The sequence below is a fragment of the Nicotiana tomentosiformis genome, chromosome 9 (genome assembly GCF_000390325.3).
Source record: "Nicotiana tomentosiformis chromosome 9, ASM39032v3, whole genome shotgun sequence".
Lineage (NCBI taxonomy): Eukaryota > Viridiplantae > Streptophyta > Magnoliopsida > Solanales > Solanaceae > Nicotiana > Nicotiana tomentosiformis.
Window position 1 is genome coordinate 53,078,636 of NC_090820.1, and position 72,089 is coordinate 53,150,724.

At 38.1% G+C, this 72,089-nt stretch overlaps 6 protein-coding genes across 6 annotated transcripts in view; all 6 read right to left on the reverse strand.

Annotated features, from left to right (window-relative positions):
• Positions 1-13,230: 13,230 nt before the first annotated feature.
• On the reverse strand, positions 13,231-14,187 carry LOC104121534 (uncharacterized). The gene is made up of 2 exons (XM_070184882.1): positions 13,694-14,187; positions 13,231-13,603 (listed from the first exon to the last, which is right to left on the reverse strand). The coding sequence occupies exons 1-2, from the start codon at positions 14,185-14,187 to the stop codon at positions 13,231-13,233; spliced, it is 867 nt and encodes a 288-aa protein (XP_070040983.1).
• Positions 14,188-22,399: 8,212 nt separating this feature from the next.
• On the reverse strand, positions 22,400-23,200 carry LOC138898783 (uncharacterized). The gene has a single exon (XM_070184883.1). The coding sequence runs from the start codon at positions 23,198-23,200 to the stop codon at positions 22,400-22,402; it is 801 nt and encodes a 266-aa protein (XP_070040984.1).
• A 69-nt stretch (positions 23,201-23,269) lies between these two features.
• Positions 23,270-23,875, reverse strand: LOC138898784 (uncharacterized). Its single transcript, XM_070184884.1, has 2 exons — positions 23,677-23,875; positions 23,270-23,592 (listed from the first exon to the last, which is right to left on the reverse strand). Exons 1-2 carry the CDS (start codon positions 23,873-23,875, stop codon positions 23,270-23,272), a joined length of 522 nt encoding a protein of 173 aa, XP_070040985.1.
• Positions 23,876-24,017: 142 nt separating this feature from the next.
• LOC138898785 (uncharacterized) lies at positions 24,018-24,515 on the reverse strand. The gene has a single exon (XM_070184885.1). The coding sequence runs from the start codon at positions 24,513-24,515 to the stop codon at positions 24,018-24,020; it is 498 nt and encodes a 165-aa protein (XP_070040986.1).
• Positions 24,516-39,710: 15,195 nt separating this feature from the next.
• Positions 39,711-46,861, reverse strand: LOC104121532 (importin subunit alpha-2-like). Its single transcript, XM_009633552.4, has 12 exons — positions 46,792-46,861; positions 46,435-46,671; positions 45,490-45,586; positions 45,322-45,413; positions 45,093-45,224; positions 44,818-45,003; positions 44,539-44,702; positions 44,367-44,445; positions 41,213-41,341; positions 40,801-40,928; positions 40,306-40,712; positions 39,711-40,183 (listed from the first exon to the last, which is right to left on the reverse strand). Exons 2-11 carry the CDS (start codon positions 46,648-46,650, stop codon positions 40,346-40,348), a joined length of 1,590 nt encoding a protein of 529 aa, XP_009631847.1. The 5' UTR covers positions 46,651-46,671; positions 46,792-46,861; the 3' UTR covers positions 39,711-40,183; positions 40,306-40,345.
• Positions 46,862-71,744: 24,883 nt separating this feature from the next.
• Positions 71,745-72,089, reverse strand: part of LOC104099091 (uncharacterized) — a 456-nt gene continuing 111 nt past the window's right edge. The window contains exon 1 of the mRNA XM_009605990.1: positions 71,745-72,089. This exon is cut by the window's right edge and continues 111 nt beyond it. Coding sequence (XP_009604285.1) covers positions 71,745-72,089 — 345 coding nt within the window.

Genomic DNA, 72,089 nt, shown 5'->3' on the forward strand with positions numbered 1-72,089 from the left:
ACCGGGGGTGATGTTTATTCATAACAAGGTACTGAAAGGATAAGCTCATTGTACCAGATATGAATAATCTTCTACCGGAGGTGATGTTTATCCATAACGGGGTGCCGAAAGGACAAGCGTTTTCAGAAGACTTATTTCCAATAGAGTACTAAATAGATAAACATATTTATGATGGAGTCTCATATAGATAGGCTTCTTCAGGAAGATTATTTACAACGGAGTACTAAATGAATATCCATAATATAATATATTTATAACACTCCTCCTTGAATGTTCATTAAAAGATAATATGCCTCATTAAAACCATACTAGGATAAACTACGTGGGGAAAATTCTAGTGAATAAAAAAGAGTGCACATATTTAGTAATACACATAACTAGTTGTCTCATTAAAAATCTTAAAGTAAAACCCTGTGGGAAAAACCTTAGTAAGGGAAAAAGAGTATAGCGTGTATTTTACTTCTCCTGATAAAAACCTTATTTCAAATATTTGAGTCTCCGCATTCCAATCTTGTATACCATCTTTTCAAAAGTTGAAGTTGGCAAAGATTTAGTGAATAAATCTGCCGGATTATCACTTGAATGGGTTTGTTACACATCAATATCATCATTTTTCTGAAGATCATGTGTGTAGAATAATTTTGGTTAAATGTGTTTTGTTCTATCTCCTTATATAAATCTTCCCTTTAATTAGGCTATGCATGCATCATTGTCTTCGTATAAAATTGTGGATCTTTTATCACATTCCCAACCACATTTTTCTTGAATAAAATGAATCACTGATCTCAAACATACGCATTCCCTACTTGTTTCATGAATAGCTATTATCCCAAAATGATTTGAAGAAGTAGAAACAATAGATTGCTTTGTGGAGCACAATGATATGATAATACCTCCACATGTAAACACGTATCCGATTTGAGATTGAGCTTTACGTGGATCAGATAAATAACCTGCATCTGCATAACCAACAAGATCTGCACTACCTTTGTTAGAATAAAATAATCCCATATCAAGTGTTCTCTTTAAATATCGTGATATATGCTTAATCCTGTTCCAATGTCTCTGTGTAGGAGAAGATCTATATCTTTCTAGTAAACTAATATAAAATGCCATGTCAGGCCTTCTAGCATTAGCAAGATATATAAGTGCACCAATTGCACTAAGATAAGGTATTTCGGGACCAAGGAGTTCCTCGTCCTCTTCTGGAGGTCGGAACAAATCCTTATTCACTTCAAGTGATCGAACAACTATTGATGTACTCAATGAGTGTGCTTTGTTCATGTAAAAGCGTTTTAAGACCCTTTCTGTATAAGTAGATTGATGGATAAAGATCTCGTCTGCTAAGTGTTCAATTTGCAGACCAAGACAAAGTTTTGTCTTTCCAAGATCTTTCATCTCAAATTCTTTCTTAAGATATTCAATTGCCTTTTGGATCTCTTCTGGAGTTCCAACAAGATTTATGTCATCAACATAAACAACAAGTATAACAAATTCAGATGCCATTTTTTTTAATAAAAATACATGGACAAATAACATCATTTATGTAACATTCTTTCATCAAATATGCACTGAGACGATTATATTACATGCACCCAGATTGATTTAAACCGTACAAAGATCTTTGTAATCTGATTGTGTATATTTCACGATACTTTGAACTATATGCTTTAAGCATTTTAAATCCTCCAGGGATCTTCATATAGACTTAATCAAATGAGTCATATAGGTTATGACATGCATTTAGAGGGCATGACATCTTCAGGTATCTGGACTACAAGTCTGATCCTCACATTCATTTACAATATTATAAACTATATTGTATCAAATATATCATCGACGATCATTTTGTATTGGTTTCTAAGCGACATAACTTGTTGAGATCTCGTCACTTTCTTTATTTTCATGTACCTGAACTTCTTCTGGAGTTTCATGAAATGTTATATCGTGGGCTCTTCTAAAGCTCATTTCCTCCTCATTATGATTATTTTGATCATTTGCTCATATCATTTTCAAGGATTGTTACCTTTGGAACCGATCGGTTTACCACACTTTATGCGTGTAGTAAACTTTATCCTTTAGGGACTTTAATTTTAATAGGAGCATTTGCATCTGAAATATGATATTTAACTTTGAATCAGCAAATGCTTCTGGCATTTAACTTGAATTATCTTCTAAGTGAGGATCATATTAATGATTATTTGATTCATATATCATATTTTCCAGCTGTTTATTACATCCCCCAAATGTTAGAAAAACTAACACATATCCCCAATCTTCTTTGGGAAACCTATCTTTGTGCATTGTGGTAGAGAAATTAATCATATACCACACATCAAAAGTTATTAGATAGTAAAAATATTTGGTTTCTGATCCTAAACCAATTGTGAGGGGATGACTTATCATATTTTATTGGTCTAATGCATACAAGTGTTGTTGTATGCAATTTAGAAAATCTTAAACCAATACATGAGGTTTTGTTCTCATAAGCAATAGTTTAATCATTAAAAGGAGGTATTCAATGCTAAACTAGCATATATATAAACCAATATCATCAAGATGAACTATCTTGATTTCATAATCTGAAAATTATGCCCTTAATTGAGAAAAGCAATTTCAAATGCCAAACTGCAAGTTGACAATAAACATACATGTAACCATCTCATATATGCATCTATAAGTGGTTTACATGATAGGTGAAAGAGCTTATATTCACCTTTTATATATTCCAAAATTCAGGGGTCTTAGTCCCAACTTTAGCTGGTATAATCAATTTATTATGAGAATAAGCAACACAAGGGAATTCTTGAAGAATCTTCTAGTTCTTAAGTATATGCTTATCTAAATTCTCAAATAGCTCATTTAAAAATGGCAAATGAAAAACTTCAAGTTTATCATAGCATGTGCTATCTCTTAGTAAGCTTCTAATTTACTATGGCATAAACTTTTATATTTGTAAACTTATGATTTATTGTGGCTACTTTTGTATTAGCGAATTTGTGCTTTACTATATCTACTTTTGCTTCGGTAAAACTTTTGATTTACTGTAACTGATTTTGCATTAGTAAACTTTTGTTTTACTGTGATACATGATATAGTACAAATTGAAGAATAAGGGTCACTTCTCACATATATATTATTTTACCCCCTATGATTGTGGAAACATGAAGATTTCCAATCTTCGAATCATTTGTAGTCTCAATATAATAGCCATTTGTATTAGTAAACTTCAGGTTTACTACAACATATGTTTTGACCATAATCATATAATATGAATGACATATTTGTATATAAGTTCTTCGAGAGCCTTCGTTTATTATCCACAATCTAATATTTATCGGACAATACTAGTGTCGTGTGTCTTCTAGACAAACAGCTAGCTCTTCAGGAGTTGTTGATACATTTTGTAGTATCAAATATTGCTCACAATTGCATGCCTTTTATTTATGTATAACAATTGCATAACCATACTATTTACTATAAACAACAAAAATAAAAATATTTACATTTCTACAGATTCATCACCGATCACATGACTTATTTCTCCTTCCGGGAGTGCAAAGTAATCAGCTACATCCAAAAGCATTAAGTCTAAATTATATTCAGAAATAAAATTTGCTTCATCATTTTTCTCTATCTTCTTCAGAAGGCTTGATATAGCTCAACCAGGTGCTTTGGCGTACGACAGGTACGTGACCAGTGCCCTTTTGCTCCACATCTACAACATGCATTTTCTGTCTTTACTGCTTGCACCGCTTCATGCTTTTGTTCCTTCCTTTTCCACTGCTGGGCATGAGGAGGGTTCCTTGGTGTATTATTATTACCATGATTAGTATTTCTTCCCCGACCACAGTTATGACCACGACTGCGGCCACGTCCTCTTTCACACTTAGCTTGGTGGAAGTTCGTCTCATTCACTTCGGGGAATGAACAAGAATCCGTAGGTCGTCTTCATGGTTTTTCATTAATAGCCCATTATGTTGCTCGGCTACAAGAAGATGTGAGATAAGTTCAGAATACTTTTTGAATCCCATCTCTCGATATTGCTGTTGCAGGAGCATATTCGAGGCATGAAAAGTGGTGAAAATCTTCTCCAACATATCATGATTAGCAATATTATCACCACATAATTTCAATTGGAAAATAATTCTGAACATAGTAGAATTATACTCAGTGATAGATTTAAAATCTTGTAGCCTTAGATGAGTCCAATCATAAAGTACCCGTGGAAGGACAACCATCTTCAGATGGTCATATCTATCTCTCCAATTATTTCACAGTATGACTAGATCTTTAATAGTGAGATATTTCATTTTCAAGCCTTCATCAAGGTGATGGCGTAGGAATATAATTGTTTTGGTACGGTCTTGGTTTGATACTTGATTTTGTCCTTGATGGTGTCTGTCAGACCCATCGCATCAAGATGAATTTCAGCATCAAGCATCCAAGACATGTAACTTTTACCCGATATATCCAGGGGTACAAATTCAAGTTTAGAAAGATTTGACATTATTTAGAAAAAGAAAGTTCGTACCTGTGATACTTTAAAAGTATTTGCTCAAGATGGCAGAGTCTCGTGCTGATAACGTATTAAAAAATAAAGAGTATAAAGTAAAGACAAGTATAGAGAGAAACTGATATATTATTCAAACTTCAAACTTATATATATAATGAACAGAAATCTTCTCTATTTATAGAAGAAAGCAAGTTGCTTTGTAAGCTGTTACTGTACCAGATATAGATAATCTTCTATCGGGGGTAATGTTTATCCATACGGAGTACGGAAAGGATAAGTTCATTATACCAAATATAGATAATCTTCTACAGGGAGTAATGTTTATCCATAACGGGGTACCGAAAGGATAAGCTCATTGTACGAGATATAGATAATCTTCTACCGGGTGTGATGTATAACCATAATGGGGTACTGAAAGGATAAGTTCATTGTACCAGATATAGATAATCTTCTACCAGATGTGATATTTATCCATAACGGGGTACTGAAAGGGTAATCTCATTGTACCAGATATGGATAATCTTCTACCGGGTGTGACGTTCATTCATAACGGGGTACTGAAGGATAAGCTCATTGTAGTAGATATGGATAATCTTTTATCGGGTGTGATGTTTATCCATAACAAGGTACTGAAAGGATAAGCTCATTGTACCATATATGGGTAATCTTCTACTGGGGGTGATGTTTATCCATAACGGAGTACCGAAAGGATAAACTTCTTCAGGAGACTTATTTTCAATAGAGTACTAAATATATAAACATATTTACGGCAGAGTCTCATATAGATAAGCTTTTTCAGGAAGCTTATTTACAACGGAGTACTAAATAAACATCCATAATATAATATATTTATAACATATATATGACATTTATGAGGTTTGTTCTTTTATATAGAATATGATTAGTGTATAAAAAGTAAAGAAAGTTCATATTTTACATATCTATCATTGGTTGTTGGTAAGTGTTAGTAGTTTGGGCACTTACATATGAAATAAAGTAATTTTAGTCATCATTGTTAACGTGCTTTTTAAAAATATATTCACATGATTACATCATTTCATTTTCATGGTATCTAATGTGTTTTCTAACAAATCTCTCCTAATTTCTTTTGTAGGTAGTAACTAATTTGTCCAATGTTTACGCAAAAAGATAATAACGTGCCTTCTTATGGAACATTACAAAAGGAGTCGCACTTGGGAGCGGCTAATATTACTTTCTTCTGATTTTATTTAGGAGTTTTTTCGCCCCCTCCTTTGGCTACATTCTCGGTCATGAGAGTTTCTTGCTACATTTTGAGGCCATATATTTTTCCGGAGGAAATGATGCTAGCAAGAATTGTTTTTTGATTTTTTTTTGACGTTTCATGTATATTCACAAATTCTATGTTATGAATCTATAAAAAAATCCTTGATCATTTTGTTTGACAAATGCTTTGAATGGTGTCTCATCTAATACATTTGTGTAATTTAAATAGAAATATTGTTGCAACTTCATTGTTTTTAGAAAAATAATATCCAGTGAAAAGAATAAGTTTTAGTAGCGACCAAACTTTGTCACAGAAACTATTAGTATCTGTAGCGACTAATCTCGCTACTAAATCTCATACTATAATGGCGATAAGAGCTGCCACTGAAAGTATAATAGCTGTTGTGGCGAATATAGTCGCTATAAAAAGTTATTCTTCAGTGGCCACCTTACACAAATAACATTCAGTAATGGCTTGACTTATAGCGACCCAAATGTCGCTACTAATTAGTATCAGTGGCTCCTTTTCGTGCATTAGTAGCGACTTCAATCGCCACAAAAAATCTGATTTCTTGTAGTGTACGTCATCTCCTAAACTAGCACAACTTAATGATTTCGCTTTGATTAACACACATGACAAGTTCTAGACTACACAGAATAGCACAGAATATCACGAATCCTTACACACACATTGCACATGACTCAATCAAGACGGTTCTGTTAAACTCTCAAGTCAAGCAAGTACAGATAGTTGAGAATAATGCACTAAGTGGCATGCAAGTCAAACAACTAAGAAAAAGGCGTCACATAGTAGGCTACTTATTTTACTTAGATATTACAATTCAAATCCAATACACAGGAAGACAGAACACACGTTATAGCTTAATGTGCCAGCACCAAACATGTCAAATCTCAGAGCAACTTAGTTTTCTTCCTATTCTAATTCTTAAAAAACAAATACCCGGTTCAAGCTATACCCTTAGAAAAGAACTAGAGTTCAAAGAAAAATCAAGGGATACTACCTAAATATCCTAATAAAAACAAAAGAAAATCTTTTTGGTATTTTTAATCGGACTTTAATCCCTCGAGAAAACTATCCAAACGATCTATCGTTGGGAAAAGTCCGAGCTTTTTTGATTTGTTTTTTTTTTCTTTCTATTTTCCTTTTTTTTGTACAACTACTACTAACTAATTAGACTATGTGAGTTCTAAACTAAGCTAAAAAAAGTTTTATACAATTACAAGACAGGAAGTATTTCCCCCACCCCACACTTAGATAATGCATAGTTCCCGATGCATAAACAAATTCAAAATAAAGTAAGGTGAAAAGAAAGAACTCCTTGCTAGTTGGATTCCTTCTCCTCAGAATGCCCACCAGCCGCAGCTCCGGGATCATCATCATCATCCGCTCCCAGGGGCACCAAAGCCATGGGGCCCTTGACTTCATCACCAATCTCATCCTTATATCAGATCCTTTGCGGGTGTTCTCATCCTCAGACGGGTGAATGGGACTGCCAGGCGCAATCCCCAACATCCCTTTTGAAGAACTGGAGAGATCATTGTGTAGATGCCTATGATCCTCATCTGTCACACCTAGCTCACTCATTATCACATTGAGGGAACTATAGAGATGCCTATTGAAGTTTTCGTCCCTCTAATTCCTCGCATCTTCACTTAGCTTTGACGTAGACTCCAACAAGAACAAGATGTCCAGCATTCCATTTGGTGCCTCCACCACCTCATCATAGCGGGGGTATTCTGGTACCCCACGAAAAAGCATGTACTGCGTTAATAGGTTGCCAAAGAAGAATCTTTTGGTCTTTCATCCAAAGCATGTGTGGGCCATCTCCTCTAGCATGATCTCACCCACATTGATGTGTCGCCCAGGCATCAGAAAACAAATCACACACACTCGGGCTCGAGTGCATTCACTATTGTGCTCAACCGACATCAGTCTAACCTGCATGAAGTTTTGCCACACCTTGGCAATCTTGTTGAAGTCGAATCGGATCATCTCAAGATGGGCATCCCCCCATAGTCCGTGTCCACTTTGCATTAGAATCTATGCCACAAAGAGTGTGACGTATTTCCTAGTAGCTTGGGCATTTGATAAACTTTTGTAGCCTCTGTGGGTTAGGGTTATCAACTCCCAAAAATAAGCATAAGGAACGCCTATCCATTGGCACCTCCTTTCCTCGGACCCATGACTTAAACAAGTCCCCATTCCAATTTGCATAAAGTTCTCGCACCATGCTCAAATATGCATGGCCTGGGCACTCTATGATCTTATCCATCTTCATTTCTACCAACCGGGCAAGCACATCCGGGAAGTTCTTTTCCAGAGCTTTCACATTAATCTCCATTTCGGAGAAGTATCTCCCATATGGCACAAAGTTATTATGACATTGGATGGCATCCTCACAAACTAGATCCAAATGAGGCATTGGTCCCGATGGTGTCTTCTTCGACCCACTAGCAACTTGCTTTCTTTAGCTTGCCTAGACAAACCTTCACCCTTCTTGTATTTTTTGGGAGGGGGAGCAGTAGTAGAGGACTTACCCACTCCTTTTCCTTTGGTAGCACTGTCACGAGCCATAGAAACCTACACATGATAAAATAAATGTGAGAATGAATCACTTAATTTGCCCAATATCATCGTGAGAGTCAAAGATAACCCAACACTTAAAACCGAAGGCTCTATATAATCCACTCACAATAGTGCTTCAAAGTGCACAAATATTGCATCATAAGGCGATGGGTACTCAGGACTTCCCCATGCCGCATAATTCAAGTAGTCGAATATGGCCATGACTTAGCCGTAGTGCAAGCAAGCAATACTTGAGTCCAAATTACTACAACTAGTATAATACACTAACTACTTATAACAAAAGGCTACAAGATACATTACATATGATACAAGGTGTGGGTATTGTGATTATGGTATGGCGAACATGCAACACGAGCTTCAGATTATGTAAAACTACCACGAAACACCCTAAACTTAGCCCAATCATCACATAACATGGCACTCGGCTACTCAGACTTCATGGGTACACAATTTTCTTTTGTCAAGCATTATATCAAACACATGGTAAGCATCAAGTATTATTCTCTTTTTTCAACAATGGTGAAATAAATAACTTCACAACCAATTTCAACAACCAATTTTTCACATATAGGCTACCCACTATAGCATATAAATTCTAAAACAAATTAGGCGAAATTTGAGGAGTAGGGGTCATTTTGTGGTGGGGAGGTAGTATTACTCACCAAGAAATTACAAACTACAAGAAAAGAGGGAAGAATAAGAAGACATACATGTGAGTCTTCAGATGAAAGCAAGCAAAAAAAATGGAGAACTTGAGAGAGGGAGAGAAAGAAGCAGGTGAGAGAGACAAAGTAGAGGGATGCAGGTTTAGAGAGAGAGAGAGGGAATTTGGACTTAGGTTTGTTTTAATTAGAGTGGGTAATTGGTTTGGGGTGAGGAGATGAGTATAAACGGGTATCTGGGTAGGGTTAAGTATTAATAGCTTTAATAAAAAGAGAAAACAAAACAAATAAAAAAATAAAAAAAAATCTTACCTGACCCCCAGCACGTCGCGCTAGGCCTTGCGCTAGGGGGTGTTTTCGAATCTATAAATCCCGCCACATGCAGCATGGGGCGCTGGCCTGAGCGCTAGTTCGCCGAGTTTTTTTTTTTAATAAACATCCCCCAACCCGAACACGTAATACATCCATTATACACATCTCACACCATTCCTACCTATCATTTCTATAACTACAAATAAAACAAAAAATCTAGTCTACTCTGACTTAAAAAAAACAAATAAACTAAGTTATGAAAGCATTAAAAATTAGGTTGCCTCCCAACAAGTGCCTTCTTTAACGTCACGGTACGACGCAACACGTTCCCTCACACATCCACCAAGTCTATCAAAGTTTTGTGATGCCAAACGCCACCACCCCAATAATGTTTCACTTTTTGCCCATTAATTAAAATGTGCCATTGCTCTCGGGGTCTTTTAGCTCAACAGCTCCATGCTTTGTAACCCACATTACTTCAAATGGACCCGACCATCTAGACTTTAGCTTCCCATGAAAGAGATTCAACATTGAATTAAACAAGAGAACGGCTTGACCGGCTTCGAACTCACGATGCAAAATGTGTTTGCCATGCCATCTCTTTGTTTTTTCTTTATACAACTTCGCATTCTCATATGCATGCAGTCGAAACTCTTCGAGCTCATTTAGTTGCAACATCCGCTTTTTTCCAGCTAGATCCATATCAAAGTTGAGCTTCTTGATCACCCAATATGACTTGTGCTCAATCTCAACAGGCAAGTGACATGTCTTTCCATATACTAACATGTACGGTGAAGCGCTAATTGGAGTTTTGTATGTTGTGTGATATGCCCATAGAGCGTCATCTAGCTTGCTAGCCCAATCCTTCCTACTTGCGCTCACTGTCTTCTCCAAAATTTGCTTCACCTCCCTATTTAAGACCTCCACTTGACCATTGGTTTGCGGATGATAAGAAGTTGAGACTTTGTGTCTCACCCTATACTTAGCTAAGAGGTTGCCCAACAGTTTGTTACAAAAGTGAGTACCTCCATCACTTATCAAAGCACGCGGAGTCCCGAATCTGGTGAAAATATTTTTCTTCACAAAGCTTACCACCACTTTAGCATCATTCGTAGGCAAAGCCATAGCCTCAACCCACTTTGACACATAGTCAACTGCAACCAAGATGTAATGATGGTCATTTGATGCTAGAAACATCCCCATGAAGTCTATTCCCCAAACATTGAAGATTTCAACCTCAATTATACCCTTCAATGGCATCTCATGTATTCTTGAAATTATACCCGTCCTCTGGCACCTATCACATATTTTCACAAAATCATGTGCATCCTTGAATATCTTAGGCTAATAGAATCCCAACCGCAATACCTTTGCAGCCGTTTTGTCTCCACCATGGTGCCCCCATATGGTGATGCATGGCAATCAAGTAAAATTGCTTCCATCTCCTCCTCGGAAACACATCGGTACACCAGCTGATCTGCATACTGCTTAAACAAAATGGCTAATCCCATAGATAAAGCCTCACATCATCATGAATTTTCTCATACCATCCGGAGATAACTCTGACAGAGTTACCCCACTTACAATGAAGTTCACATAGTCAGCATACCGTGGGATTGGGCCAGCTGTGATGGCTAGAAATTGCTCATCGGGAAAGCTTTCCTGAATTTTTCCCCTTCCTCAACATGTGCGCGAGTTTCCAAGCGTGACAAATAGTACGACACCTGATTTTCTGTCCCTTTTCGATCTTTGATTTCCACATTAAATTCCTTCAAGAGAAGAACCCAATGAATTAGTCTAGGCTTAGTATCATTCTTCTCAAACAAATACCTGATGGTTGCATGGTCTATGTAGACGATGACTTTAGTTCTCACCAAGTAGGCCTTAAATTTGTCAAATGCTCATACTACTGCTAGTAACTCTTTTTATGTGACTGTGTAATTTCTTTGAGCTAGATTTAGAGTGTTGCTAGAGTATTAAATTGAATGGAACACTTTATTTTTCCTCTTGCCCAATACGGCCCCAATTGTCGTGTCACTAGCATCACACATCAATTCAAAAGAGTCTCCCCAGTTTGGGGCGGTGATAGTTAGTGCAGTCACCAATCTCTTTTTCTACTCCTCATACGCCTTCAAGCAGTGTTCATCAAACTTGAAAGGTGTATCTATCTCGAGAAACTTACACAATGGAGCATGAATCTTAGATAAATCTTTAATGAATCTACGATAGAATCCTGCATCTCCCAAAAAGGTTCTGACTCCTTTAACAGAGATTGGAGGCGGCAGTTTTTCAATTACATCCACTTTTGCCTTATCCACCTCCAACCTCTCTTTCGACACCTTGTGCCCGAGTACAATTCCTTCTCGTACCATGAAATGGCACTTCTCCACGTTCAACACTTAATTTGTTCTCTTCACACCTGGCAAGCACTTTACTTTAATTCGTTAAGCATTCATCAAAAGATGGTCCAAAGACCGAAAAATCATTCATAAATACTTCAACAAATTTTTTTACCATATCAGTGAAGATTGTCATCATGACCTTTGAAAAGTCCCAGGTGCATTGCACAACCCAAATGGCATGTGTTTAAAAGCATAAGTTTCATAAGGACAAGTGAAGGTAGTCTTCTCTTGGTCCTCGGGTGCAATTGAGATCTGGTTATAGCCGGAGTATCCATCAAGGAAATAATAATAATTCTCTCCGACCAACCTATCTAACATTTGATCAATAAATGGAAAGGGGAATAATCCTTTCTAGTAGCATTATTCAATTTTCGGTAGTCAATGCAAATTCTCCAACTGGTGACAGTCCTAGTTGGGATTAATTAATTATTATCATTTATGACCACCGTTATTCCACCCCTTTTAGGTACACACTGTACCGAACTTACCCATTTGCTATCAGAGATGCGAAAGATAATACTTGCATCGAGCCACTTTATGACTTCTTTTCTTACCACTTCCTTCATGACTGGATTCAAGCGGCGTTGGTGTTCCACACTCAGTTTGTGCCCATCATCCATGAGAATTTTATGCATACAAAATGTTGTGCTAATACCACGGATGTTAGCCATGGCCCATCCAATCGCCCGTTTGTGCTCTCTAAGCACGCGAAGTAGCTTTTCTTCCTGCAAAACAGATAAGTCAGAAGATGCAACAACAGGTAAAGTTTCATCAACACCTAAATGGGTGTAATAAAGATGGGAGGGTAGGGGCTTGAGTTCCAATTTAGGAGCTTCTTCGATAGACTGCTTGGGGGTGGCCCAATTGGTCTATCTAGAGTCTCGAAATCGATCAGTCTTTTGATATAAGCGCATGCATTCAGATGATGCACCATCTCCTCTACCTCATTATCCAAGTCAATGCTGCCAAACAACATAAGTGCTTTCTCTAAAGAGTCATCCAGATATGCACCCACATCTCGTTTTTCTTCTTCCTTTTCAATCACAGATACCATAGCTAGATCCTCATAGTGACTTGGTAGCTGAATTATCATGTATACATTAAAGACTACTTCCATATTATCAACACGGAGGATCATTTTTCCTTCATGAACTTTGATCACAACATTAACGATGGCTAAGAGAGGTTGTCCCAAGATGATGGGGACTTGTTTATCAGCTTCATAGTCCAGTGTGATGAAATCTGCTGGCATAATGAATTTCCCAATTTATAGTAGCACATCTTATATTACCCCCTCGGGATGGACAATAGATCTATCAACAAGTTGCATATAACTGTGGTTGGCCTTGGAGCTCCCAACCCCAATTGACTGAAAACTGAGAGAAGCATCAAATTTGTGCTAGCTCCCAAATCACAGAGTGCTTTCCCCACATCTACCTCACCAATTAGAACAGGTATGGTGAACCACCCCGGATCATTCAACTTTTACGGCAATGTTTTTTGAATTCTCAAGGTGCACTCTTCAGTAAGTGCCATAGTCTCAAACTCTGTCAACCTCCTTTTGTTAACCCCAATATCTTTTATGTACTTAGCATATTTTGGGATTTCACGTAGCACATCAACCAATGGAAGATTCAATTTAATTTGGATTAGCATATCAAGAAATTTGTTGAACATCCTGTCATCACTTTTCTTCTTCAATCGTTGTGGGAAAGGAGGTGGTGGCCTTGCAATCGGAGTCTTTTCACTTTCTTCGGTTTCTTTCTTAGCTTCTCCCATAGTTTTGGGGATTAGTTCACCATTAGGAGTGACTTGTTCTTTCTTTCTTTTTGGGACCTCTTCTAATTCTCTTCCATTCCTCAAAGTTACAACATTTACCTGAGGATTCTTATCTGTATCGCTGGGAAGGGACCTTGCAGGTCGAGTATTTTGTTGTGCAACCAACTACCCTATCTGCCTCTCTATGTTTCGAAATTCAGTCCTCAATTGCTGATTATCTGTTTGAAGTTGCTGGTTGTCAATCAATAGTTTTTTCAACATTTCATTAGTGCTTTCTTCTACATGTTGAGGTGGATTTTGAGGCTGATTGTAGTTCCCTTGAGGCATGTATTGATTCTGAATGGTCTGGTTCCCACCCCATGAGAAATTCGGGTGGATCCTCCAGTTGGGATTATAGGTGTTCCCATATTGATTATTCTGGTTCATTGGACCTCTGCCTTTCTGGCAAACATAATAGATAGATTCATGATTCACCGGACATTGGTCACTCATATGGCCATCTCCACAAAATTCACAATATATAGCCAACCTCTGAACCTGTTGCATTTGATTCCCTTGACCCATTTCCATCTTAGACATTTGGTTGTTTAGTTTAGCAATCTCTGCTCGCACGGTTGACATCTCATCCAGCTCGAGGGTACCTGCTGCTCTCTTTTTTATCATCTTTCATGAGTCACCTTCACCCTGCCAGTTATGATCATTTGTAGTGAAATTGTTGAGCAGAGTCTGAATCTCATTGTACGGCTTTTGCATGCAACTTCCTCCACAAGCTGAGTCTAGATTCAATTTGGAGGTCTCGTCCAACCCATCCACAAAAGTATATCCCAATACCTCATCAGTCTGACAATGATGTGGGCAGTCTCTGAGTAGTTTCTTGTATATTTTCCAAGCTTGATGAAGTTTCTCACCCTCTCATTATTGAAACCCAAGAATCTGGCTCCTCAGTGCCTTCGTCTTCTTAGTGGGAAAAACTTGATTAGAAATTTTAGTGCCAGATCATCCCAAGTGTGGATCGAGTTTGCGGACTCCTTGTTTAACCATTCCTTTGCTTCCCCCATTAGAGAAAAGAGAAATAAAGTCAGTCTGACATAGTCCTTAGAGACGTTCGAATAGTTGTATGTATCTGTAATCTCCAAGAAAATATGTATATTCCTTTAGGGATCTTCACTTGACAACCCCACAAATAGTCTTGTGGATTGAATCAGCTGCACCATGTACTGTTTCAGCTCAAAGTGCCCAGTTATATCAGGCTTCACGATACCCTGAGTCATGTTTGCGAGATTAGTCCTTGCGGCCTCAATCACCGGTCTTTCTTCATTTTCTGCCATCTCGATTGGCTGTGGGTGGACTACAATACCCAACTCTGCAATTCTTGCTCTTTCTTCTGCCTCCCTCCTTAACCTGTGGAAGAGTCTTTCGGGTTCAGGATCAGGAGGAGGAAGGTTATTCAGACTGTTACTTCTTCTTAGCATTCAAGGTGAACACCTATAGAGTCAAAAACAGTCAAACCGATTAACACCTGAACAAAAACAAATAAGAGCTTATTTCAGATAAATAACTAATTTATAAATCCCCAACAACGGCGCCAAAATCTTGTTGGGATCCAAACACACACGCAAGTATACGCAGTCGGCAAGTAATAAAGTGATAAGAAAATATCGTTCCCGCGAAGATTTATGATCAATTATTTCCTAATCTGAGCTATTTATAAATTTAATGCTCAAGTGAGTGTGACGAAGATGATTGTGATGTTTATAACTAAATTAGTACGAACTAAACTAATAAGCAAATAAGAAAATAAGATCGTAAGTAGAGCAAACAAATACTTAGGAAGAATTCAATGAGATGGGGATATTCCAGGGTTATGGGATTAACGTCTCCCCTATTGCATTTTTCAGGTTGATGTAATCGCTTGCCTATTCAACAACCTAAGACTATATGTCTATAGAATCAAACTTGACAAGAACGCATGTATATTTCCTGCAAAAATAACCAAGTAAGGCAACTAAAATATGTCTATCCTAATCACGAATCTATTCTCCGATGCCCAGATTTAAGAACTTACTCTATTCAATCCTATATGCAATTTATAGTTCCCACTTTCGAGTTCAAATATAAATTCGTAGATAGTACTCTATTGTTAGCTACGCAATAGAATAATTAAGTGCAAGATTGAATAAATAAATTAATATGATAAAATCAAGTAAAACGATCAACCGTCAATTTACAATAGTTAAGAACGACCCATAACCCAGAATAATAAGGTTCTTAGCCACTCATGTTCATAACAATCATCAAAATATTATTTTCAAACATAAAAGTTATGAATACTAGAAGAAGAATGGAAGAATTGATGAATTATATGCTCTTGAGTGTTTCGTACTTTTGTTCCTCTCTCAAAGTAGCGTCTCCCTTGCCAAAATAGGTTTAAGTTTGCTTTTATACGAGTTGGGGGCGCCTTGGGGTCGAAATAACTGAGTCCCGGGTGAACTAGGACAGATTCACGTCATCAGCTCCTAGGGTAGCGTGGGGCGCTAGCCCTGGCGCTGGACATCTGGAAGATTTTGTTTTGTGCGCCACAGGTAGCGCCCCACACTGCCTGTGGCGCTACTCTGTGGATTTTTCCCTTTTCTTTCCCTTTTCAATTCAATTCGCGCACTTTCGTCCCAAATTGCCTCCGGATGATTCCTTAACATAAAAATACCACTAATTAGCGCAAATCATTACGTTACACATCAGAAATTTACGAAATACGAGTAAAATACGAGGCAATATGCATATAAATATACATACTTTAAGTCGAATATCATAATTTTACTGCAGAAGCTAAAAAGAGTTGTTTGACTTCTTAAATGATAATTATAAAGACATCATTTTGTGACTGAGGAAATATTGAACTAACTCTGATTCGATTCATCAGAGGCATGTCATTGACCAGAAATTTGAGAAATGCAAAAAGATAATCATCACGACTTGTCTGCAAAGAAAATTGAACTTTGAACTTGTAGATAAATTGATGTTTGTTTACTACCACGTTCAATATTTTAGCGATCGGGAAAAGAATGATCCATTGGAGTTAATATAGAGAGTGTAATTTACTGTAACATCTCGTAACATTTTGCAATTGGATGAGATTCATTTGAGGGTAACGGAGTGTTGGGAAATACGTTACGTTAATGGATCGATATACGATCTGACAATGTAAATGATAAATTGTAACTTAAAATATGCAAAACAAACAAAATACTGTAAAATGTTCCAAGACCGGAACAAGAGCCATGCGTTTTGCATGGCATCGGGCAGAAAAACAGAATAAACTCAAAGTTTCAGTGCTATAAAGGAGAAAAACGACCTAGGATTTGCTAAATTATCCCAGCTAAGTACTCTAATTATTTTTGTGTGAGTCCAAGTCAATTAGCATGAAATCAACAAGAATTAATCACCTATTTTCTTTCAATCTAGGGGGATTGGGAGGGGGAACCTAGGTTTCTTCCTGATCAATTCTTCCTTTTTATACGACCATAGACTAAGTATGAGGAGGTGTTTGTAAGTTAAATCTATTATTTAAACTGCATATTAGATGAACCCTGGCAAGATGGAAAATTCGGGATATCCTTAGATCTGTTAATTTATTTAAATTGATTATAGAGCATGTTTTGATTATCATGTACTTTATTAACCGAATACTTTGGACTATTGAAAACACGTGGATGTTAGAAGAGCAGGACAACACTATAGCCAATATAAGTTAAGGCTCACTTGCTAAAAGGGATGCTAGTAAAACCTATGTACTTATGTGTTTGATGAAATGCTTAAAAAGGTTTTCTTGTGATTTAATACGCAGTTCACCCATTCTTACTCCATATAGTGTAAATGAGAATGTGACAGTATTAAATTTTATGTTTATTGCCCAGTATGACTTGTATGTTATTTTTCTCCGTCATTAAAAAAATTATATGGTTATCACTATTTGCTTTGTGATATTGTTTGTGATGCTTGTATTCAATTCAGATTTAGTTAGTGATGTAATCACATCCAGAATAGAGAGTGTTGTGACCCCAAATCTCCATCTAAGACTATGTGAGCCTAACACATGCTGAGTTACCAACAAATTTAAACCATTTAACCATTAAACATGAACCAGTAAATGTCGTACATAGCCAACAACCATCAATAGATATACAATATCCCAAAACCGGTAGTACGAAGTCATAAGCTCTTCTAAGAGTAACTAAGAATATCAAATACATTACTGTTTGGAATGGAAATAAATTGTAACAAAGTAAAATTCCAGAAGATGACTCTGAGGCCTCCGAACGCAATGACAGGTATACTTTGAAGTCTCCGCTGCAGCTCACAATCAGCTAACTAATGATCGGCACGCTCCGCGGTACCTGGATCTGCACAAAAGATGTGCAGAAGCGTAGCATGAGTATAGTACAGTGGTACCCAGTAAGTATCAAGACTAACCTCGGTGAAATAGTGACGAGATTCAAGTCAAGACACTTACTATACATAATAACTTGTGCAATAGTTGATATAAAGCTAACAGAGGAACAATATCAATGTACAGTTACACATAGAAAGAGCAACAATAATAACGCTAGCAATGGAAAATGAAAACGGCAAATAGCCACAAGAAGTAAATAGGTGATAACGCAACACGTAATCATAACACAGTTAAGGTGCCAACGATACCAATTAAGGAAACGAATGACAACCAAATAATTAATCGTTCTATCACAGGGTTTACGCAAGAATCATCTCGAGGCACCACACCTCATAATCACAATTTATGAGTCCCAGATCACAAAATCATAATCACATGGCTCCTTGTGCCAACCTTATCAATCACAACAGCACGAACAAACTCACGTGTTGCGCGAACAACTCACGTGTTGCACGGACAACTCATGTGCCATTAGTTCAATCCACAGACAGAAAGCAGGTATACAATAATACTTGTACATGATAAATAAACATCAAGGTTCATACTCCTGAACTGATATAGGTGACATGTTACGGTTTATGCTTGTGCAAGTGTACTATCACAACTCAAGTCAACAGGTAAAATCAGAGACACCGAGTAACACATTGAAAACAACACAACAAAACCCTTAGTATGCATGACATACACAAGAAAGTCACACCACCAGACAAATATTATCGATAACAATGCCCCCAAGCCATCACAATTCATCCCCAACCTAGTCCACCTTGTCTCGTCGTGTGCGCAACAGTAAAGTAAATGCCCGTCTTGTCTCGCCACATGCGCATCAATAATTATCCCACCTTATCTCGCCACATGCGCACACCCAACATATATAGCCCGCCTTGTCTCGCCGTATGTGCAAATATCAATAATAACAATAGCACGGACAACTCACGTGCAAATACCCCGACAATCCTTTCAACAATTCCACATGTGCCAAAACACAACAACATAATATAACAACTTGCACCACACGTGCCCATATGACACAATACTTCCATAATAACAATACCAATACCACAATAATACATAGCCCACGACTCAACAACATTGAGTACAACAACAACAACAATAACACGAGAGTACTGTAAGTAGATCAACAAAAGAATTACAATAACGCAATGAAACGGGAGAACAAACTCAACAATGAAATAGATAACTTGTAATAATGACTTCAAATAAGAATAACTCAACAATGAAAGAGATAATATGTAATAACGACTTTAAATAAGGATAGATCAACAATAAAATGAGTAACATAAATTGAACTTCAATTAAGAATAACTCGACAAATAAAGAGGTAGCATGACAATAAAAGAGGTAACAACTTCAATTAAAGCATATATGAGTAAGCTTGACCATATTAGATAGAGCATGTACTAACAACTTCAAATATAGCATGTAAGAGTAAACTTAACAATGGAAAGTATCTCATGATATGACACTTCAATTAGATGCATGTAAGAAGCTTAAGAGTCTAAACCGGTCAATTTTTATATATAAGGCCGTGTACACATTCATCACCTTGTGTACACGTCTTTCACGTAATCAAATAGTACAATCAAATCCAATCATAAGGGGGAGTTCTCCCACATGAAGTTAGGCAAATACTTACCTCAATTAGGAAAAATCAACACTCAAAAATAGCTTTTCTTTTATAATACACCTCCGCTCGGCTCAAATCTAACCAAAATCGACTTGATAACATCAAATAATGCAAGAGAAACCAATTCTAATAAGCAAAGCTTTGACCTTTATATAATTTCCCAAAAGTCAACTCTGGGCCCACCCGGTATAAACTTGGATCTAGATCATGACTACTCATAACCCTACGAGTCCATATATATGATTTGTTTCAAAATCCAAATCCAATTCGACTCTTAAATCCTAATTTTTTATTTTTCTAAACATAGATACAATTTCTCAAAATTTCACTTTGGTTCTCAAAATTTTAATGTTAAATCTCATATATAATCATGTAATATAATAAAAAATTGATCAAAGACATTATTTACCCAATGATTGTAGATAAAAATTTCCTCTCCAAATCGCCTCCCACCGAGTCTAGGGTTCAAAAATGAGGGAAACGAGGTGAAATCCCAATTTCTATCTCTTATGTTCAGGGGCAGGTATCGCAAAAGCGACATCCATCATAGTACTTCTAACGTCGCAAATGTGACAATATTATCGCAAATGCGAACACTGAACACTTTGCAAAAGCGACCTAATGATCGCAAATGCAATCCAGCCTAGCCCAGACCCTTATCGTAAAAGCGAAGAAAATGTTCGCAAATGCGAAGATGACAAACCCCAATGCTCTTGGCAAATGTGACTCCCTCCTTGCAAATGCATAGGTCGCAAATGCTAACAAAATCTCGCATTTGCAAGACCTGCATCACCTGTTCAAAAACCAGCAAAACTAAAACTCTTCCAAACACTCCAAAATGCAAACTCACCTGAGCCCTCGGGGCTATAAACCAAATATCCACACAAGTCTAAAAATATAATACGAACTTGCTCACGCGATCAAAACACCAAAATAACATCTAGAACCGCGAATCGGGCATCCAAATGCATGAAATTTTACATTGAAACTCAAGAACTTCTAAAAACACAATACGCGTCTGATTCCTATCAAATCAACTCGGAATGACGCCAAACTTTGCAGACAATTTTCAAATAGCATAACAGACCTATTCCAAGTCCCAAAACTAAAATCCGAACCCGATAGCTATAAAGTCAAACCACAGTCAAACCTAAGAAGTTTTTAAACTTTCAAATTGCCAACTTTCGGCAAAACAAGTCAAATCAACCTAGGAACCTTCGAATTCAATTCCAGTCATACGCCCAAATCCAAAATTACTATACGAACCTATTGGAACAATCAAAATATCATTACGGAGTCATTTTCATAAAAGTCAAACCTCGGTCAATATTTCCAACTTAAGCTTCTAAAATAAAAAATATTCTTCCAAATTAATCGCAGAACACTCAAAAATCGCAACCGACCATACACGCAAGTCATAATATATAATATGAAGCCACTCAAGACCTCGAAAAACTGGACGAGATGCTATGGCTCAAAACGATCGGTCGGATCGTTACAGAGAGATAGTCAACCTCCCCCAGCGTGAGTGTACGAGGGGCAAGGTTAGTTACCCAATGCTCATAGTGGCTATTGTTTATTGGGAAGGTAAGCCTACACTCTCCTCCCCTTGCGTGTTGCCATATCTCACATACGCATGGTTAAAGTGCGAAAATTCTTTTTTAGAAAAATTATTTTAATTAAAATAACTCAATTTCCAACTTCAGCTTCAATTATCAACTTATAGTCTCAATTTTTGGACATTAAATGATTTACATGTTTACTGTGAAATGTGTTTTCTTGCTTATTATGTTTTAATCCTGAAGATGGCGCTCCGCCTTTTTATGAGGACTTATTGGGTATTCCGTCAGTGACACTTAACTGTGAGGACTTGCTTTCGTTTTTTTTTGGATGAGATAGGGTCAGCTCACTGTTCGACTTTCTCTTGCTGCTCTTTTCGGTGGGAGATCCAGTCCTATTATTTTATTTAAAACTAATTTAGTATTTCAGGGTATGCCCCGAAGCTATATATATATATTTCAGATTCTTATTCAGTACTCTATATAGGCGCATTACTTAATACTTAGCTTAAAGGGTATCATTATACTCTTTAGTCTTAGCTTGGTATTCTTCATCGGCATTTTTAGTTTTACAATTTTACTACATAGCTATGGGCTTAAAATTTATTTTTTTGTTAATAAATAACTATACTATGACTTGCTTTGCAATTAATTAGGTTACTGTGATTAATAGTCCAGCTTAGTTTAAGATTCGCTCGACGGATAATTTAGATCATATGTCAATCATGTCCCACCCAACTTTGGTGCGTGACCTTTATATACAAAACTTTGCTTACTCCTACATACGTACATCATACACGTATGATGTATCTAATCCAATACTTTGTATCTCATTTATATTTCTTGTTACACGTAATATTTATGATTACATCTCAAGTTGTTAATGTTACATGATACTTTTATTTATGTTTAGTCATCCTACAACTTAATTTAGTTTGCTTTGGCAAAACCAGGGCACAATAATTAAGTCGTGGTTACTTTATATGCTATAGTTAAAATCTAATTAACAATATTCTATAACATGGACGTTATAACCAGAGGCGGACCCAGGATATGAGCAAGACGGGGGCACCATTGTCTTAAACATGTCAATTACTAGTGATAAAGTTCGGCGCAACTCTATGAAAACCTATATGATAACTTATCAGCAAAATACAAACTCTAATATTATCGAATATCATCAATGTGATACTAATATAACAAAAGTACATCATTTGTTCATACTTGAACTCGACGCGCTTTCATATTTTGAAAACGGTCAATAATAGCATCATTACTTACATTTGTAAATACTTCATTCTCAAAGTAACAAATTAAACAATCATTTAAAAATGTATCACTAATACTACTATGTAATTTATCTTTGATGTACTTCATGGATGAAAATACTCTTTCCACCATTGCAGTTGCGACAGGTAAAATTAGAGTTAACTTTACAAGTAAATAAATAAGTGAATAACTCTCTGCAAGATTTGCCTCAACCAAGGCTTTTGCCAAATCACCAATTCCTTTCAAATCAGAAAACCTAAGGACACCACGTCGCATGTGCAATATGAAAGTGTCAAATTGGTGACTAAGATTTCGAAGCTTCAATTCGCCAAACTCATCTGGATAATACTTGGCCAATGTCATTATTTTTTCCTTATCAAAATTTGCAAATGAATTAACTGGATTCAAGATAGCCATACCAAGAAGCAAGTTACCACTCACAACATCAAAATGACTGTTAAGCTCCTGAAGCTGCAAATCAATCACAGAATAAAAAAGATCAACACGTAAGTGAAGTGAATACGTAACAGTAGAAGGTCTACGCTTTGAATTTCCAGGAATATATAATTCTTCCAAATTGGGTACCATAATATCATGTTTAGCACAAAATGAAGAGACTTCATCCATCAATGACACCCATCGATCTTCTCTCATTACTTGCAACCTTTCCTTTGTGAGGTCAAGAAATACCATGGCATTAACAATATCTTGCTCTTTATTCTGTAAAGCTTTACTCAACTCATTCGACATCATCAACACTTTCAACATCAAGTAAAGCAAGAAAACAAAGTCAAATGCATTGATTTTACTAAAAAACGCTTATGCTTGTAATCTATCATCAGCCTCAGAACCTTCACATTCAACCACCTCAAGCACATGAGCAACAGATGAAAATAAAACAACAAAGTTATCCAACGTTCTACAATGTGATCCCCAACGAGTGTCACCTGGCCTTTGAACCCCTCGCTCTTGATTTAATCTTTTCCCACTTTGAAGTTCACCACTCTCTAGCAATTTCTCCAACAATTCAGCTTGATGATCACGAAGTTGATCTCTACGCTTAAAAGATGCTCCAACTACATTCAACACGTTAGCAATTATAGCAAAGAAAGTTTCCACCTCCTTATGTTTTTTAGCCACAACTACAAGTGTCAATTACAATTGATGCGCAAAATAATGAATACAATATGCCGATAGAGTTTGTTCTAAAATTAAAGCTTTAAGACCATTCACCTTTCCTTGCATGTTACTCGCTCTATCATATCCTTGTTCACGTATTTTGGATGGACTTAATGAGTGTTTCAATAGTAAAGAATATATTGCTTCCTTCAATGACTTTGCAGATGTATCACCAATAAGAACAAGACCAATAAATGGCTCATTCACTTGGCCTTTTTTGTCAACATACCGCAAAGTAAGGGCCATTTGTTCATGGTGTGAAATATCCTTGGACTCATCAATTAATATCCCAAAATAATCCCCTCCCAAGTCATCAATTATAGCTTTCACAGTTTCTTATGCACAAGCACTAACAATATCCTTTTGAATTTTTGGTGAAGTCATCATATCATTTTTTGGAGCATGTTTTAATAACTCTATCCACATCCGAAAACCTCTTTGCAAGCCATTCCAATAGCCCTAGAAAAAGGCCTTTATTTTTGGAAGATTCACTTTCATCGTGACCTCGAAAAGACAATCCAAATTCCAAGAGGAACCTTGCAACATCAATTGAGGTATTTAAACGAATTCGGTGATCACTTCTTTGTTTCTCGGATTGCTTGTTAAAAGCAACTTGAATTGACTGAGATTGATTAGACAAGTCTAGCATCTTATTGAAACACTTATGGTGGAGATTATTTACTTCACCAACATGTAAAGCAAGTCTTTCCGAAGCTTTATTCCAAGCCCTAAAGCCAGTTTTTGTGAAAGAGTCACCCGTGCTTCCATGGACATAATCATTCTTGAATAAATAGCAACATAAACAAAATGCCGCATCTTTCTTCACACTATACTCCAACCATCTAGAGTTTGAATCTTTAAACCAACCCGGACTAAATTGACGCATTTTCTTTTCGAATAAAGTTTTAGGGAATGTGTAATCAACCGGTTGGCAAGGCCTTTGTTTAATGTAGTATTTTCTCACTTCATCTCGTATTTTAAGGCTATATTTATCAATGGGTATTCTCTCTCCGGGGTCGGGATTTAGTGATTCCACATCAAATTCATCGACTAGACGGGAGGAATTCTCTCTAAAATTAAAACTTGGTTGAGAAGAATTAAACCTCGTCAAAAATACGTCCATCTCAAGTTACAAGAACAAGAACTTCCTACAAAACAATTATTCAATTCAATTTAAGTGTCCATCAAGAATAAAAGCAAACTTTTAATAGTGGAATCATAACCCTTCTATCAAGAACAACACTAAGAAAATACAATTGGGGAATCACTCAATCACACCCCTTCTATAAAAAAAAGAAGAAAACACAACATTTAAAATAGATAAATTATACCCTTTAAAATAGGAACACTTACCAATTTGTGAAGTTTTTTATCCTTGAAGTGAAGAGGCTTTTAGTTCAGCAAAACATAATATAATTGATCTTGTCTTGTAATATGCAAACGGCAAACCCTGCAAAAATATTAAAGTTATACTACGACACTTTGTGAATAAAAAATTTCCTATATTCAAGTTATAATAAAGGCTTACTGCTTAGTATAACTACTATGAGAACAAGTATTAATTAAATTAAACAAGTTCGAAAATTCACTCTAGTCTATAAAAAATGGCCTAATTCAAAGTTTTTGTTTGAAAAGAAACACTTCACTGAAAGAATATTTCAAAATAACAGTAGCACACAATATTCAAATGCCTACAAAATTAATTTGGCATTTACTTTTTGGCTCTAAGACTCTTTGCAGAAAGCAAATTATTGATACCAAATTATTTTACTAAGTTAATATTTTCTAAAGAAAACAAAACTTACTTAATAATTTCAAAATTTTACTCAAATAAATTCAAGATTTTACTCAAATAAACTTACTATTTTAGTTGAAGAAGAGCCTCAAACCCATTAGTCGTCGCCGATTCGGACTGCCGATCACCGGATTCGAGCTCGACTGCTCGATCAGAAGCTAAATAGGGTTAATTAAAAAAGGGTTTTGGTTTTTAGCAGAAGGGTGTAGCGTTTTGTTTGGAGAAGAGAGGTGGGTTTTGTTCTTTAGTTTGAAAAGGCATAAAGGTTAAGACTTTAGGTAATAGGATTAATTGAAAAAAGGGTTTTGTTTTTTAGCAAAAGGGTGGAGCTGTCTGTTTGGAGAAGAGAGGTGGGTTTTGTTCTTTAGTTTGGAAAAAGATAAAAGTTAAGACTTTAGGGTGACTATTGTGTATTTGTTTGCAATTGTACAAGTATTAAAGAATTAAAAAAAAAGTAAAGATAGAAGAAGTGCAGAAGTCATGTTTCGAACTTGGAACCTTCAAGTAACTAAAGTGTTTAAGTATGCTACAAAACCAACGCATCTAACTTGCTTTTGTTTATTTAGGGGGCCTGATAAATTATTTAAGGGGTCCCCAGTGTATATATAAATATATATAAAATATATTTACAGTATTTTTTCCGAGGCTAACGGGTTCCGGTGACCCCTCTAACCCTAAGGTAAGTCCGCCTCTGGTTATAACTAGGAAAAGATGGCCGCCAAATCCGTTAATACTCGCATAAATTACCCTCTTATCATTTATTAAAGTTGAATAAGCAGCCATTAACCTTTATTATATGTGCTAATTACTCTATTCGTCCCCAAAATCTTTGTTCACATCTTCATTTCTTTGGTTGCCCAGTCAATCTCTTTTTCCATTCCATCACAGGTCTGCGTCTGACTATCCCTTCCCATTGAAGTAACCTCTGCCAAATTTTATGTGACAGTTTACATTCAAAAAACAGATATATATGTAATTGTAATATGGCCATTATTTTATCAAATGGAGTCCATCTCACATAAGCATAAGCATCTTTGCAAAGTGTAGATTTTGTTGGCAATATTCTTTGGGACCCAAAAATATTGCATTGTGTGTTGGACATCATTTGTACAAGTTGTATCTCTTCTTTTACACCTAAGAGGTCAAGACTTTTTTGCCTATAAAAGTGAAGGCCATTAGTTCATTTTAGACACAACAACAAGACTTTAGTCTTCATTTCTTGTTTCTTCCTTTATTAAGAGTGTTTTGTATGAGAGTTAAGTGTTGGGAAGCACTTGTGTGAACCCTTTCTTTGGAGTGATCTTGTGAGGTTATTCTCTTAAGGTATTTGGGATTAATTAGAGTGTTTACTCTAATTTTGTACTCTCTTTTGTACTCTTATTCTTATAGTAAATTGCTCATCTCCGCTTGTGGACGTAGGTCACTTTGACTGAACCACGTTAAATTTGTGTCTTCTTTATCTACTTTAACTGTCGTTGTTATCAACTTTCATTATCTTTGTTATTGTCATTATACCGATGTTTGGCTAAATTTCGTACTACCCGGATTCCCGATCCTAACAGTAATAGATTCATCCCTTTCATTGCAAAGGACATAGCTTTGATTAACATCATATATTTGGTATTTAGCTTACCCTGCAATACTAAATTCATGACAAAACACCATCTTGGGACTGCGTGTATATATATATATATATATATATATGTTTACCCGAAAAATTAGATAACGTTAAATTTATGTATGGTTCTAAGGATACGTGATACCCTTTGATACAAAGATAACAATACAATTATTTGACTATGAGAATGGGAATGATGAACAGAAAGAATGAGTAAGATGAAGTAAAACAAGCACAATGAGATATCTTTGTATATGAGAAAAGATCTTTTGTTTCAATCTATTCAGTGTCTTCATAGCTTACAAGGATCTCCTCTTTTATAATAGAGGGTCATTACTTTATTTATAATAAAATAATAAAATAAAGCATATAGTGGAGGACCCATGATGATTTGTCTCTTCCTCGATTCCCGCCAAGATTCTCTCTCTTGGTGCGGTTGTAACGGTTCTTGTCTGTGAGCTCGATACTGGCTCGAACTCGTTACTGGGTCAGCCCTTCGGTCTTGGCTTGAGTTCGACCTTCGGGATGGGCGTGGCGCATTTCCGACCTCGAAGCAATGCCTTGCGGATCGATTTGGTCACGAGCTCGATAAGATTATCGATTCGGACTCGAGGCTCGTTTGTATTGTCTTTGGAGCTCACTCCCAAAATCCTACTCTGGTTTCTTGCCACTCGAACTCGATCGAACATAGGAAAGCCGAAATCTATTTTGACCGTATACAGATAGTCCCCTCGATTCTCATGAAGGATGCAGTGAGAATCGATATGATTTTTGACGGTTCGATCGGGTAATAAGCTGACGTTTTAACAGGGATCGATTATGACATATGTGATAGTTGTCCCATCGATTTAGTCTTTCAAGGTATTTAATGCTTGTCAGACGGTGATCAGCCACCTCTGATATTGAACCGTCATGATGCAAGCCTATAAATAACTCTTCCATCTGACATTTACCACTTTTACGCCTTCACTCTTCCAAATTCTCTTATTTTTTTCTCTCTATTTCGTTGCTTTAGAGCCATCTACACCAGAGTTTTGGTGCCGTCAATTTTTCACTTTCCTTTGCCTTTCTTCCTCTCATATCAATGGCCAAAACTTTGAAAATTGTACCTCAGAAGGAGAAAGTTCTTCTTCACGGTCATCCGGCGACAAGGCGCCGGTGGAGCCGTCCATCCACGACTATGTTCCCGGCCCGTGTAATCTGAAGATCGATTTTAAGATTGAGAATCCTTCATCCGTTTCGGGTCGATGCGAGCACGTGTCGATGTACATGTGCTCTATAACGGAGGGTCATATCGAGGCCGTTAGGAAAGACTGCAACTGGGGTTCCGAGGTTGTGTTGCAAATTTCATCCCCCGAAGAGAGCGTCATCACCCATGTGGAGGGGTTTTTAAGTGTTTACACTTATCTCTTCACGTTGGGTCCCATCGACCCGGTGTTCATTGATTTTTGCAAAAGATATCAGGTCACTCTCGGTCAAATTCATCCCTCTCTATGGCGTATAGTAATCCCACTTCGCTTCTTCTCTATCAAAGCCGGGGGGCTGGATTTTTCCCTAAATCACCTCATACGATTGTATCAGCCTCAAATCTTTCGAGGACTAATCAGACTTCATCGTCGGGCATCGAAGGCTTTGATATCGAGCATCGACGAAGACAAAGATCGGGGTTGGATGGGCCATTATATTCGGGTGAGGACCCGTGACCTTATTTTGGAAGAGAATATGTAGTTCCCCGAGGAATGGAATTTCGACCATAAGTGGTTCTCATTTGCTTTTCGTATCTTTTCCCGATTTTTTCTGATATCTTTCTCCGATATACAGATGCCACTTGGATTCCACAAGCGGTACCCGACCTCGACGATTGGGTTCGGAAGTTAGCCTCGACTTCTTCTTATGCCAAACGCGCTTGGCGTGATTTGGCAAAAGGTAGATTGGTGGCCAAGAATCATGGTGAGGTTTTACTTCTCGTTTCCTTCGAAGTGTTCTTTGTGCTCCATTCATTACCGATTTCCTTTCATGGAGGTGTAACCAAGGATGCTGCTTTGAGGCCTTCGAGCGGTGAAGAAAGAACCAAGTCCCGGTCCCGAAATCGGGGAAAGATAAGAAGCAAAAAGCTGCCTCTCGGTGAGAGGATCCCAAGCCCAAAACTCGAAGGGTGAGGAGGAAGGCAATTGCTCTTCCGATTGACTCGGTCAAACGACTGAGAGAAGAAGAATAAGAAGAAGAATAAGAAGAAGAAGAAGATGTTGATGATGATGATGCCTCGGCTTTGGTGATCCGATCTGCGAAAGCTATCGAGGTCATCAGAGCTCCTGAGCCGATGGCGGCCGTACCAGTCGGGGTCGGTCCTGCAATCCCGAGTCTTGATCGGAGCACCCCGAGTGATTCGCTTGGGCTATGACAGTGGGTCATTCGCCTTCCCTTCCAACCTTTTCGGAGGAGGCGTTAAAGGAAGCTCGAGAATTGAAGACCCCCGATATGGGCGAAGGCTCTAGTGTAGGGGACCCTTTTTGGGAATACTTTACTGGAGTCGATGATGCTTCCGATATTGGTGACGCTTCTCTTCTACTAGAAGAGGCCCAATGTTTCATTACCCGGGTAATGATTTTACTATACGTAGTTTTTTTGTGCTTTTCTAAACTTGACTTGTGTTTTTTCCCTATTGTGCAGGCCATTAGTAAGTTTCGAGTCGATCTTAGCCAGTGTGAGGTCGAGATTCAGAAGGTCTCGGGGGAGAGGGACGCCCTGTGGCTTCTTTGCATCCAAAAGGACAAGGCTATAAAGGACCTCCAAGCGAATTTGGCTAAGGTTCGTGAAGAAGAGGCCGAACTCGATAAGCAGGTGAGCCTCGTTCTGTTAAAGTATGGGTTCGACTCAACTATGGAAGTTAACCCTTCGTTGTCTCAGTTGCAGCAAAAGGTTGAAAAGATCGGGTTACTTCGGGAAGAATTCGATCAAATCAAAGTTGAATGAAATCGGTGGAAGGAGACTATCGACCGCCTGGCTGCGAAAAAAGAAACCATTCTAACCTAATTATTATCGGCCGATGTTCAGCTTCGAAGCATCAAGCAAAAGGGTTTGGCTCAAGCAAAGAGGATCGAGGATCTTGAAGCACGGCTTGCTGAGGCCAAGGCGTAGGTTGAGTCGTCGAAAGTTATGGCGAATAAATCCATTGTCGTGTATCGGGCTAATGTCGAGGCTGCTCAGATGGAGGCACGAGAGGCAGCGGATACTGCTGACACTCGAGCACAATGGGTTGTCGAACTTGCTTAATGTAGGTCTCGGAGGGAGACCCTCGAGGAGATAAACGCTCAAGGTTTCGACCTTACTGAAGAGATAAACAAGGCTAAAGAGCTCGAAGCTGAAGTTGAAGCCTTGGCTTCTGATGGCGATGATAATGACGGTAGCAAGAGCATATCCGAGAACGGGGAAGAGCCTGACAGAGAAGCAAATGCCCCTGAGGATGACCAGGAAGCTTAGTTCTTAATTTTTTACGTTTGTAATCAATCATGTGGACAATTTTGTATATAGACAACTTGGCCGACTTGCTTCTGTTTCGTGAAGACTTTATATGTGCCTTACAAATGTTTTCACAAGGATCTTAATAATTTAATCAAACTTGGAATTTGTAGTCTTCTATGACTGATTATTTTTTCAGACTCGAAGTGACATAACCCTTAGGCTTACTAGTTGAGTCAATGATTCGAACTCGAAGAAATATAGCCCGTAGAAGTAATGGTCGAGTGAGTGCTCGCTCGAACTCGAAATGAAAGTAGCACGTAGGCTTATTATTCGTTTAGTGAATGATTCGAACTCGAAGTAATATAGCCCGTAGGCGTAATGCTCGAGTGAGTGCTTTATCGAACTCAAAATAAAGTAGCACGTAGGCTTAGTCATCGAGTGAATGATTCGAACTCGAAGTAATGTAACCCGTAGGCATAATGGTCGAGTGAGTGCTTGCTCGAACTTGAAATAAAAGTAGCCCGTAAGCTTAGTCGTCGAGTGAATGATTCGAACTCGAAGTAATGTAGCCCGTAGGCATAATGGTCGAGTGAGTGCTTGTTCGAACTCGAAATAAAAGTAGCATGTAAGCTTAGTCGTCGAGTGAATGATTCGAACTCGAAGTAATGTAGCCCGTAGGCGTAATGGTCGAGTGAGTGCTTGCTCGAACTCGAAATAAAAGTAGCTTGTAGGCTTAGTTGTCGAGTGATTGATTCAAACTCGAAGTAATGTAGCCCGTAGGCGTAATGGTCGAGTGAGTGCTTGCTCGAACTCCTAATAATCGTAGCCCATAGGCTTATTCGTCGAGTGAATGATTCGAACTCGAAGTAATGTAGCCCGTAGGCGTAATGGTCGAGTGAGTGCTTGCTCGAACTCATAATAATAGTAGCCCGTAGGCTTAGTGATCTAGTTTATCTTAATTCTGATTGCATAATAAATCTCCAAATAGAGGAATTTTTCATGGATATAAGATATCGGTAAAGAGGAGGACTTTCTTTGCAATTCATTATACATGTATTTATGTTTCGCGTCTGGGTTCGGGCCAACTACATGAGCATGGTTTGTTTTGACCATTTTGGCTCTTACAACTTTTCCTACTAGAACCCCGTTGTTGCGAAATAACTTTCTTGCATCAGAACTTGATATATTTGAGGGCTAATGCCCCGCCAGTATTCGAGGTCGATTGTACAAAGGCCTCGGATATTGTTGTAAGTGCAACACGATCATTGGTTACCTCATTAAAAACCTTGCCGAAAAATCCATTTGGGATAAAAACCGGTCTAAGGGAAAAAGAGTGCAACACGTGCTTTCAAGCGAATGATCCATCTTACCTCTTGTTCGGACTTCTGCAGGGGTCAGTTTTGAAATATAAATGAATATGGAAGGGTCGTACCTTAGCAGTAGTATCATTTTAGATGTGACACAATCCAACTGCTTGATAGTTGTTTGCCATTTATAATGTCGAGCATGTACGATCCCTTTCAGACGTTCTCGAGAACCTGATATGGTCCTTCCCAATTTGGTCCTAGTTTTCCTTCATTCGGATTTCGGGTATTGATGGTGACTTTTCTTAACACTAAGTCCCCGGGCTTGAAATGGCAGAGCTTGGTACTTCGATTATAATAACTTTTGATTCGCTGCTTTTGAGCGGCCAATTGGACAAGAGCAGCTTCTCGTCTTTCGTCCGATAATTCGAGGCTGGTATTCATAGCCTCGTTATTTGATTCTTCCATCGTAAATCAAAATCTGGTACTGGGTTCACCGACTTCGACTGGTATCAATGCTTCAGACCCATATACTAAGGAGAATGGGGTCGCCCCCGTACTGGATTTTGACGTTGTCCGATATGCTCAAAGGACTTCGGGCAGGATTTCTCTCCATTTTCCTTTAGCGTCGTTCAACCTCTTCTTTAGGTTTTGAATGATAGTTTTGTTTGTTGATTCGGCCTGTCCGTTCCCACTGGGGTGGTATGGTGTTGATAGTATCCTTATTATTTTGCAATCTTCGAAGAATTTTGTTACTTTGCTACCGACGAATTATTTCCCATTGCCACATACTATTTCGGCGGGTATCTCGAATCGGCATATGATATGATCCCAAATAAAGTCAATAACTTCTTTCTCTCTTATTTTCTCAAATGTCTACGCTTCAACCTATTTAGAAAAATAGTCAGTCATAAATAAAATAAAATTGGCTTTACCTGGGGTCGATGGCAGAGGGCCGACGATATCCATTCCCCATTTCATGAACGGCCATAGGGATAGGACTGAGTGAAGTTGCTCTCCGTGTTGATGGATCATTGGTGCAAACCTTTGACATTTGTCAGATTTACGAACAAATTCCTTCGCATCTTTGCCCATATCAATCCGATAATACCCTACTCTGATTATTTTTTGAACTAAGCACATTTGATTAGGATTCCTTTGGGCAGGGTCGGTCTGCATGGGTCGAGGCCATTTAGTGTATTTGATGCGTCCGATAGCCGACACGATGGCGGATGCACCAACACTGAAGTTATACTCTGATAACCGAGGTGCTTCTACAGGATCAGCATATTTATCAAAGCCGCTCTTGCTCATAAATCCCCGAGAATTTTTCCCTCGATCAATCCTTCGATTGTTCCGAACTGTATTGCGTGCTGAACCGTTGTTCATCCGATCTGCGACGTACGGTTGATATCGGTCTTTGTTCGACCTTTGTTCTCTGTCGATCTCCCTTTGGTTTTTAGTAGCTGTCCTATTCTGATGCACGGGTCCATATGGAGCTCCCAACTGGTCATCCTCGACCCTAATTTTCGATTGATATCGGTTGTGTATATCGGCTCAAGTTATTGCTGGATACTCGATCAAATTTTGTTTCAGCCGACGTGATGTTGTCGAACTTAGTTCGTTCAACCCTTGGGTGAAAGGTTGTACGGCCCAATCGTCTGTGACCGGTGGCAATTCCATGCGTTCTATTTGAAATCGGGATACGAATTCTCTCAACATTTCATAACCCATTTGCTTTACTTTGAAGAGGTCTGATTTCTTTGTTGCAACCTTTATGGCACCAACATGTGCCTTTACGAACGAACTGCTAACATGGCAAAAGAATCGATGGAATTTGATGGTAAATTATGATACCAGATCATTGCTCCCTTCGAGAAGGTCTCCCCGAACTTTTTCAACAACACGGATTCAATCTCATCGTCCTCCAAATCGTTACCTTTGATGGCACATGTGTAAGAGGTGACATGTTCGTTAGGATCGGTCGTGCCGTTATATTTGGGAATTTCGGGCATACGGAATTTTTTGGGGATTGGTTTTAGGGCCGCACTCCAGGGAAAAGGCTTTTGTATGAACTTTTTCGAATCAAGCCCTTTTATCATTAGTGGATCCCCCGGGATTTGATCGACCCTAACATTGTATGTTTCCACTCTCTTGTAGTTGGCTTCGACTCGTTTTGTGAGTTCCTCGAGCAATTTAGTAATTTCGGAAGTGGTCCCCGATTCTTGCTCGTTTGATTTCACTATGGCGGGCTTCGTTCTAGGGGTGATTTCTCGAAGCGGATTGGAATCCGGCCTGCTTTGTATATAAGTTTGGCTCTGTAACTGGGCTATCGCTACTTGTTGGGCTTGTAGCATCTCGAAGATCATACGTAAGTTGGCTCCTATTTCCCCCGCGTTATGGGTGTCTCGGGCTACGGATCGAGTACCGCCTTGAATGCTTTTCTCCGGTTCGGAACGCTGATTCGCCTCCAGAGCTATTTGTGAATTGACATCCAATAGTACTTCGACTCGAATTTTGGGTACTTCAATTCGAGCCTCAGTGCCATCGTCAAGTGGACTTCCGGCCCCGAGTGCCAAGTTGTTGGTTTCATCTTGAAGGACGACTTCATGGTCGATAGGTAAAGTCATTGCTGATTTAAAGTTGTAAACTGGTGTGTACTGTAGATTTATATCAAACAATCACTGTTATCCTTAGCCCCACGGTGGGCGCCAAACTGCTTACCCGAAAAATTGGATAACGTTAAATTTATGTATGGTTCTAAGGATACGTGATACCCTTTGATACAAACATAACAATACAAGTATTTGACTATGAGAATGGGAACGATGAATAGAAAGAATGAGAAAGATGAAGTAAAACAAGCACAATGAGATATCTTTATATATGAGAAAAGATCTTTTGTTCCAATCTATTCGGGGTCTTCATAGATTACAAGGATCCCCTCTTTTATAATAGAGGGTCATTACTTTATTTATAATAAAATAATAAAATAAAGCAGATAGTGGAGGACCCATGATGATTTGTCTATTCCTCGATTCCCGCCAAGATAGATTTGCCTCTTGGTGCGGTTGTAACGGCTCTTGTCTATGAGCTCGATACTGGCTCGAACTCGATGCTGGCTCGAACTCGTTACTGGGTCTGCCCTTCGGTCTTGGCTTCAGTTCGACCTTCGGGATGGGCGTGGCGCATTTCCGACCTCGAAGCAATGCCTTGCGGATCGATTTAGTCACGCGCTCGATAAGACTATCGAGCCAACTCCTCGAGCAGCCTTCGGACTCGAGGCTCGTTTGTACTGTCTTCGGAGCTCACTCCCAAAATCCTACTCCGGTTTCTTGCCACTCGAACTCGATCGAACGTAGGAAAGCCGAAATCTATTTTGACCGTATACAATATAATTGTTGCATATATATCTTGTTGGCCTTGACTTTGACTGGTCATGCCATGTCACTTGGCATATGGCATGAGTCTCGGCCTTAAGATGAAACAACCTTAGGCATAAAATTGGACTTATATTTAATTTCTAAAGTCTTAATTAATTATTTAATCCCATTAAATTTAATATGAAGTAGACCCAATAAATTTTATATGTCTGCAATGATAACACAAATGCCCAATAAAAGAAACTGTTCTCTACAAAGAAAAAGAAAATATGAATCAGTAGTAAAATCCGGAGATTTTTACTTATCTATACTACTATTAAAACTTATTTACCCTCAATATTAAAACTTTAGCTTAATTACAAGTTGATATACGATTTACCATTTATATACAAAAAAAAAATGCATTAGACTCCAATTTTATCCATTTTCTTTCCCTCTTCTTCCTTCCCCATTCCATTCATCTCTCTCAAGAAAGAATCCACTAATTACTAATGGCAATGGCACGGAGAATAGCCTGAAAATCGAGTCACTTGAATTTCATATTTTTTTGCACCTCAAAATAAGGGGAATGAACTTGATTTCCTAGATAATAAATTAAAATTAAGTTTAATAATACTCAATTACTGGAAAATATCGAACGCATTGTTCGCCTGCATAAGATTTGAAGTTTCTCATCACCATCTCTTTAATGAATAGCTATAGACAACCATTAAAAAGTTCGAAGCTTTGAATTCGAAAATTGATTTTTGGAAAATTATTATTTGTTTGAATTAGGTATTGTTGCAAATGATTGGGAATATCCTCTGGAGTTTATATCTCATTTTGAAAGAATTTGGTGAAGATTTGAGGTGATTTTGGTTAGAATTTCATGTTAAAACTCGAAGAATAAGACATAAATAAATTTTATATATTTTATATGCCGGAGGTAGAAACGGCATACAAAATATATACAACTAACATAATTGTATACAAGTTATATATAAATTGTAATTTTCGATCTGATTTTGTAGAAAAAAATTGTATTCAAATTGTAGATCTTGAACGAATTTGTATATATTTTGTAAAAAAAAATTAGTGACTTTCTGTAAATAGGAAAACATAAATAAAGTGGGTAAATAAATTTGAAATTTAAAAGCCCCTAAAATCTACAACATAAAGGGCCAAAACCAGACAATTTTGGGCCATAGGGTCCCATCTTTGGGAGTTAGCTGGCCATTCCACAAATATCTACAACTTTTTAAATCACAAACTTTAGAGTTACTTGCATAAATTGCTGAGGCTGACGAAGAAAGTTAGAGAGTAGTGCAATTTATTATTTGTCTAATGGTAGTTCATCGGCTTCGAATGTAAATTCTAGACTAAAATTAAAAGTGTATGTTTCTCATACTTCCAGTAGTAAATTTGATCAACTAAATTTTCTACTCGTATAGATTTTAGGTATTACAGAATAAAATTAAGAATATCCACCAACCACGAATGCCTGAAATATATAGATTTATGAGAAAATTTGCAACTTCACAAATAACATACATTACAACCGAATGACCTATATATAATTTTGCAAAGTTACAACCCAAATACAATAGGCCCAGTTTCGCCAAAAAGGGGCTTATTTCCAAAAAAATTTCTGCAGATCTTCAAGCACAAAAATTGTGTAATTTTTTAATCTTAACAGAATCCAGCATAAATCGGTCTTATACCTTCCTATTGCATCTACAAAAAAAAAAACAAAAAAAAAAACAGCCACAATGCAATAAAAACCTTTTTTTTTTCTTTCCCATGTTCCAAAGAGCATAAACCAAAATACAAAAATTAAAAGAATTTGTTATAAATTCATGATTTGACATGGAAATCAACTAAGAAAATCGACTTTATACATAAATTAGTCAAGAAAAGGTAAGAAAACACACACAAATTTAATTTGTCGATGGAAGTTTAACGTATATACATTTTTCATAGTGGTGAATGGGATAATGACAATAATGACAGTGTATATATATACATTATTATATACTAGCATATACAATTATATAAAATTATACACGTTTATATACATTTATACAAAATATATACACTTATATACATAATATTTAAATAATATATTTATATTGTATAAGTGTGTATAAATAATAACTATACACATTTACAGTTAAAAAATATCGTTTAGCCACCATCACACCTCCATTTCAAATGTGAGAAATCTACCAAATTACCCGTAAACAATGTATCAACCTTGTATAAAACTATATAACACTGTATAAAAGAAGTTTATATACCCATATACACTATTATACGTTGTTATATAAATAAATCCTATCAATGGAGCTTCACGGGTTTTTCTTCTTCCGGAATTTAGCTCAAATCTAAATCCCTTCAATTTTCAGTTTTGAACTCCCAAATGATTGGAACAACCACCAATGCGCACTCAACAATACCCAATTAAAAATGAATCTCAAATTCGAGTTTGGCTTTCAGCTCTTTAATGGATTTTTTTAATCAATTAAATTTCAGATTTGAGAAACTTGTGCCTCAACAACGAAGGTTTTTCTGATTTCTTCAGTGTTCAGATTATGTTTTCAACCATGAAATGTACCTCAAATCATCATTTACCCCAACAGAACTCGTAGATCCATTCAATGCTTTAACCAAATTTTCAATTAAAAGTGGGTCTTTAATATTGGAATAAAGGGATAAGAAGAAATCAACTTATATAAATTGGGTCAAATCAGGTAAGAATATAAAATATGAGCCCAATTTGATAGGAATATTGCCTGAGCTGATAGAAAGAGTAATGTTTTTTAGATTTGAGCTTTTTTCACTTTTAACCCGCGACAGAAACTACTTACATTTGATAGCCAGAAAAGTTGTATAATTTTTATATATAACATACAGAATATATATATATATATATATATATATATATACTCCAATCCGATGTCACAGTAAGCAGTCAAACACAATTTATCATAGTCATGTGACAACCTAATGTGAGATAATATATCAGTTAATCATATCATTTAAGTGATAAAAATTTGGGTAAATTAAAAGACACATTTATGTATTACAGCAAAATCAGTAACCAATCCCTCTAATGTTGTCATCTCATTAAAAAGGAGCCAAAATACATAAGACCAAATCCTTGGTGAAAATAATATTACACGCTCAACCTTTCAAAAGTGGATCTAATACAGTTGCCAATTTTCTCAATAGGTGTATACTATACTACGTGCCAATAAGATTTTGACATGTGTCATCATTTAAAAAGAAAACACGCCAGAAACCTTGCATTTTCAACCACCAAAACGTTAAACATAAAAAACCTTCAGTTTTCACCCAAAAACAACAAATTTTCATCCCATTTTTCAAAATTCATGGCTGCCACCAAAAACATTAACAACCCACCCACCATTTTTGATCTAAGGATCTCTGACTCCTCCTGACCCAAATCTAACACCAACAGAAACATTTTCATATTTAAAAAAAAAAAAAAAAAAACGAGTATAAGCCCCTCATAATTTGGATTACTATACTTAAAGCTTGAAAATTTTGCCCAATTTCAAGCACCCATATGACTTCCGAATCAACAGCATAAATCCCATCTGAAATATCAGTTACACTATAAAAAAAAGTAAAAGAAGGGGTTTCACTGTGGTGGTGTTGATGATGAAGGGACAGAGTTCTGAACAAATAATGATTTGGATAAAACAAGATAGAGAGACAGAGGGAGGGAGGGGAAGATGAGGGATTGGCTGACACGTTGCATTAAATAAGTATTTAGACAATATTTTACCTTGACCAAAAGGGCAGGATATTGTATTTCGATTTGTACACTGTAAATAATACTATATACAATACTCCGTATTATCCATTATCAATGTGAAGCGCCGCGCACAGCTATAACAAAAATGTCTCTTGTCAATCTGTTTATATTTCATCCCCCTATCATATATCACCATACCAAGAATTCAGCCTTAAATTTAATTAATGAAATATGGAGTATTATAATGTTGCTACATTTTCAACAAAAAACCAAGCTATCCAAGTAATCTGGGTAACTAGGAGAGTCAATTAAAATAGGAAAAGCATCTAATCAGGAGTAGCCTTTCTTGCATATGCACCCATGCGAGACTCTGGGCTTGCTAAATGTCTAATTCTATAAAAGTAACCAACTATGGATTTGCTAAATCAAATACCTGGCCAAGTATCATCACGTTGGCAAGAAGCAAATATGTAATGATCTTTGCCAAAATGTCTTATTCCAATAATTTCATCACAACTGCACAAAATAGCGTTAGAATTTTAGTGGACCTTTTATGACATCTATGCTGCACTGATTGCTCAAGCAGGGGAATTTTGCTCTGGTATCACCTCCATCATACCACAATATCCTAAGTGCAAGTTCATGGTGAGTTTGAGTAACTTGTATGCAGTACAAGAAAAACCTGAAAAGTAAGCAATTCATCTTGACACATATGAAGCCGATAGCTGAAGAGTGCAACTTGAACTAGGGCAACCAAAATTAAGGACACCAAGAATAATCAAAATTGCTCAAACATGTACTTTTGCAATATTTATAGAAAATGACTCATAAAGTATAGACATTCACCCGGCAACTTAAAATACTATAGACAGACTCTTTTCAGACAGACTGCAGATACATCTCATGTGCTAACTGCAAAAGGGACTCCGCACTCTGAGAAGCTAATTCACTGATAATAATAACTTCCATACTTTCACCAAAACAACACAAGCAATGCAGGGGAATAGTGTATAAAATTCCCAAGATGCCACTGCTGTTACCTCTTGACTCTTCACGCCGTCTTATTTACCACTGTCATATGGAGTGATCCCACCTCGGCACCTCCCCTCAACCACGACTGACTCTTGACCCGGACTGACCAGACTCAGGGAGGTGATCTGACTCGACTTGACATGACCCCAACACCAACATGTCATCTTCAAACTGCATTTCTCATCCACCATACTCAACCCCTGCATATGTTAATGCTTCAGGTGAGCAAAGGATTAACAAAAAATGCCTTTAAGCTTTTCGATCCAACAAGAGCATGCAGATTAAGGAATAGGATAAATGCTTCGCACACAATGTTATGCACCTGTTAAGGAGAAAAAATTGGTGGATGGATGTCATAACTTTCAACCAAACTTGAATCCACCAGATGGAAGTTGAATGTCATTCCCACCAAAATTGAATCCAGCTTGTGTTTCATCACCTGCCGGCAATGTTTCGTCCTCCTCCTCCAACCAGTATGTTTCCAGTATCTTAACAGCCTTCTCATATATCTCATTGTTATCATGACTCTGAAGGTTTTCAATCTTTTCCAATCCCTCTGCATCGTCGGTCAGCTGAGCATAGTAATTAATGCCTCCAGTGTTTGCTTTTTCTGCTTCCCCAACCTTCAATATGTTTTCTAATCCTTCCAGACAGACTGTGACAATCCTTGGATCGGGGCACACAAGCAAATCACATAGAGGCTTTATGCAACCCTGACTCACCAAGAACCTGAAGCCAAAAGCACAAGAAAACACCGAGTTCAGTAATATTATCAGCAATATCAGAGGGATGATTACCCAAAAGAGACGTTACATACTTGATCTGCTCATGAGTCCCACCAGAAGTAGCATTTGAAATAGCCCAGGCAGCCTCTTTTTTGATATCAAATTCTGCAGTTTGAAGCAGATTGACCAGAGGAGCAATTAATCCAGCCTCAATTACAGCCTGCTCAAATGTAAAAAAATATCTTATTATTTAGAATTTTAGATAAATGGAAAATGCACTGGTGGTTTAATCAATTGAAAAGTCTATCAATAAAAGCAAAGAAAGCTGGGCTGTGGTAAGAGGACGGTGCGCATTACTACAAAGCATCTCCACAACTCAAATTCCCATTTCAATTTCAAACTACTACACCAACTATTACACTCTCATATTCACCTATTTAACCACCCATAGATTTGCATTATAGAACTTAGAAGACGTGCAAAAAATGTATGCAAGAGACGTACCTGTATCTGCTCCTTGTTCCCAGCAGTAATATTGGATATGGTCCAGCATGCCTCTTTCTTGATGCTCTTTTTGTGATTGTGTGTTAACAAGCTCAGCAGGCAAGTAAGGGCACCATGTTCAATAATGCACTGGATTGTGAAGATAGTTGACATTAGTAAAAAATAAAGTAATATGCATGACTAACACAAAATACATTTAGCAGAAGGTTTAAGAAAAAAGCAAAGCAAAAATTCATTTTTCCAGTGTGGTCTCACACTGCATTCATCCTACAATTTTAGCACATAAAAAAGGATGATATATAGCTGAACAGGACCAGCAGAGGAAGACAGATAATTGATGATCTCCACCAAACCGATCCCAAGACACTGCCAATTTAACAAGGGTGAGTTAAACTCACTTTCCCTTTTGTACCTGACAATTAGATTCTCCTTTCAAGAAGCATATAACTTCAAGTTCATATTTTGAAAAATGAAACCATGCTAGAAGCACCTAGTGAAAAGCGCATAGCTTGCGAAACACCTCTTGAGCATCTTATGACATTAACATATCTCAGAAAAGCATAATGCCTCCACAGCATCTTAAGATACAAAGTATAAGGCCCCACTTGAGAGCATATGACAAACTTTGAGCATTTGAAAATGAATTTCAACCTAAATCTAAACATTATGTAATTTCTTATTACCAACTTGCATAAGAAAATAGTGTCGTGTTTCTTCAAATCAAGATTTAAAGGGATTAAGTTAGTGAAACACTTGAGAGAAATCTAAAATGCACCAAAAAAAGAAACCCGACAAACTGCTTTATTAACAACAACGTAGAATTGCTTTAAAAATAATGGACCAAACACCCAACCAAGTGCCAGCAAAAATTCCCGTAAGTACTATTTTTGAAAAAACTACTTGAAGAAAAGGCACTTCAATACAAAAAGCGAATCCAATACAATCCCAATCTATTTACGACTATCCAATATGTTCTTTACTACAGTTCTAATTTGTGGAACAAATGGCAGTCAAAATGTTAAAAGCGCAAAGAATTATTTTCCATTTCTTTCTCCTTAGTGTCATTAAACTATTTGGAACAGAGTAATTAAAATCGCTGCGTGAAAATTTAAGGAGCGCCATCTTATCAGTTTACACTTGTTTTGCCTAAAGAATTTACTTTGAACTATCTGGAAGTTATTGAACTTTCCCTTTGCTTGATCAGAAAAAAAAGATGGACGTCTGGCTAAAAGAATACAATTGAAACAGGTCTGTGACATTCCATTGTTACAACTAGTACAAAGTTTACGAATTCTTTTAAAGTTCCAACTTTATACAAGCCATATATTTGGAAAATATTAGGAACTGGGGCTTATCTTTGGAATAACATGGAAACCACAACTGCTCCACAATTAGGTAAAGATATTAATAGCCCGTTTGGCCAAGCAGCAAAAATCAACTTATTTTGAGAAGTGTTTTTCTCAAAAGTACTTTTGGTGAGAAGCAGTTTGTGTTTGGCTAATTAATTTGAAAATCACTGCTGAGCAGCAATTAGTGTTTGTCCAAGCTTTAAAAAACTGCTTCTAAGTGTATTTTTCTCAAAAGTGCTTTTCAAAAAAGTGCTTTTGGAGCTCCAAAACTGCTTCTGCTTATCCTCAAAAGCACTTTTTTCCTTTCAAAAGCTTGGCCAAACACCTTAATTTTAGCAAAAAGCACTTTTGACCAAAGAAAAAAAAGCGCTTTTGCCTTGGCCAAACAGGCTATAACATACTTACAGCTTATAAATCGTTTTTTCCTGCCTATATTACATACACTATGTTAAGTGAGGTGCCATAAACACTAGCATTTTGTTTCTGGTAAACTATACAGAAATACTCAACTGCCAAAAAATGTACTAATGTAGTGTCATTTCAAGCTCAAGATTGGATAGTCACTGATTAAGGATGTAGAAAAAATAAAATAATAACGGTGCATGTCTTGCTGCAAATTACAGCACTAAGACAGCCACTTTCAATAACTGTAGATTTAACTATGCTACTGCATATTACAACAATAAATCAAATAAATTAATCGTGTCCACAAAATTGTAAACTAAGAGCAGGTGTTAGGCAATAAAAATGATAGCTACAAGTGCAGATGGTACTAGACAGGGGCGGAGCTACCGTTCTGGTTACGGGTTCGGCAGAAAGGTTTTGTAGCTTTGGCCCAAACTTTGCATTTGTGTTAAGAAATCCACTTAGAGCCCGTTTGGATTGGCCTAAAAAAGTGGCTTTTCAGCAGAAATAGCTTTTAAGCAAAAAGCAACAAGTTGGGATTGCCCAAATTCTTGCTTTTGGCTTGTTTTATGCAGTTTTTAACTTATTTTAAGCACTTTTTTATTTTGCCAAACACTGAAAAAAGTTAAAAAGAGCTTAAAAGCTGATTTGGCCAGCTTAAAAGCCAATCCAAACACCCTCTTAATATGTATAAATAATCTACCCAAAACCAGTAAGCATCCTTTTCTAGAATTCAAAACCAACAACTCAAAGTTCTTGATCCGTATCTTGTACTACTCAGTGTGTTAAACGCTCGCCTAAAGCGTGCTTAAGCCCTGAAGCTTGGTGAAGCGCAGGTTGTGCACTTCGCCTCGCTTAATTGGCGCTTTAGTGTACATCTCAAGGTGTTAAGGCGAGTGTCTTCCACCAATGGGTTCCATCTTTAAGGGTACAAGTATATATAGCTAATTATAGTTTTTCCATTCTGTCCAGTTAATTATTATTTGTGTCTATGCTTACATTTTTCTTGCAATACATTTCTGTATCTTTATTTTTCCTTGGCACCTTTCTTCGCTATAGCCCATGCCTTAATTGTGCTTTGCGCTTAAAGCTCCATAAGACATTGGAGCCTTTTCGTGCTTTTCGCTTTTGGCTACTACTAGATTGCTCGGTTGCATAGAGAACCGGCCTAAATCCAGGAGTGAACCAAGCACAATGCTATAAAGTTTAGAAATGGGCTGAAGATGATCAATTTTGAAGTTGATTCAGGGAATGCTGAAATATCTTCACAATATATATTATATCAGATGTTTCCAACTTTCAACCTTTTATTTTATTTGTACCTTTTTTCATTAGTCAATTCATCAAAGTGTTTGGCTACAACCATGAAAGCTTCTAAAAGCTCCTTAAGACCTACATACCTGAGTCTGGAGGTCATCTCCTGTAACAATATTTCCAACTGTACGGAGAGCAGGGATGAGTACTGAAGGAGACGGATGCCTGAACATCAATTAGCATACATATATCAGATTCAATCATAAGCTAAATACAAAAAAAGTAGGTTAAATGAGGAAACTAAAACATCCCACTCACATGAGGAGCTCAACCAGCCGTGGACAAACACCTGCTTCAATGACGGCTTGAATTTTGTCGTTGGTACCATCAGAAAGGTAAGAAAGTGCCCAGCATGCATCTGTTAGCACCTCTTCATCATTCGAATGAACGAGGCGCTGAAGAGCTGAGAGTGCTGGTCTCACCTGGAAAATGAATAGTCATCAGTAATGCAAAAACAATCCAATAAGGTCTCAAGGAAAAACAATTTTTTGAATTAAATACTGCAGGCATGAAAAAATTTTGACAGCCATTACCAACCTGCTCAAATGGAGGTTGTGGCTTGCCTCTACAAAAGTTTGATAAAGTCCACGTGGCATTTCTCAGCATTGAAAGCTTGGCATGCTCGTTCAACTGAGCCAGCAAAGGAATCAAAGCCCCATTACTAAGCACAAGATCACGGCATCTAGGAGAATCGCCAGCAACATTTCCCAATGCCCACACAGCCTGTAGTTGGAAAGAAAACACAATCAGCCTGCTAATCAACATAACTTCAGTCTATACGGCATAAGAGTCTACCCATTTTCAAAACACACCTGCTCACGGACATCATCACTTGGAGAACCCAGAAGCTTTACAAAAATTGGCACCGCCCCATGATCAATCACCACTCTGGTATTCTCCGAGGTACCAGAAGCAATGTTTGTGAGAGCCCAAGCAGCTTCAAACTATGAAAGCATAACCACAACGATAAAGTAAGTGTGAAGCTACAACGTGAAACGCTAAAGAAGGCACAAATAGAGTAATCAAGCATCACTCTCATACCTGGAGCTGCGGAAAGTCTTCCCTCATTAGAAACTCAACAAATCGAGGAACAACACCAGATTGTATAACTTCCTCAATAGGAGGACTCCTTTCTGTTAATCATAATTTGCACGTTAAGTCAATTGAATGAAACCAGCATAAAAGAAGCAGGAGCAGGCTTAGTCATACCAATAGAGAGCAATTTACGGAATTGTGTGGTGGCCTCCAGCTGCAAATTGTTATCATTTGACCAAACACCAGCAACCATTGATGGAAGACTTTCCAACTGTAAACCAACAATTAATTACCATTCAAAACCACATTCACAATCAAATCAGCACAAACAATCAAGTCCCAACTATGAGATAACTGTGATTAAAAAACCATTTGATCCAAAGTTCATTTATGAACAAGTTTTAAAACAGAATCAAACTAACTTTTGCTCCTGATTAAATATTCATTATTTTGGACAGACGAAACATATACACGAACATTCATACAGCAGAAACTGATTTGGCCTTAAACATCAAAGTGACTATCCCCTCATCCAGGGGCGGATGCACAATAGAAGCAGCTTTAACTCAGACCCGTTATATGAGTTGTGAAATCTACTAAATATGTACAAATATTAAATCTTTGTCAGTGGGTTTAGTGGCATCTCGAACTCATAAGGTTCAATCCTGAATTCACCTTTGCAGCCTGATTATTACAAAAAATTGCATAGTTTGAGATTGATTAATCAATTGATTGAATACAACAACAACCCAATATAATTCCACTAGAGGGGCCTGGGAGGGTAGTGTGTAGAGAGGCTATTTCCCATAGACACTCGGCTCCGTCCCCTCCAAGAACTCCCCACCTTGTTCTTGGGGTGACTCGAACTCACAACCTCTTGGTTAGAAGTGGAGTATGCTCACCACTAGAGCAACCCACTCTTGTCAATCAATTGATTGAATAAAGACTAACAAATGGCTTTCCAAAAATGGCAAAAAAACTATCACTAAAGCTCCAGGATTCAATTTTTACCAATCAAATAGCTAAACATCCAAATGGGTATGCAAAATATACTGATAAAACAAGACCCAAATTGAAGGGAAAAAAGAGAATTTAGTTACTATAAATAACAAAACCCACCTTTTTTTCAACGGTAGATGTATGGAGATTAGCCGGGAAGGGTTGTTGTTGGGGTTGAAGGCCTTCCCTACGCTTCTTGAGCAAACTCTCTTCTCTCTTGCTCTTTCGGATCTCAACCATGTTGTCCTCTCGCCGGCGCCGGCCTTCCTCGGCGTCGACGGCGACCTTGTACCGGTTCCGACGAACTTCCGTCCTAGCACTTGGTCTCAGAGACATCTTCGTATAAAAAAACGAGAACTGCAAAAGAGATAGTAATAGGGTATTACAGAAAACCCTTGAGAAGGACAACGATGATTGAATCGAGAAGAGAAAAAACATATATATATATATAGAGAGAGAGAGAGAGAGAGTATATACCAAATATTTTGGAGAGAAGACCGTGACTGACAAGGGTTTGGGAAAGAGTTCCTCTTCTAGTCTACTTCTCTTCATGGGCCGGGTCTTCATCTATTTTGGGTTTTTCTTCTGGGCTCAAGCCCAAGATTCTGTTCAAAAATAGCAAGTTTTACGACTGCTATTTTCAAAAATAAGTCACAGTTTTAAAACTTAGACACGTTTTAATTCGAAAATCATATTAGAATTTAGAACAAAAATACCCTCAATTTGAAATATCAACAGAGACTTTCTCCGTTTTTTTTTCGAACTTATTGGCCACTGATTCTTAATCAAATATTTTCTATTTCTCAATTAAAATAAGGAAAGAAAATAAAAAATAATGCCAACAATATGACGTTCAAATTAAATCTCCCATCTCCATGGGCAAGAAAAAGAATAGTTGCACACCGTAAGCTTTTAATTAATGTTTGTCTTCGATGACGATATAATTGGCTACTCAATTAGGTAGGGAATTGGTAGGGAAATCTGAATGACATATATGAGTAGGTAACAAGAGAATTGGAATTATAGGTTGGCAAAGATGTTGGTGTTTCTCCTTGTTTGGCCAATTTTCTAAAATCAACTTATTTTGAAAAATATTTTTCTCAAAAGTATAATAACAACAACAAACTCAGTGTGTGAGGTCTGGAGATGGTAGTATGTATGCAGCCTTACTCCTATCTTAAAAAGATAGAGAGGGTATTTTTAATAGACCATGTAAAGATGAAAAAGAAGCATTAACAACAAACAGTAATAACATCAAGATAATAAGAAAATCGAAGTGAAAGAAACAACACGCAGTAATAGAAACCTAAGAATAAGAAAATACAAGACTAATACTAATAATATTGGTATGGAGAAGAAAAATACTTGACTACCTACTAACCTTCTTGACCTCCACACCCTCCTATCAAGGGTCATGTCCTCGGTAAGCTGGAGCAGTGTCATATCCAACCTAATCACCTCTCCCCAATATTTCTTTGGTCAACCTCTACCTCTCCTTAGACCTATCATAACCAAACTCGTGTACCTCCTTACTGGGGCATTTGTGCCTCTCCTCTTCATATGCCCGTACCATATTAGCCTCGCTTCCCACAGCTTGTCCTTCACAGGGTCCACTCCCACCTTGTCCCGAATAACTTCATTCCTAATCTTATCTAACATTGTATATCGGCATATCCATCTCAACATCCTCGTTTCTGCTACTTTCATCTTATTGACATGGGATTTTTCGATTGCCAACACTCTGCCACATACAACAAAGTCGGTCTAACCACCAGTCTAAAGAACTTACCTTTAAGTTTTAGTGGCACATTTTTATCATAGAAACGTGGGTGCGATCCTCCATTTCATCCACCCCGCTCCAGTACGATGTGTGACATCCTATCAATCTTTCGATTTTCTTGGATTACTCACCCAAGATACTTGAAATTCTCTCTCTCTTGGTGATTATTTGAGTATCAAGCCTTATATCCACATCTGCTTCATAAGTCACGTCATTTAACTTGCACTTCACGTATTTTATCTTGGTCCTGCTGCTCAACTTAAAACCATTAGACTCCAAGGTCTATCTATAAACCTCCAACCTCGCGTTAACACTGCCTCGCATCTCGTCAATCATTACTATGTTATCTCAAATAATATGCACCATGTCACCTGTTATTGAATGTGTCGTGCTAGTGTGTCCATCACCAAGGCAAATAAAAACGGGCTAAGGGCTGATCCCCGGTGTAACAACCCAACCGTTCGTTTTGAGCTCTAGTATGTCGTTCAGCGATTTGAGACCTTGAGTAGCTTCACTTTATGTATCATGACTTATACATGAAGTTGGTTATGATTTTCGAGAAGATCGGTGTTGATTTGGAAGAGTAATTCTCATTTTGAAAGCCTTAAGTTGAAAAAGTTAACCAAGGTTTAACTTTTGAGTAGACGACCTCGGAATCGGGATTTGAAGATTCCTATAGGTCTATAAGGTGATTCCAGACTTGGGTCTATATTTTGGTTGAGTATTGGATGGTCCAAGAGCGATTCAGCGCTTATTATCGGAAGTTTGCATTTTAAAGGTTTTGAAAATTGCTAAGTTTGGCTTGGAGTGTGCCTTGGTGTTATCGGGCTCTGGGCGGTGTTTCGGGACCTTGGATAGGTTCATTCACTTAATTGGAACTTGTGTGTGAAGTTTTATCATGATTTGGAATGTGTAAGTATGATTCGGACACGTTCGGCGAAGTTTGAAGGTTTGACAGGTAAGAGAAGGATTTTGATCGATGATTCGTGTTTTTGATGTTATTCGTGGCGTTTGGAGCCTTTGGATAAGTTTGGATAAGGTATTGGGACTGGTTGGTATGATTGGACGGGGTCTTTGGGGCCTCAGGTGTGTTTCGGGGTGGTTTCGAACCATTTCTCCTTATTTTACAACTACTGGTTTCTCGTATTTTTGGTATGCGTCGCGATCGCGGATGGTGAGTCGCGATTGTGAAGAGTGACATGGAGCTGGGAAGGATTTGTTCTTTGCAATAGCAATTGGTAGTTCACAATCACAAAAGGGAATTTGTTGGGACTAAAGGTTGGCCTTTGCGTTCGTAGAGCAAGGCTCGTGTTCGCGTAGGCTTGGCAGGTTGTGGGACGCGATCGCGAGAGGACCTCGAGTTCATGAAGAAGGAATTATGGGCTAGGCTGGTCTAGCCTCCGCGATCGCGAATATGAATTTCTAGGCAGCTGCAATTTTTCCTTCACGATTGCGAGGGTTCTTCCGCGATCGCGAAGGAAGGGCCTGGGCAGAATATAAGTTGTAAATCGGGAATTTGCTCATTTCAATTCATTTCTCTCCTACTAAGGAAATTTTTGGGGCGATTATGAAGAGCCATTTTCATCATCTATCATGAGCTAAGTGATTCCCATTTTTTATGAGTTAAATACATGGATTATATATGGATTTTAACGAATTGAAATTTTTGGAAGAAAATCTAGAAATGGTATTTTTGGATTTGACCACGAAATTGGGCATGAAATTGGGAATAAATTATATATTTGAGTTCGTGGTGCTATTGCCACACCCCAAATCTGGGGAGGTGTGGCCGACACCCGATGCCATATTTTGCCCGAACGTGCCATTTTGTAACTGTGAACTCTGGAGGGGAAACCCTCAACTTAGGTCGACAAGGCCTACCTTCGAGCTGACAATACCAATCAAGGTCGACGAGGCCACCATGAATGTCTACAACCAGCAATACCAAACTAACATGTACACAAGGCTGGCAAGGCCACAATACTGATATACATAATATACATGACTCATCAACAAGCCTCTAGAGATAACTGAGTTGTATCATGGTCGGGACAGGGCCTCAACCTACCTATCAAATCTGTATATATAAAATAGACTCCAAGGTCTAGACTTGGTAAGTCCGAGGAAGTAGAACTTACCAACCAAGTTGATGTTTGACTTTGTCTACTGAGAATGTCTATCTAGCTGTTTATCAGGACCTGCAAGCATGAAATGCAGCGTCCCCGACAAAAGGGACGTCAGTACAAAATAATGTACTGAGTATGTAAGGCAATAGAATAACTGAAAGCTGAAACTGAACTGTTAATATAATAACTGAAAGTAACTGGGAGCCAAAGATAATCTGAAGATATGCTTATGTGCTAATACTGACTCAACTCCCTCAATATAGTAAGTAAAATAGTTGCTCGGCCCTATAAGGCTCGGTACATGTAATCGTGATGCCGTAGTAGGCTCACTCATAGGTGCTCGACCATACTAGGCTCTGTTTCTCGGCCATTCTAGGCTCGCTCATAGGCGCTCAGCCACAATAGGATGGTATATAACTTACCATTTGATCAGAAATTGCATAATAAGGGAATGCACACCGATTATAGCTCGATGGTGGTGAAAATATTGTAATACTGCCCAATAAGGTCCTGCCCACCGCTTATAGTTCGATGGTGGTGAAAATACTGTAATACTATATATATATATATATAGACCCTCTACTCTTGACTGGAAAAAGACAATACTTAACTGAATATAAAGCCTCGATAAGGAAGATTACTGTAACTTATGAGGCTAGAATAATGTACATAAGTTCAGGAATATGAACGTTTCTTTATGTCTCGTTGTCAAACACATGTAGTTATGGGATCATGTCAAAATGAAGGAACGTTTTAGCCTTAACATACCTTATCATAATCTGTCTTATAAATACGTTGAACTCTTTTTGTTTCACCTTAATCTACAACAACGATAATAATGCTATCGTTAAGCTACGAAAGGTACAACTATCGCACAACGAACGGCAAACTTATTTTATATTAAAACGGGCAGCATCTCCCCTATAATATTTACTTCCTCCCAATTCAAGATAACACCACCACCACCAACAAGAACATAGCAATAACAACATATATACATCATTTTCCATCCTTATATCCATCACAAAATACCACCAAACAGCTCAACGCGCCCCAATTACTTCATACACAAAACGACAACCATAATAGTGTCAAACAATCCGAAAATACAACGACGAATGACCAGCCCACCACCTTGTATTTCTATGATATTTCTTCACATCCTTTCTCCTCCAAAACTCTATAAAACAATAGCAAAACACATAATCCATCAATAACATGAAATAGCTCACATAACAGTCAACTACAAGTTGAATAACTCGAACTCACGTCTTCCGATCACCGTCTCGTGAGTTCTTACAATTATAGAACGAGTTTTTATACTTTTCCAGGAGAAAAATGGATGAAAGAGATCAGTACACTTACTTTATTTGGTGTATATCTGATCTCCTATCTTGGTTCTTTAACCCTTAGGTTTTCCTCCAACTAGAACATGAAAAGAAGAGAAAATCATTTAGGGTTTGTATTGAATTTTTGTGAGGGGTTTGCAAGGGCTTATTTCTGGTTTTTATGCTCTATAATGAGTGTGATATATGAAGTAAATAAGACCTTAAAATGTCTCTTTAGCCAACCCCAACTAGCCCATTTTTGGACATATTTGGTCCTTTCATTTAAGCAAGTATGTGACACACCTACTTGTCACCTATTCAGTCTGCGCAGTCTCGCAAAAATACAAATATCTCTATACTCCAACGTCGTATTGACAAATGGTTTAATGCATTGGAAACTAGACTCATAAATTTTCAATTTTATGGGTGGATCACCTCGCAACTCTAAGTATATTGGGAAACAATATAAGCTATATTTGACCTAATTTTCAGCACATTTATGATTGTAACTTGAGATGACCTTTGCCAACTTTTGTTCAGTAACTCACTTGACTTCAAAACATAACACATGACTATTATAAGACTAAAATAACTCATAATATAACTTCCTTATCATGTTAAGAACCCTGGTCACACCCCAAAAGTACATGTTATAACATTCCCAACTTGTCGACTTTCGACAAAACTTATTTTCTTCAAGTCGTTTAGCTTCTAAGCCTTCCAACCCTCTTGGTACTTGCAGTTTAGGATCTTAAATATTTCTTTAACCTCCAAGATAACACTATTAACTTACTTTATGTATTATCAAAGATCATCTCATTTCTGAGCCTACATCAATTGACTTACGACGTACTCTTACGTACGAACATAAGGGGTGACATCATCAAGAATGTAACACCCCGAAAAATTTCAAAGTACTTAAGTGTAAGGCCTGGTAAAATTTTTAAAGAAAATAATTTTTTATGGTGCCGGACTAGGCTTACGTATTTGAGGGTTATAGTGCGACTCGGACTTTTTGGGTTGAACAATGCACGGGAATGAAAAGGAAATTTTTTGGTAGAAAAATATAATTCTGCGGTCCATTATGCGACCGCAGAATCACTCTGCGGGCCGCATAATGGCCGCAGAAGTGAGCAGGAGAAGGGCCAGTCCGGGGAAATTATGCGGTCGACTATGCGACCGCATAACTGTTTTGCGGTGTATTATGCGATCGCATAACAGTTATGCAGACCGCATAGTGACCGCATACTCAAACAGATTTTGGCCAACTTTGGGCACCAATATGCGACCGATATGCGGTCGCATATGCGACCGCAGAATCTGTTCCAGAGCTTTATTTTTGAGTTTTTAAAACCCGACCCTACTTCGTTAAATGCACGTTTTGGGCCATTTTTAGAGATAATCTAACATTTTAGAGTGAGAGAGGGTGCCCTAGAGTGAGAGGGTGTTCTCCAATAATTGTTCTTCAATTTTAGCCCAAGTTTTGGAAGATTGAGAAGGGAAACTCACTAGGTCTTCATCCTAGAGGTAAGATTCTACACCCTAACCCTCAATTTCGAATTTTGTGTAGAAATGGATAATAAACAAGATAATTTCTGGGCAAGAGGGTTGGTTATTGTACATGCATGTGTTATCAAGGGGTGTAGAAAGATTGTTGAGCTAAAAATGGTAAAGGTTGGATTGTGGGAAGATGGAATCCTCCATAAAAGGATATTAAAAACTTAATGCACATCTAGTGTGTGATAAAATGCTCAAATGAGCTAGAACCATGATCATCTTCTTAATTTTGGTTTAATTTGTTATATTTCTAAAATAGATTGAAGTTGCTAAGAATTTCGGAACATTTAGTGTGTAAGGAAGCTCAAGTGAGGTATGTTGGCTAAACTCTTCTTTAAGAGTTGGAATTCTCATTATCCTTGTGAGTTCCGAGATGTTGATTATAAATCGAGTATTCCGATAAGCTTTGTGATGAAGATATATGTTCAATTCGTATTTCAAATGCTCTTATCATATTGCATTATAAATTGAGGATGTGTCCCAAACTATGGATTACGTATCCACATGTTATAATTTCTAGTCGTGATATATGTGAAAGGTATTATGCCAACTTGTGTAGAGATTGTGATTGTGATACACCTCCACCCGCATACATTGGGGGTGAGGTGGCATGACCGCTTTGTGTGGGGATTATGGTAGAGAGATAGTGATTGTGATACACCTCCACCCGCATATATATTGGGGTGAGGCAACATGACCGCTTTGTGTAGGAATTATGATATTGTGGGACTGCACCTCCACCCGCTTACATTAGGGTGAGGTGGTACGATCGCTTTGTGTATAGTTTTGGTATTGTTGTGGCACCACCACCCACATACATTGGGGTGAGGCGGCATAACCGCTTTATGTAAGTTCTTAGTACTGTGGTTATATATCCACCCGCATACATTGGGGTGAGGCGGCAGGGCCGCTTGATTAGAGTTGTGGTATTGTACGTACACCTCCACCTGCATACATCGGGTGAGGCGACGGGGCCGCTTTGTGTGAAGATGGTTACATAGGATCTTATCTTAAATCCTATAAATGTTGTTGATAGCTTTTAATAAGCTTGCTATGATTGAGACAGTTATCTATATTATTCTATTGCCGCACTGGTTCATCATAATTATCTTGTATTTCTAAATTCTTAAATTGGTGTTTAGTTTTCATACTAGTACTATTCGATGGTACTAATGTCCCTTTTGCCGGGGGCGCTGCATCTTTAAATAGATGCAGGTGGTTCCACAGCAGGAGACATTGATCAGTGATAGCAGTACACCTTTTTCCCAGCTAACTTGGTGAGCCCCACTTCATCCCGGGGTCATGTATCTTTTGATCTTTATGTATTATGGTTGAGGTATAGTCAGGGCCTTGTTGACGGCATTATCATTGTACTATTCTTTATCGATAGAGGCTCTGTAGATATAGTGTGGGTTGTGTATTGGTGTTGGGGAAAGACAAACTATGTTATGTTGTGGTTGTATTACTTGTCCATTTGAGACTTTAAAAATGATGAAACTATTGGTAAGAAATTGGTAATTGCAGATATGACCACTTTATTGTTTAATTAAGGAAAACATATATTCTCTTTATTCATGAATGAGTTTGGGTAGAAGGAATCTAATAGTCTTGCTCGGTCGGGTTCATTTGGTTGAGCGCCGGTCATGCTCCTCGATTTTGGGGCATGACAATTCCCCTCTTTTGAACATTCATCCTCGAATGATGACTGATGCACTTATCAATCTCATAACCTATAGCTCTTACAAATACTTTAATACTTTCATTTCCATCTAGGCAACTATTCTGTGAATAAATCCAAAGGCTAGGGCATTCCCCCATTTAGGCCTCTTTCTCACACCACGACATTTGTGTCGGAATTCCTCCAATCTCGTAACTATTGCTACCTTCTGTCATGCGACATGTACGCCTCTATCCATGTATGCACGACTATGCTACTCTTCTCTACTTTTTACTCCAGCTTTTAGCCAATCTCTAGGCCTCACTTTGTGAACATATACAGAACTCTAACAAGCTGTCCCTCTAGGCATCTATAGGTATACTGAAGTTATTTGCACGGTACTGTGTCAAACTTACGACTATTGCTATATCCTGTTTCATAGCCTCGGTTATATATCCTTATGGATTTACTGCATTTAGGTAGGTCATACAATACTATAACACTTACTTCGGTTATTATTACTGAGGTCTGGTACCCAACTCCAGGCTATTGTCTCGATGCTTATCCTATATGCCTAAATCTAAGTTCTTTATTTTTTCCTCATTACTGTTCATCTTAAGATTGATGGCCTAATCTCATCTCATAATTTGGAACTTTTATCCATATATTGTTGATTCACCCTAATGTTGATCTATAATCTACCATTGATAACTTGAAACCTCTTACATAATACATTGTCACTAGGGCTCATGTCTCATCGGGGAACATCTGAAGTTATTTGCATGATTCACCAAGGGATGATACTATACTTCAATAATCGTATTTTATAGCATACCGATGTGATTCATCTTAGGGGGGGGGGTATTCTAATCCCATGCAGTTCATGAAATCCCTTTTCTTTTAATCAATACTTAATCGAAGACCCAAATGTCATCCTCTTATCATTTATCATAATTACACCCTTATTCTACTACCAGGGCAGCATTCCATCTCTTCTAAATGCTCTTAGTCTTAAACTTCTCCGAGTTCATTCAGGCTATACAGAGCTTTCTATAACTTATGGAAACCATCGACGTTCTTATTTTGATGGACTTAATCCTGAGGCCTTACTTATTCTCGTCACCTTCCCACTCTCATTTTCTTATCCTAACTCATGTCTACCTAAAACCTTGTTGCTCTGCCATACTTGAGCTTGTGACCTACACATATCTATTTATACTACTCGCAACCTTCCTTTAACTTGCTAGCACCATATATTTCCTTATGTTATTCTGGAACCTCAAGTGAGACATCACGTCGTCTCTAACTCTCCTTTACTCTCTTAACTAGACCTCTCGGAACCTGGAAACCATAGGGTGGAAGATATGCTAGTGACGACACCACTATCATTTCTGGATACTGAATCACAGTGCTTCTAGCCCTCTATATGGAGTATGGACTATTCACAACCTTCTACACTTGGGCATCTCGTACCTTCTTCACCCTTAACTTACTTACCTTTAAATCTCGCATCGTATCTCATGTCTCTTTCATAACCTCCCTTCCACATAGGTAGAATTCACATCCACACTTGAAGCTCTACTATAAACTTGGACCTCTAGTACATATATAATCCGGTGGGAGCTTCATACTGACTTCTTATGAGGCCGGTACTCTTCTAACTGCTTTATTTTAGAGTCATTATAGAATATGGTTGATGTACTATCTCTCTTGGACCTCTGATATTAAGAGTGATTCTGCAATATTCTCAATCATAATCTCTATAATTATCTTGGTCTAATAATTAGATTCCTAATTTACTTAGCCGACGTAACGCTTTAGTTTCATCTTCTCTATCAGCCTTTATGTAGGCTTAAGCTATCTTCCGATTTGCGGTTCAGCGTATTAGTTATTACTTTAACCTTTCATGGATGCTATGGAACATTCATGATGTAATCTTCTAATAATTCAAGTCTTTGTTTGTGACCTGGACTCAATTCTTTCTTTTAACATATACTGGAGTCTTCTACAACTGTATGAATGTCAACATATATGCTGCATGGATAATACTCCAAAATCGTAAGTGCGTTCATAATGTAACTAACTCTGGGTCATTAATCAAATAATTCTTTCGTTCCTTCTCAACTTTCTTTAAACGTAAGCAATTACTTTTCCCGGTCTTTCTGCCGCTTGTTGCGTGAATACTTGGCTTATCATAGTTTCCACGCATGTCAGAATTTTTGTGCAACTCATATGATCTCGAATATTACTTTTGATTTTACTTCCCTTTCATTAGCCACGATAGGTGCCACTTTCTTATGGAGTGCATACAATGTTGTAGTGAGACTGCTGTTACAAGACCATTTCTTCTTCAAGTTACTATGCTTAGGTTGAAGCTTTCTTCCTTATTCCCTTAGCTAATCTTTCGTTATAGTACTTAGGGAAGACCCTCTGACTCTTGTAAAGCTACAAGCTGATTACATCGTATACCCGACAAAATTTCGATGTTCTTCCTCACCTATAATTATCCTTAGTTACTTACCTCCACACCCTTGTGCTCATAGGGTTGCTTCTGAACTGAAAACTTGACTATCTCCCCAGTGTTATTTTCTTTTATTTCTGTAACACTTATACGATACCTTTAACTACCCTAACTCATATTTGAATATTTCTCAAGGTTATGATGTCATATCTGCGGGACTGGATTCACTATGTTTGGGGTATACTACGTTTATCTTGCACGATTTGCTGTTTTGTCTGTATCCTCTTATATAGCCATAACTAGGCTCTTCCTGAATTAACTACTAACTACTCATTGGTCTATTCTCATATCTATATTCCGCGTAATCTATCTTGGGTTGTTTCCTTTGTCTTAACTTACTTCTCGCACTGGCTCCTTATGTATTAAGTGTTTATTCACACTTATTTATCACTAAAATCTTGTGCAGGAACCGTTACTGCCTCTCTCCGGTGTCGTGCTTGCATAATATTCTGGAGTCGTAACATATTCGTAGGATCTGAATAAATGTTATCTCATTCCTTTTGCCTTTTTACCGCATTTTTCTTTTACTATTCTATAGTTACCTGAACCACTTAACTCTGACTTAATTTCATATCACACTATCTTTCCCCTTTAGGGGAGTACTAACATTTAATGATGTGAAGATTTACCTATATATGTTTTACCTCTTCATTTTTGGCGTCTTTTCACATCTTCACTGGCTCTTACTCGCATTGTGGTAACCCTTCTGTACCAGGGATAACTGAATTTCTTACGCGCGAGGGTGAAGCCTAGTATAACCGGCACACTTAGTCCCTTAAGCTTAACTCTGCTCACAGTGTCTACTTTAGGGAAACGTCTTCCTGAATGACCTTTAAAGGATATTCTTTTGTTGTCCATTCCATTATTGTCGGAACGCTATCTCTGAAACTCTCACAATGTCGACTATTAACAAATCTTCCGATCCCTAATTCATGCTCAGTTTATCTTGTTCACTAGCGCATACTGATTTTTATTAATCCATGGGTCTAACTTAGCCTTCTGGTAATCACGTTGGAATCACCAACTCATTTCTCGAAGTGAGGATATAACTTTTTGGCTTATACTCTTTTATAGTCTCAAGGCATGTCTCACTTTGTATTTTCCTTTACTTGACTATTGACTCTGTTATCTTGTCATATTTTGATTCATCGTTATCACCCATTTATCACATCTTACTCATAATGCTTCATTTACTCTCTTCTTATTCTCCTGCTAGTATCTCTGTCTATTAGCTTATTCTGAAAACTTCAACAAAATATTCTTTTGCTTTTAGCTCCCCTTGCACCATTTCACTAGCTCTTGGGTTCGCCTAGCATTCTCTCTTTACAATGGATGTGAGTCATACTAAGGTAAATATTTATCCCTTCTAGGATTCCAGTGCCAATATGAACATTCTAGTATTCATATCCGACTATACTATTCTAGAATCTAGAGTGCACCACCTGGGTGTCTCACAAGGAGAACTATTATTACGTTTACAATATCCTTCGAAAATGTCAGCTAGCGCTAACAATCCATCCACCATTTTGGGTTACTCTAACCCCATCTGGATCCTGATATCCCATCCTTCTCTTAAACTATATCTGTTAGTTCTCATAGGGAATAACTGAGATGGGTGTGGCCAATTGTACATACCTCTATTACTATTGAAAGCAACTCATAACACTTGTATTTCTCTGCCTGAATTATAAATACTGATAATCTTCACTAACTAGGTACCCCATTCCCTCTTTCACATTGCTTCTGTTACATGTTGAAACATATACTTTTACCTTATGATACTTCCATGGCCTGCTATTCACGGGGTGTGTTTGATATTCCCATCTTAGGGTCTTAAGCTGGAAATTTGTACATTTGGTATGCACGATCTGATAAGGCCTCAAATAGGGCCACGTCATCAAGGACTCTTTCTCTATTAGTGCCCTTACTTGTTGTTGTATTATCCTAATGGCTAGCTGTAATCTTTCTAATTGCAAATATCTATGTATTATTAGCAAACATATGTTCTGGCTCAAACTCTTATGACTCAGCTCTATAACACAATTTAGATTTGAAAGAAGGGTAACAGACTCCTAAATGCCTTGTAGCTTCCCGTTTATATAATGTGGTGCACAATACATCTATAAACAAGTCTCTACTAAACATGGCTTGTAAACTCCCTAGGATAGAACTGCTCAGATACCAAGTTTGTCACGCCCCAAATCTAGGGAGGCATGGCCGGCACCCGGTGCCATATTTGGACCGAGTGTACCACTCTGTAACTATGAAATCTGAATGGGTAACCCTCAACTTAGGTCGATCAAGCCTACTTGCGAGCTGACAAAACCAATCAAGGCCGACAAGGCCACCATGAATGTCTACAACCAGCAATACTAAACTAACAAGTACACAGGGCTGGCAAGGCCACAATACCGATATACAAAATATACATGACTCGTCTACAAGCCTCTAGAGACAACTGAACTGTATCATGGTCAGGACAGGGCCTCGACCTACCCTTTAAACCTGTATGTATAAAATGGACTCCAAGGTCTAGACCTGGTAACTCCGAGGAAGTGGAGCTTACCAATCAAGCTGATGTTTGACTCTGTCTACTGGAATGTCTATCCACATGTTTAAACTTCAAGCATGAAATGCAGCGTCCCCAACAAAAAGGACATTAGTACGAAATAATGTACCGAGTATGTAAGGCAATAGAATAATTGAAAGCAGAAACTGAACTGATAATATAATAATTGAAAGTAACTGGGAGCCAAAGATAATCTAAAGATATGCTTACTTGCTGATACTGACTCAATTTCCTCAATATAGTAAGTAAAATAGATGTCCAGCTCTATAAGGCTCGGTACGTGTAACTGTTTTGTCGTAGTAGGCTCGCTCATAGGTGCTCGGCCCTAGTAGGCTCAGTATCTCGGCCATTCTGGGTTCGCTCATAGGCACTCGGCCACATTAAGCTCGGCATATAACTTACCATTTGATCAGAGGTTGCCCAATAGGGGCCTTCCCACCGAGTATAGCTCGATGGTGGTGAAAATACTGTAATACTTCCCAATAGGGGCATGTCCACTGATTATAGATCGATGGTGGTGAAAATACTATAATACTATATATATATATATATATATATAGACCCTCTGCTATCTTGACTGAAAGAAGACAATACTTAACCGAATATAAAGTCTTGATAAGTAAGAATACTGTAACTTATGAGACTAGGATAATGTATATAAGTTCAGGAATACAAACGTCTCTTTATGTCTCGTTATCAAACACATGTAGTTACGGGATCATGCCAAAATGAAGGAAGGTTTTATCCTTAACATACCTTATCACAATCTGTCCAATAAACACGTTAAACTAGCCTTGTCACACCTTAATCTAAAATAATGATAATAATGCTATCATTAAGCTACGAAAGATACAATTATTGCACCGCGAACGACAAGCTTATTTTATATTAAAACGGACAACATCTCCCCCATAATCTTTACTTCCTCCAAATTCAAGATAACACCAACAACAACAAGAACACAACAATAACAACCTATATACATTATTTTCAACCTTATATCCATTATAAAATACCACCAAACAGCCTAACGCACCTCAATCACTTCATACATAAAACGACAACCATAGTAGTGTCAAACAACCCAAAAATACAACGACGGATGACCAGCCCACCACCCCGTATTTATTAGCTATTTATCCACACCCTTTCTCCTCCAAAATATCATAAAGCAGTAGCAAAACACACAATCTAACAACAACATAAAACAGCCCACAAAACAGTCTACTACAATTTGAATAACTCAAACTCACGGCTTCCGATCACCGTCTCGTGAGTTCTTACAATTATAGAACGAATTTCTATACATTTCCAACAGAAAAAAATTGATGAACGAGAGTAGTATACTTACCTTATTTGGTGAATATTTGAGATCCTATCTTTTGTTCTTCAACCCTTAGGTTTTCCTCCAACTATAACTTGAAAAGAAGAGAAAATCATTTAGGATTTATGTTGAATTTTTGGGAGGAGTTTGCAGGGGCTTATCTATGGTTTTACGCTCTATAATAAGTGTGATATATGAAGAAAATAAGCCCCTAAAAGGGCTCTTTGTCCGACCCAAACTAGCCCCTTTTGGGACATATTTGGTCCTTTCATTTAAGCAAGTAAGTGACACACCTACTTGTCACCTATTCAGTCCGCGCAGTCTCGCAAAAACGTAAATATGTCTCTACTCTAATGTCATATTGATAAACGGTTTAATGAATTGGAAACTAGACTCATAGATTTTCAATTTGATGGGTGGATCACCCCGTAACTCTAAGTATATTGGGAGAAAAGCTCAGCTATATTTGACCTAAATTTCAGCACATTTATGATTGTAACTTGTGATGACCTTTGCCAATTTTTGTTCCACAACTTGCTTGGCTTCAAAACATAACACACGACTATGATACGACTAAAATAACTCATAACATAACCTCCTTAGCATTTTAAGCACCCTGGTCTCACCCCAAAAGTATATTTTATAACTTTCCCAACTTGTCGACTTTCGACAAAACTTATTTTCTTCACATCGTTTAGCTTCTAAGCCTTCCAACCCTCTTGGTACTTGCAATTCAGGACCTTAAATACTTTTAACCTCCAGGGTAACATGATTAACTTTCTTTATATATTATCAAGGATGATCTCATTTCTGAGCCTATATCAATTGATTTACGATATACTCTTACATACGAAAACATGGGATGTGACAGCTATGGGCAATATTTATCTTCAAATAATTTCAGAATCCGAGCGCGTGGGCTGGGGGTTGACTTTTTTGACTTTCTGTGTAGAGTTGAGAATTATTTCTAATTGTTAAATTACAATTCTTTTGGTATATTTTGATTGGTATGCACATTCTTTGACTAGTTTCGGATCGTTTGGCAGTGGTGGGAGGTGTTAGAGTGGCGTTGGAGCCGATTATAGAATTTTGGAGCAATGTAAGTCTCTTGTCTAATCTTGTACGGGGGGGGGGGGGGGTTACCACGTATGTGCTATAATTGTTATGTACCATGTGTTATGGGAGCTATGCACGTATGAGATGACGAGTGTCCATGCTTATGTTAGATTCTTGATCATGTCCGGGTAGACTTAGACTCGCACCATGTTTTAACTGTATTAATTAAGTTATACTTGCATGTTTAAATGCTTTAATTCACATTTTTGCATGAGACTAGACTTGCATAGAGTATCAGACTTGCTATTTTAGATACTTGACGAGCTACTTGATTAGTTGTGGACATTGTACTTCCCTTTACATATTTTTTCTGTGTTATGCGTATTCGGCCGAAGTTTTTTTGAATTTTATATCTCACACGTATAACTGTGAGGGGCTCAGTGACCCATCAAAGTTTCACTCTTATGGGATCGGGCCGTTCGCCTCGGTATAGTACATATTCTTATGAGATCGGACCGTTCGCCTCAGCGGTATTATGTAATACACTCTTATGGGATCGGGTTGTTCGTCTCGACAGTATCATGTAATACACTTTTATGGGATCATGCAGTTTGCCTCGACAATATCATGTAATACACTCTTATGGGATCGAGCCACTCGCCTCGGCAGAGTACATTTCTTATGGGATCGGGTCGTACGCCTCGGCAGAGTACATATTCTTATGGGATCAAGCCATGTGCCTTATCAAAGTTCACTATTCTTATGGGATCGGGCCGTACGCCATGACAAGATATTATACCATCATTCTTATGGGATCGGGCCATTCGCCTCGGCAGAATCATGCGTAATATTCGATAAGGAGTCAGCGTACCTATGAGCCTTCCTAACTTGAGATGTGACATTTTATCTGGTATTGATCATTATGTATTTCGTTCGCGATAGTACCCGGTACTTGAGGACTTCGTATTTACCTTTCAGTTGAGGATTGTGTTATGTATATATATATATATATATATATATATATATATATATATATCTAATTTCACTATTTTATTTGCCATGCTTCATGCTTGTCTACTTTTATTGTACTCTATTTATTGGATCACTAGTAAGTATTGATGTCGACCCCTCGCCACTACTTCTTCGGGTTTAGGCTCGATACTTACTAGGTACACGTTGATTTACATACTCATACTACACTTCTGCACTAATTGTTCAGGTATTGAGACATGTGCATTTGATGGTCATCTAGGTGTGTAAGCACAATTACTAAGGAGACTTTATGGTAAGTTGATCCCTATGTTACGATCCGTAGCACACGGAGTCCCCGTCCTATCCATTTATTGTATTTAGTCTATTTTTCTATCCAAGCATTTGTTATTGTAGAATTGTATATTCTAGTAGAAGCTTATGCACTTGTGGCACCGGGTTTTGGGGGATTTAGATTTTGCTCTTGTTTGTCTAATTATGATTCCGGATTTATATTTTGGCTACATTCGACATTTAAAATATAACATATGTACCTTTTATGAAAACAAATGATTTTCACTCTTTATATTTTTAATTGTCTCGAAATGCATTTGGATTAACTGTTGACGTGTTGATTTAATTGTTAACTTGCCTAACGGTAGTGTTGGGCGCCATCATGACCTATAGTTGGTTTTGGGTCGTGATAACTTGGTATCAGAGCTCTAGGTTCACTTAAGTCTCACGAGTCATGAGCAAGTCTAATAGAGTCTTGTGGATTTATACGGAGATGTTTGTATTTATATTCGAGAGGCTACAAGGCTGTTAGGGGAACTTCCCTATCTTGATTCCTTGTCATGCGATTTGATTTCGTTGAAGCTTATGTGTTCTGTTCCTTCCTACTTATTCGTACATGATAGTGAGCACGTGATTCAGTTGGGCATCGATGAGTTGTGGTGGTGCTATAGATGTGTATAGGATGTTTTTCCTTGCATTATGAGGGCATACTATTATCATCACCTTAAGGAGGGGTGTTTTATCATTTCAGCCTAGTGTTAGTGTTGCCTATGGTTTCGAGGCTATACACAATGTATTGTGATATTCATGCATTGTTATCGTGCAGTGCTGGTGTAACTGATAGGGATACACAATGTATTGTGATATTCATATGTTGATATTCATGCGTTGTATCGCAGCAGTGAATGATTCTTGAGGAGGATTATTCGATCCATAATTGGGAGATTCGACATTTGATTCCAAAGCAGGAGGCGCATTGGGCTATAGATGTTCAGGCTTTGACCCACGAGTGATGAGATTGGGTATTTCCTAACTTGATGTGACTCTTGTCTGTGTTATGTTTCCATTTTGTTTTGAGCGCATTAAGGCTCGTCTGTATGGTGGTCTTCATTTGTTTGCCTTTGAGGGCACGATGTTGCGAAGTGGTACTTAAGAAGTATTTATCAGAGATGATGGTGTATTGCAACTTCAGGGTCAAATCAGTGTTTCCAGTGTTGATGGTTCGATGGAGATGATCCTTGAGGTGGCTTCTATACTTGGGAGGTTCGAATGTGCCAGAAAGAGTTTTCTAGAAAGGTAGAGGAACGTGATTGCTTGATTATCATTTTGGGATGTAATATGATTGTGAGTTTTGGACGTACTGTTGTACCTTCAGTTGATGTTAATTAAATAAATGGATTCTTATGGCAGGTGGACGAATGTGGACTCAGGAGGATTAAATGATTTTGTAAGTGGTTATAACTAGGGCAATGTCATTGGAAGATGCCAATATGAGGTTACACATGTGGGCTATCTCCTGTGAGGAAGTTAGGGGTTGCATAATTTCTGATGAAGTTCCTATGAAGAATTCTACTTTCTATCCAAAGGGAGGCACGTACTGCGGTGTGGTTATGGATCGCCTGAGGAAGATGAAGCGACCATCACAAAGTTGACTGTCCATGAGGGCTAATAACTCTGGATGTACTATGATTTGTGCAACATGAACTTATGAGAAATTCAGTTGGGTAATAGTTCGGGATCGTGATAACTGAGAAGGAGAAGTCATTGTGGGTTCTTGATTTATGTGATTGTATCTTAAAGCCAAGTGACGGAGCCTACCGTTGGTGATTGAGACATGTGTTCATATGTATTTGCAGTTTTTGGATTTCGGTACGTTACTGAATTAGCTATGACTGAGGTAGAGAACATCAAGGGTAATTTGAGCATAATGGAAGTGTGCTACATTTCACCTTATCGATTTATGTTAAGGTTGTGGAATGACTTAGACTTGATACTTCTTCGTGAACATGATGTGCAAGAGGAGGGATTCATTTGGTTGCTTCTTTTGGAGTGTTTGTGTGCTAACGGAGCACTGATTGTTTGACTACATATTCAGGACTAGCTTAGAGTGGGCGACTCTCAACAATGGTTATAATGGGTTCACTATTTAAAGTGTGGTGCCTAAGGATTTTTGGGTTCGTCGTGTGGCTAAGGATTTAGTTTTGTAGCGGGGTGTGAAAGGGATTTGGAGTATTTTTATATTATCACCAAGTTTGCGCAGTGTTAGAGAGATGGGAGAAACAGTTTTAGATTCGTAAAAGATCTCAACGGAATGGGTGTAGCAGTTGGTAGTACTATCGGGTACATGAGAAGGTATAAAATAGCTTGTGGGTATTGAGACGACGTGGTCTTGTGATTTGGGGTCACTCGAGATGAGTGTTGATTAAGGTCCATTGTGTGCTGGAGAAGAGAGGTATTATTTGGAAGGTAAGTTAAGAGGAATCTGAGGAAGTCGAGTCAGTTTGGTAGTCGCTTGGATCAGCGTGGTAGGGGGAGTGATTGGTTCCTTTGGTATGTTAAGGCTATGCAGGTGTTGTAGCAAGGATTTGTCGGTTCGTAGTTTGCATGTTTTGCTTAATTTAGATGACTCAGTTTCGATGGCTTGGTTATGTACAAACATGTCCCGAAGAGGTCATGATGGTTTCGACCACGACTTGAGGTTTGTGGCTTCTGCAGTTAGGAGAAGTTAGTTGCGCGTAGCGATTTTTCTTCTAAAATAAGTTAGGTGAAAGGTTTCTAGCCGATGAAGTGTTATTCTACTGGTGGTTTAGGAGTTTTGATGAAATTCTTGTAATCTCGAATAATAGCATGATAGGTGTAGTGGACGGTGTGGAATTGGAAAGGACAAGGTTGTGGTTCAATTTTGACAGTGATGTCACGAGCTCGAAGGAGCGGGAAAGATTCCAGATGTTTAGAGTATACCGGTGCTATTTTTGTGTCGCCTGAGAATGGCGTTTTATGAAAGAGGCATTGTGTATTAAATTGAGGATTCTTGATTGGAACTACAGAAATAACATGGTTGGTAGCCATGGATGTACATATTTTGTTACATGCTGTGGAAGGTTGTGGTGGTATCTCTAATGGGATGATTGTGTAGGGGAGATGTGTCAGTCATTTAAGTGGTAAGATCGGGTATGGAAATTTTGGTATTATCGTAGCTTGGAGGGTCTGTGTCTGAGAGACGCACTGTGTCTTTGGTTGCGGACTGTGGAAGTTTGCTCAGGATTTGATGGTCGATAATATGTGCCATGGATATTTGGAAGGCTATTGACCTATTTTCGGATGATCGGAATCGACTTGGAGTTCCATTGGTAGGCCTAATGAGAATGTATATTCTACACTAGATCAGATTTGTTTATTCAGCATAACATTTGTCCATGGATGAGTCTTCGGGTATGGTGGATGTTATTCTGGTCATAATTTATTTTCGGTGTTCCTTTTTATGCTATAAGGGTTATGAGGCGACTTGATTATTTACATGCTTGTCATAGTCCTATGAAGGCTGTGGTGTTATATGAGCGAGATGGCTCTCGAGATGTTGATTTGTTTATTGCACCTTAATCGTGGTTGGCCTCTTTTGTAGCGCATTATGCTATCCATCTGGCGTGCTTGTGGTTGATATACTTGTGTCTAGTGAGTATGAGCATTTTAACTCGATGGGTATCCCCTTGCTGATTGTTATGTGTAGATCGGGTGGCAAGCCTCCACGGATATGATGTTTGGATCGAGTTGCATGCTGCAACAGTGAGATGTTGGGTACGGTTCCTTATACTTATTTTGTGTGTTTTTCTTCTCATATGTGGGATAGGTTTGTAGCATTTGTTTAGTTGTTTTATTCGTTATGCGAGCTGGATAGTTCTGTACTCGGGTTTGCTTTCCTTATTGGTCATAGTTAAGTTGTGTCATGTTGGCGCATTGATGACGTCGTATGAGATTTAGATAGTGGTTGATGTGGTTTATTGCCCGAGTAGCTTGTATTGGGGGAGACGAGTTTGTTGGACCTGGAATCAACACAAACGGATTTGTATAATGTATGTTTGGAGGGAGAATGCCACTAATCATTTCAGAAAGCAGCAATGGTTCTTGTCAAATGGAAGAACCCTATGCTTTATTAATTTGACAGGTGGTTATGAGAGTCTATACCTCTCTTTCATCGTTGGAGTATTGCGAGGTTTGAAACGGTATTTTTATTTGTCATGAGGTATATTATCGGTATCGAGTTCAAAAACTACAACTAGTGTAGTTGGAAGATAATACAGTGGGCATATGGGTTATAGGGTGCGTCGTGTGGTTACAACTTGGGGTGTATATGTATGTTTTTGTACAACTTATGGAGATTGATACAGTGTATGTATGCAAGAAATTGGATAATATAGGAAATTTCAGATGTTGGAATCTGGTTCTATGGCTTGTGGGCTAAGGTAACATGAAGGATCTTCCGTCTGGGTTAAGCTAATGTGCTCATATGGATTGTGATGGCACGAGTAGGTGCACAAAGAGTTATACAGTGATTTCAGCAACTTTGGAACGGTTCTTGGCATGTTCGAGGACGAACATATATTTAACTGGGGGAGAATATAATAACCTGACCGGTCATTTTGAGCTCTAACATGTCGTTCGGTAGTTTGAGTCCTTGAGTAGCTTCACTTTATGTATCATGACTTATATGTGAAGTTGGTTTTGCTTTTCGAGAAGTTCGTGTTGATTTGGAAGAGTAATTCTCATTTTGGAAGCCTTAATTTGGAAAAGCTGACCATGGTTTGACTTTTGAGTAAACGACCTCGTAATCTGGATTTCAAAGTTCTTATAGGTTCATAAGGTGATTTCGGACTTGGTCGTATGTTTGGGTTGAGTATCGGATGGTCTAGCAGCGATTCAACGCTTATTATCAAAAGTTTCATTTTGAAGGTTTTGAAATTTGCTAAGTTTGGCTTGGAGTGTGCTTTGGTGTTATCGGGCTTCGAGCGGTGTTCCGGGACCTTGGATATGTTCATTCACTTGATTGAAACTTGTGTGTGAAGTTTGGTCATGATTCAGAATGTCTAAGTGTGATTCGGACGCGTTCAGCGAAGTTTGAAGGTTTGAAAGGTAAAAGAAGGGTTTGATCAACAATTCCTGGTTTTGATGTTATTCGTGGCATTTCGAGCCTTTGGATAAGTTTGGATAAGGTATTGGGACTAGTTGGTATGATCGGATGGGGTCCAGACGGCCTCGGGTGTGCTTCCGAGTGATTTCAGACCCTTTCTCCTTGTTTTGCAACAACTGGTTTCTAGTATTTTGGGTATGGATCGCTATCGCGAAGAGTGACATGGATCCAGGAAGGATTTGTCCATTGCGATTGTGGTTGGAAGTTCGCGATCGCGATAGGGAATTTGCTGGGGCTGAAGGTTAGCCTTCGCATTCGCGTAGCAGGGCTCGTGTTCACATAGGCTTGGCAGGCGCAGTTTTTGGGCGATTTTGAAGAGCCATTTTCATCATCTATCATGAGGTAAGTGATTCCCACTTGTTGTGAGTTAAATACATGGATTATATATGGATTTTAACATGGAATTTGGTAGAAATTATGGAATTTTTGGAAGAAAACCTAGAAATGGTATTTTTTATTTTGACCATGAAATTGGGCATGAAATTGGCAATAAATTATATATTTGAGTTCGTGGTGCTATGGGTAAATATTTATCTTCAAAATTTTTCAGAATTCGGGTGCGTGGGCCTGGGGTTGACTTTTCGTGTAGAGTTGGGAATTATTTTTAATTGTTAAATTACGAGCCTTTGGGTATATTTTGATGGGTATGCACGTTCTTTGACTAGTTTCAGATCATTTGGTATTGGTGAGAGGTGTTAGAGTGGCGTTGGAGCCAGTTATCGAATTTTGGAGCAAGGTAAGTCTCCTGTCTAACCTTGGGGGGAGGGGGAGGGGAGGGAGGGGGGGGGGGGGAAATTTACCCCGTAGGTGCTATAATTATTATGTGCTATGTGTTATGGGAGCTACACACGTATGGGATGATGAGTGTCCGTGTGTACGCTAGATTCTTGATCATGCCCAGATAGACTTAGACTCACACCATATTTTAACTATATTACTTGAGTTGTTCTTGCTTGTTTGAATGCCTTAATTCACATTTTTGACGGCGAAGACTAGACTTGCGTAGAGTATCAAATTTGCTATTTTATATACTTGATGAGCTACTTGATTAGCCATGGAAATTATACTTCCCTTTATAGATTTCTTCCGCGTTGTATGTATTTATCCGAAAGTTTTCTTGAATTTTATAACTCACACGTATATTCGTGAGTGGGGCCAGTGACCCATCAAAGTTTCACGCTCTTATGGGATCGAGCCATTCGCCTCGGCATAATACATATTCTTATGGGATCAGGTCATTCGCCTCAACTGTATTATGTAATACACACTTAGGGATCGGGCCGTTCGCTTCGATAGTATCATATAATACACTCTTATGGGATCGGGTTGTTCGCCTCGGCAGTATTATGTAACACACTCTTATGATATCGGGTCGTTCGCCTCGGCAGAGTATAAGTTCTTATGGTCAAGCTGTACGCCCCGACAAAGTGGGATCAGGTCTTACACCACGACAAGATATTATACCATCACTCTTATAGGATCGGGTCGTTTGCCTCGGTTTTGACCATTATGTATTCCATTGAGATGTGATATTTTATCTGGTGTTGACCATTATGTATTCCATTCACAGTTAATACTCGGTACTTGAGGACTTCGTATTTACCTTTTAGTTGAGGATCGTGTTATGTACATATATCTGATTTCACTATTTTATTTGCCATACTTCATACCTATCTACTTTTATTGTACTTGATTTATTGGACCACTAGTAAGTATTGATGTCGACCCCTCGTCATTACTTCTTCGGAGTTATGCTAGATACTAAATGGATACGTGTTGATTTACATGCTCATACTATACTTCTGTACTAATTGTACAGGTACTGAGACATGTACATTTGGTGGTCATCTGGGCGCATAAACGCAGTTGCTGAGGAGATTTTATGGTGAGCTACTCCCTATGTTACGATCCGCAGCACACGAAGTCACTGTCCTATCCATTTATTGTATTCTGTCTATTTGTCTATCATGGCAATTGTTGTAGTAATATTATATATTATAGAAGAATCCCGTGCACTTATGGCACCGAATTTTGGGGGATTTAGATGGTTGTATCCTGATTATGATTCCAGATTATATTTTGGCCACATTCGAGCATTTAAAATACAACATCTATACTTTTTATGAAAACGAATGATTTTTACTCTTTATTTCTTTAATTGTCCCGAAATGCATTTTGGATTAACTGTTGACGTGTCGATTAAATTGTTTCTTTGCCTAATGGTAGCGTTGGGCGCCATCGGGGCTTATTGTGGGTTTTGGGCCGTGACACTGGTGCAACCCCATCATAACTGGGAAGTGTTCCGAGTCTCCTCCCGCTGTCCTCACCCGGGTTCTTAGCTCCATCATTCATGTCCTTAATCACCCTAGTGTAAGCTTCAAGGACCTATTTAATCTCCAAACACCTCCATAGATCCTACCTTGGTATTTCGTCGTATGCTTTTTCCAGGTCAATGGACAACATTTGCAAGTCCATCTTCCTCTCCTTATATTTCTCAATTAATCTCCTTATAGGATGAAGAGTTTTTGTGATTGCTTGCCCCAACATGAATCTGGATTGATTTTTGGGAAAATAGACACACTCCTCCTCACCCTCACTTCCATCACCCTCTCCCAAACTTTCATAGTGTGACTTACTAGCTTGATACAAATGTCCAAAAGTTGCAGTCTTAGCCGTCGTGACTGCTACCTTCGCCTCCTTCTTTGTCTTTTTGTATCACTCGCTATTTATCCTCTTCTCCTCCTCGTCTATACTCTCAACTAGCTTTAAGTACGATGTTTTCTTGACTTTCACTTTTTCTTGGACCTCTCTATTCCACTACCAGTCCCCTTTGTATCTACTAGAGTAATCCTTCGATCCCTAAAACTCCTCTAGCAGCTTCCCTAATGCAATTTAATGTCGTGGTCCATATATCACTCGCATCCCCTCTACTCCTCTAGCCCCCCCATAGCCATCAACTTCTCTTCTAACTACTGAGCCTTTTCCTTCGTCAAGGCTCCCTACTTGATCTTTGATTGACCATACACAACCCTTTTTTTCCTCCTTCTCATGATCTCTAATTCCATTACCAAGAGCCTATATTGGGTAATGAGATTCTCACTCGAGATAACCTTGCAATCCGTTCATAGATCTTTGTCACACTTCCTGAAGATAGGTAATCAATTTGGGTCTTGACCACCATGATTTGGAAAGTAACTAAGTGCTCCTTCTTCTTCTGAAACCTCGAATTAGCGATATCCAACTCAAAAGCTTTTGCAAAATCCAAAAAGGAAACCCCTCCATCATTCCTAACTTCAAAATCAAAACCGTTATGCACATCATCATAACCCCTCGAAGTAGAGCCGATATGGCCATTGAAGTTTCCTCCTAAGACTATCTTCTCGGTTTGTGGGATACATTGAACAACCTC

Excerpts from the sequence above, each read along its gene's own strand:
- LOC138898784 (XM_070184884.1), bottom strand. The coding sequence starts at position 23,875 with ATGGCCCTTACTTTGCGGTATGTTGACAAAAAAGGCCAAGTGAATGAG. Across the intron at positions 23,593-23,676 it reads CATGCAAGGAAAGGTGAATG|TTGTGGCTAAAAAACATAAG; the intron begins GTCTTAAAGCTT and ends TGACACTTGTAG.
- LOC138898785 (XM_070184885.1), bottom strand. The coding sequence starts at position 24,515 with ATGCGTCAATTTAGTCCGGGTTGGTTTAAAGATTCAAACTCTAGATGG.
- LOC138898783 (XM_070184883.1), bottom strand. The coding sequence starts at position 23,200 with ATGTCGAATGAGTTGAGTAAAGCTTTACAGAATAAAGAGCAAGATATT.
- LOC104121532 (XM_009633552.4), bottom strand. The coding sequence starts at position 46,650 with ATGTCTCTGAGACCAAGTGCTAGGACGGAAGTTCGTCGGAACCGGTAC. Across the intron at positions 45,004-45,092 it reads GTGATGATGTCCGTGAGCAG|GCTGTGTGGGCATTGGGAAA; the intron begins GTGTGTTTTGAA and ends TTCCAACTACAG. Across the intron at positions 40,929-41,212 it reads GGAACAAGGAGCAGATACAG|GCTGTAATTGAGGCTGGATT; the intron begins GTACGTCTCTTG and ends ACATTTGAGCAG.
- LOC104121534 (XM_070184882.1), bottom strand. The coding sequence starts at position 14,187 with ATGATAAAAAAGAGAGCAGCAGGTACCCTCGAGCTGGATGAGATGTCA. Across the intron at positions 13,604-13,693 it reads AACATAGAGAGGCAGATAGG|GAATGGAAGAGAATTAGAAG; the intron begins GTAGTTGGTTGC and ends TGTAACTTTGAG.